The 67253-nt window shown below is 44.3% G+C and overlaps 1 protein-coding gene and 1 pseudogene across 1 annotated transcript; one reads left to right on the top strand and one right to left on the bottom strand.

The window, feature by feature from the left end:
• Positions 1 to 9481: 9481 nt before the first annotated feature.
• SELENBP1 (selenium binding protein 1) lies at positions 9482 to 18312 on the bottom strand. Its single transcript, XM_006055107.3, has 12 exons — positions 18177 to 18312; positions 15354 to 15410; positions 15098 to 15210; positions 14640 to 14825; positions 13841 to 13961; positions 12174 to 12356; positions 11712 to 11890; positions 10946 to 11024; positions 10729 to 10850; positions 10383 to 10475; positions 10101 to 10219; positions 9482 to 9902 (listed from the first exon to the last, which is right to left on the bottom strand). Exons 1-12 carry the CDS (start codon positions 18178 to 18180, stop codon positions 9740 to 9742), a joined length of 1419 nt encoding a protein of 472 aa, XP_006055169.1. The 5' UTR covers positions 18181 to 18312; the 3' UTR covers positions 9482 to 9739.
• Positions 18313 to 55693: 37381 nt separating this feature from the next.
• LOC102394771 lies at positions 55694 to 56897 on the top strand (annotated as a pseudogene).
• The last annotated feature ends 10356 nt before the right edge of the window (positions 56898 to 67253 follow it).

The raw sequence follows: 67253 nt of genomic DNA, 5'->3' as shown, positions 1-67253 counted from the left end.
CAGAGTGAGATTGGACTTGGTAACAGTATGATGGTCCTTGCCCTGAGAAGTAACAATAAAAATTGTCTGATAAGCATCATTATAATAACAGCAAATATTTATTAACATTAATATGTGCTGAGGGTTGTTCTAGGGCCTCATATATGTTACGTTTTTAATCTCATAGCAACTCTATCGGATAAGTACAATGATTATCCCTATTTTACAGATGAGGAGACTGAGGTAATGAGAGATTAATACTTTGCCCAAGATTACACAGTAAGTGATGGACCTAGGATCTGAACTGGGCTGCCTGGCTTCAGAATTTGCTCTTCAGTTCAGTTCAGTCGCTCAGTCGTGTCTGACTCTTTGTGACCCCATGAGTCACAGCACACCAGGCCTCCCTGTCCATCACCAACTCCCGGAGTTTACTCAAACTCATGTGCATCCAGTTGGTGATGCCATCCAGCCATCTCATCCTCTGTCGTCCCCTTCTCCTCCTGCCCCCAATCCCTCCCAGTATCAGGGTCTTTTCCAATGAGTCAACTCTTCACATGAGGTAGCCAAAGTACTGGAGTTTCATCAGTCCTTCCAATGAACACCCAGGACTGATCTCCTAAGACTGGTTGGATCTTCTTGCAGTCCAAGGGACTCTCAAGAGTCTTCTCTAACACCACAGTTCAAAAGCATCAATTCGTTGGTGCTCAGCTTTCTTCACAGTCCAACTCTCACATCCATACATGACTACTGGAAAAACCATAGCCTTGATTAGACGGACCTTTGTTGGCAAAGTAATGTCTCTGCTTTTGAATATGCTATCTAGGTTGGTCATAACTTTCTTTCCAAGGAATAAGCGTCTTTTAATTTTATGGCTGCAGTCACCATCTGCAGTGATTTTGGAGCCCAGAAAAATAAAGTCTGACACTGTTTGCACTGTTTCCCCATCTATTTCCCATGAAGTGATGGGACCAGATGCCATGATCTTCATTTTCTGAATGTTGAGCTTTAAGCCAACTTTTTCACTCTCCACTTTCACCAAGAGGCTTTTGAGTTCCTCTTCACTTTCTGCCATAAGGGTGGTGTCAGCTGCATATCTGAGGTTACTGATATTTCTCCTGGCAATCTTGATTCCAGCTTGTGCTTCTTCCAGCCCAGCGTTTCTCATGATGTACTCTGCATATAAGTTAAATAAGTAGGGTGACAATATACAGCCTTGACATACTCCTTTTCCTATTTGGAACCAGTCTGTTGTTCCATGTCCAGTTCTAACTGTTGCTTCCTGACCTGCATACAGGTTTCTCAAGAGGCAGGTCAGGTGGTCTGGTCTTCCCATCTCTTTCAGAATTTTCCACAGTTTATTGTGATCCACACAGTCAAAGGCTTTGGCATAGTCAATAAAGAAGAAATAGATGTTTTTCTGGAAGTCTCTTGCTTTTTCGATGATCCAGCAGATGTTGGCAATTTGATCTCTGGTTCCTCTGTCATTTCTAAAACCAGCTTGAACATCTGGAAGTTCACGGTTCACATATTGCTGAAGCCTGGCTTGGAGAATTTTGAGCATTACTTTACTAGCATGAGAGATGAGTGCAATTGTGTGGTAGTTTGAGCATTCTTTGGCATTGCCTTTCTTTGGGATTGGAATGAAAACTGACCTTTTCCAGTCCTGTGGCCACTGCTCAGTTTTCCAAATTTGCTCTTAGGCACTATTATACATTGATTACTAAAATTGGGAAGGAATACTTTTTTCTTTAATATTTACTTTTAGTTATGTGTTTGGGTATGGCACATACAATCTTTAATCTTCCTTGCATGTGATCCTTTTTTAGTTTTGGCATGCAGAATCTCCAGTTGTGGCTCCTGGGCTCTAGTTCCCCCACCAGGGATCAAACCTGGGCCCCCCACATTGGGAGCTTGGAGTCCCAGCCACTGGGTTACCAGGGAAGTCCTAGGAGGGAATTTCTTAAACAAACATAAGAATGTAAACCATAAAGGAAAATACTGATAAATTTAGATACATTAATATTAGAAACAAATTTATTTTAAAAACTACTGTAAAAAGAATGCAAAGTCAAGCTACAAACTTGAAGAAGATGTTTTCAAGACATAACTGAAAAGGACTGTTATCTGGAATTTATAAAGACCTCCTACAAATAAAAAGATGAACCACCAAATAGACTAAGGGCCAGCAGAGAAAATGAACAGGAATTTTATAAAAGAAGCAGAAATGGCTCATAAATATGAAAAGTTGTTCATTCTCTATAGTAATCAAGAAAATATAAAGTAAAACCACATGAAGATATCATTTCACACTCACTAATACGCTGGCAAAAATTTAAAAGTCTAGCAATATTGAGATTTGACATGGCTGTGGAGCAACAGGAGCTCTCATCTACTGCTGGTGAAAAGTATAACTTGGTATAACTATTTTGAGAAATTATATGTTTTGGTATAACTATTTTGTATTAATTGGTAATGTTGAATGTGTTAATATCTTATGATTCTGCAGTCCTACCCCTACAGATATGCCCTAAAGACAGAAGGAGTAAGGTTTATAGTCCCACTGATTGCATTAGCAAAACTGGAAACAATCCAAATGCCCACCTGCAGTGGAATGATAAATTGTAGTACATTCATATGATGGAATATCAGAGAGCAGTATAAATGAATGAGCCATGGCTACACATGTCCACATGGATGAATTTTAGAAACAGTGAAAGAACACAAAAGAAAATATACGGTACAATGCAATGAATAGCTATTTAATGGCAGGCAAAACTGAATAATGTATTATTTATGGATTTACATATCTGGTAAAAAAATAAATGAAAAGTAATAGTATCATTATCATAAAGTTAAGGATATAAGTTACCTCTGGTAAGCAAGGGAAAAAAGGTTTGGGAGTAATTGTTCAGCAGCCAGTCAATCAATAATGTCTTCCATAGGACCTAATTTAATTTGTTTGTTTCCCAAATGAATGGCCAGTCATTTAAAAATATTTATCATTTCCTTCTTATTATAGTTATTTCCTTTTATGATGTTATCTTATACTTTTATCCTATGCTAAGTTCCCTTTTATAGTTGGGCCTATTTCTGGGCCTTTTTCTCTACTGTTGATTCTATTTGTCTATTAGTCTATCCATAACACTCTATTTTAATTAATGTAATTATATAGTATGTTTGGGGACCTCCCTGGTAACTCAGTGGTAAAGAATTCACCTGCCAATGCAGGTGATGTGTTTCATCCCTGGGTTGGGAGGATCACCTGGAGAAAGTGAAAGTGTTAGTTGCTGAGTTGTGTCTGATTCTTTGTGTGACTCCATGGACTGTAGCCCGCCAGTCTCGTCTGTTCATGGAATTCTCCAGGCAAGAATGCTGGAGTGGGAATGAAGAGATGCAAGAATGAAGAGAACCTCCTGGTTCTCCTCCAGGGGATCTTTCTGACCCAGGGATCTAACCTGGGTCTCCTGCACTGCAGGCAGATTCTTTACTGTCGGAGCCACCAGGGAAGCCCCCTCCCCTGGAGAAGGAAATGGCAACCCACTTTAGTATTCTTGCCTGGAAAAATCCCATGGGCAGAGGAACCTGGTGGGCTATATAGTCCATGGAGTTGAAAAAGAGTCAGACATGACTTAGTGACTAAACAACAACAGCAACAGTGTGTTTTGATGACTAATGCTGAAAGTTTTTCATTATTAGTTTTGTTAACTGAAAAAAATTATTCCTACATAGGGAAGATTATATTTTTCAAATATGGGCACAATAACATTTCTGGTTCCACATGCTATTCCAGAACCTTGCCACTTTCCCATCAAGAAGTGGAGTTTGTTTCTTGTCCCCTTAATTTAGCCTTTGTGAGTGTCTCAATAAATGCATGTGGTGGAAGTGACACTGTATGACTTCCAAGTCTGGGTTAGAACAGGTAATAGTGTTTCTTCTTTCCTGTCTCTTGGGACATGCCCTTGGAAACCAGCCACCACGTTGTGAGGAAGCCACGCAGCCAGATGGAAAAGCCTGTGTATGTCATAGCCCCAGCGGGGGTCCCAGGTGACAGCCAACATCAGTCATCAGATATGTGAGTGAGTGAGCCAGCAAATGGCTCTAGCCTCTAGCCTTTAATTTGCTCCCATTGACGCAGAGTGGACCAGAAACAAGCTGTTCCCATAGAGCCCTTTCTAAATTACAGGTTTGTGAGTAAAAATATTAATCCGCTAAGTTTTAGAGGTCATTTGTTACACAGCAATAGATAACTGAAACAGTGTATTTAAATTTCTAGATTAGTTTTAGAAACATCTTGTCAAGTTTCATTATAAAACCTTCACTCCTCTGAGGTAACATGTTCTGCTAAGTAGCATCCCGCCCTATTACCCTGTCCTTACAAACACAAGTCTACCTAAATGGAAGTTTTTGTTGAATTTCTTCTTAAAAGTGGGAATTTTACTATATATATGTAAAGTGTATACACACGCACACATATCTGCAACTTAACTTTTAAAATAATATTTACTTGTTTTTATTTATTTGGCTGAGCCAGATCTCAGTTGTGGCACGCGGGATCTTCAATCTATGTTGTGGCATGTGAACTCTTAATTGTGATATGTGGGATCTATTTCCCCAACCAAGAATTGGCAGCATGTGAACTGCGATATATGGGATCTATTTCCTCAACCAAAAATTGAACCTGGGCCCCCTGCATGGGGAGTGCAGAGTCTCAGCCACTGGACCACCAGGAAGTCCCTGCAACTTACTTTTTTAACCTTACAAAATGTTGTATATATTCATCTGTCAGGTGGTGTTTAGAGCAGAAAGTCTGCTAAGCATCGAAACCAGTAAGTCAGGGAAGGGACTCGTAAGAGCATGCTGGAGAATGCCATGAGTGGATATTTAGAGCATGGAGCCAGGCAATCAAACACATGAAAGGTGCAAGAAGGAGGATTATCCTCATTAGTCCCTGAGAAGAGTGCAGCTGCCTGAAGATGCCTTTAGGGACCCAACCACAGTGTGTGGGAGGGCTGATTATGCTTGATGGAATGGCAGTGGGGTGGACACTTTCCAGTACTCTCACATCTTTCATCATGGTAGACTGAGGCTACAGCTTTTCTCAGGGTGGAAGGGTGTCCCTGGGCTTAGCAAACTCTCCAGAACCTTCCAGATGGTTTCCTAGGCCAACTTGTGGAGCTGACCATGGTGCTGGCAGGAGATCCCAGGTGATATACCCGAGTTTTCATGTAGCAAGCTCAGCTTTGCTATTGCTCAGTAGCCCAGTGGTGGGCCATGGGGTGGAATCTTCATGAAGACAACAGCGAGAGGTCTTGTCATGGTGGATATATCAGGGATTAGGGGAGACTGGGTCACAGATTGCTGGTGATAGGAGGGCCTCTCTCGTATTTGGAGTGTCTGTTCCAGTGATGTAGGGGCAGAATAGTGAGATGAGGCCAGGATTAGGATGCAGGTGAAGAGATTTCTTTAAAAAAATAAAATTTTTATTATGAAAAAATTTCAAATATAGAAAAAAGGAAGGAAAACTATAACCCCCATATATACATACCCATCATCCTGCTTTAAGAATTGTCAACATTTGGCCAATCTAGTTTTATCTAGACCTATTCCACTCTCCAACTCACTCACTCTAGATTATTTAATATAGATATTCATTGTATCATTATAGCTGTTATATATAGATATATCAAATAATATACTCCTCTGTCCCTGGGATTCTCCAGGCAAGAATACTGGAGTGGGTTGCCATTTCCTTCTCCAATGCATGAAAATGAAAAGCGAAAGTGAATTCGCTCAGTCATGCCCAACTCTTAGCGACCCCAAGGACTGCAGCCTACCAGGCTCCTCCGTCCATGGGATTTTCCAGGCAAGAGTACTTGGAGTGGGGTGCCATTGCCTTCTCCCATATATCAACTAGTTCAGGATTTATGTAAATACTTCAGTATGACTAAAAATAAGGACTCTTTTAAACACAGTCCTAATGCCATAATCACGCCTAAAAAATAATCTGTTATTATCATCAAATATCCACTGGGTGTCCAAATTTTTCCAATTTTCTGAAAGAAAATGTATTTTTTCTGTGATATGTTCCAAACAATAACAGCAAGGTCCACACATTGCATTACATTTGGTTTTGGTTGATGTTTCTTAAATCTTTCTAATGTACATTTTCTCAGTTTATTTGTTGAGGAAACTGGTCATTTGCTCTATAGAATTTCCCACATTCCCCATTTTTATAATTGCACCTTTATAGTACAATAACCTTTTATTATTTAAAAGTTATGTATTGCTTTGTATTTATTTTATTTTTGGCAGCTCTGAGTCTTCGTTGCTATGCAGGCTTCCTCCAGTGGCAATCGTTCTCATTGCAGTGACTTCTCTTGTTGCAGAGCACAGGCTGTAGGCAAGAAGGCTCAGTAGGCGCTCACCAACTCCAGAGCACAGGCTCGGTTGTTGTGGTACATGGGCTTAACTGTCTGACAGAATGTGGGATCTTCCCAGACGTGGGATCTTCCCACACCAGGGATCATACCCATGTCCCCTGCATTGGCAAGCGGATTCTTAACCACTGGACCACCAGGGAGGTCCTGTTTTTAACCTTTTAAAACTTGTTCCTCTGTCTCCTTTATTTCCTGTAAACTGACCATGAGCTCTTCAGTCTTGATCAGTTTAATTTTGACTTTTTGGCAAGAATACTTTATGGGTGGTGCTGTGTACTTCCTACTGCATCACATTAAGACGTACTCTTTTTGTGATATAAAGATTAAATAGTGTATTCAGGTTTCATCATCTGATCTAGCCATTATGAAACCCCATTTTGGTCTTTCATGGAATGGTTTTAGCAGTCACTGATGATTATTGCCTGGATCCAGTTGTCATTAGAGGTTACACATTGGTACTATCCAAATTCTATCACTCCTGAATTTACTAGCTAAAATTCTTTGTTGCTGTTGTTTGGGTGGTTGTTTTCTTCATTTTATTTTTGCTTGGGAGTTGGGAGGCTTTGGGCTTGGGGGGCATCAATTTAGGGGCAGCATTTGATGTCCCAGGGACTGATGGGACATGGAGTCCAACCCCTAAAGGCTGTCATGCATTGGGCGAGCTGATGGCTACCCCTATCCACAGGTCAGGACACCTGGGGCCTGACCGCCTTGGGGTGCTAGGTGCAGGACCACGTCCTGCCCACCAGCTGACATTTTGTAAAGGACTTTGTAAGGGACTTTTCCTCATCAACTACTTGCTTACCCCAAGGCAAGTTCCTTCTGAAGAAGTTTGGTTATCGAAAAGGACAGGGTAGAAACCTAGGAGAGACTTGTGTTGTCTGGGTTTGAGTGCTAAGTCGCTTCAATTGTGTCTGACTCTTTGCAACCCCATGAACTATAGCCCACCAGTCTCCTCTGTCCATGGGATTCTCCAGGCAAGAATAACTGGAGTGGGTTGCCATGCCCATCTCTTCCCAACTCAGGGATTGAATGTCTCTTGTATCTCCTACATTGGCAGGCAGGTTCTTAACCACCAGTACCACCTGGGAAGCCTGAGACTTCTGTTACGTGCTACATGCTAAGTTGCTCAGTCTTGTCTGACTCTTTGAGGCCTCATGGACTATATCCTCGAAGGCTCTTCTTTGAACTCTGTTGCTGCTGCTGCTGCTGCTAAGTCGCTTCAGTCATGTCCGACTCTGAGCGACCCCATAGACAGCAGCCCACCAGGCTCCCCTGTCCCTGGGATTCTCCAGGCAAGAACACTGGAGTGGGTTGCCATTTCCTTCTCCAATGCAGGAAAGTGAAAAGTGAAAGTGAAGCCGCTCAGTGGTGTCTGACCCTCAGCGACCCCATGGACCGCAGCCTTCCAGGCTCCTCCATCCATGGGATTTTCCAGGCAAGAATACTGGAGTGGGACTCTGTTAAGACCCAGTAAATCCCAAGGCTCCCTGAAACTTAGTCATAGTTTACAGTCACTTATTGATTAAGGCAGAAGCTGGATGCTGAGAGTAGGCAGGAAGTCTCAGTATAATGTGGCATATATTCGGGCTGAGATGAAGTGTTTGTTGCTATTATTGTTTAGTCACTAAGTCATGCCTGACTCTTTTGTGACTACCATGGACTGTAGCCTGCCAGGCTCCTCGGTCCATGGGATTTCCCACGCAAAGATACTGGCGTGGGTTGCCATTTCTTCCTGCAGAGGATCTTCCTGACCCAAGGACTGAACTCGTGTCTCCTGCATTGGCAGGTGGATTCTTTGCCACTGAGCCACCAGAGGTAAAGTGTAGGATGTCACTAACCTGGAGCCATTAGGGAAGGAGGTTTTCCCAGGGATATCACGATCTAGCCCAGATGGCAGGTAAGGCAGTGAGAGGGAATCAACACTCAAGTTGAGGTAGATGTTTCAAGGAGCATGTTTAAAGACCTCAGGGAAAGGGAATTTCCCTGATGGTCCAGTGGTTAAGACTCAGTGCCTCCAATCGCTGGGGAACTAAGATCCCACATACTGCATGGCATGGTCAAAATGAAACATAACCATAAAGACCTCAGAGGGAAAGAGTGCAGCCTGGCCATCTTGGGGGTCTTAGACTATTTCAGTATTTAGAATAAAGACATCTTTGTGGAAGACAGAAAATAAGGTAGATTAATACCTGCATGTTGCTTGATACTGTCTTGGGTAGAGAGTGAAGGAGTCAATGGAATTACTGCTTGGCTGCTGCCTCTTAGATTCCTGAAACTTCCATTGCATTCCTCTTACAAACAACTGATGACTTAATGCAGAGAAAGGAGACATCTCTGATTTGGGCAAGGTTCTAAAACACCGTCCAGGCAAGGAGGGAAGAGTCCTGGGGCCTGGTCTGCTGGGTTGGTTACCTTGAGTCCCAGCCTTCCTGCCCAGTCTCGTTCCTGTCTTCCAGGTAGGAGGTGACAAACCTAACCTCCCCGGACCGGTGTGCTCTCCCAGTCTTGGCAGCAGCATTGGGACCTGACAGCACCATCTATGTCAGGGGTCTAGGGGATCTCCTGCGTGTGAGAGGCCATGTTACATTCTCCTGGGGGTGGTGGATGAGATGGTTGGTTCATTAAAAGAAAGCACAAATTAGCGACTTCCCTGGTGGTCCAGTGGCTAAGATTCCACATTCCCAGTGCAGGGGGTCCAGATTTGATCCCTTGGCAGGGAAGTAGATCCTACATGCCACAATTAAGAGCCTGCACAGCCAAATACATAAACGTTTTTTTTTTAATTTAAAAGATTAAAAAAAAAATAGTTTAGGAACACTGATTGATAGTCTCACCCTGCCAGCTCTCCTTGTGACAACCGCCTTCAAAATCTTCAGGTTCTATCTGGCCATAAAAGTGAGATTTTGGCACCAATAGCATCATACTGTAATCATTGGCACGAACTAGTCATCATAACTACCCCACCCCTTGGTCCTCTTCAGGACTTTCCTGTGCAAGATACAACGGGTCAACAGAGGAGGAGCCATAGGCCCAGTGCCCCCAGAGACAAAGTGATCTCAGGAAGAGGTTCACCAGTTTATTTCTTAGAAAAATCATTTCCAACAGCTCATGTAAAAACAGCACAGTGAGCGGCTTGTGGCCGTGGCAGGCAGATGGAGACATGGCTCACTACATGTCACCAGCCTGGGTTTGGCTTTAAAAGGAGAAGCTGCTAAGGGTCGGAGGCTGAGAGAGCAGAGTGAAGCCAGGTCTTTGCAGAATGGAGGGTTCAAAATGTGGAATGCAGCTAGGAGCCGGAGTCGGGGGGCTGGGGGGCTGCTTCAGAGCCAGATGTCAGAGCTGCAGTCGCCCCCAGGGTAGCGGAGCTCATGGGCCAGGGCTGGGCCAAGGGGCTCCTTCCCAAAATCCACTAGGAAGTTGGGGTTCAACTTCAGCCCTCCCCTTACTGTGTCTACGTCGATCTGCAGCATCACAGAGCCTTCCCTGGTAGAGACAGGGCAGGAGAAGAAAGAGGTCAGAGGGGGCCACCTCTCTTTCCATCAAAATTAGGTAAGTGTTGGTGGAGGGAGGAGGGCTTCCTGAGGAGGGAGCAGAGTCTGCAAGGGGAGCTGAGGAGTCTTCAGGAAGCCCAATCCCTCTGGGAGAGGAGGGCTGGGAGGGGAGCTCAGGTTGTCTCCTTACCTGATGAGATCAGGGTAAAACTGCTTGTCCCAGGCACTGTACAGCGATGTGGTAACATAGAGACGGGTCCCATCCAAGCTGAGCTGGATCATCTGAGGACCTCCAGCCACTTGCTTCCCCTTGGGAAAAGCAGGGGTCAGACCCCAGGGTTACATACAGGTCGTGGGAATCAGTGGCACCACTCAAACCTGGAGAGATATTCAGCTGCGGCCCAGCCCTCTCCCCCATACCTCTCCAGCAGGGATCTGAGGGACCCTTGATCTGTAGAGGAGACAGCCTCACCTTGACCACCAGGGGCTCTGGCTGGCACGTTAGCTCCTGGTCCTCCAAGACCTGCACAGGGCCTCCCTTAACAATGCTGCCCCCGAGGAAGATCTGGATGGGGAGGTGCAGAGCAGAAAGGAGGACAGTGGTGGGCGGTGAGGACATTCCAGGAAGAGCACCTCACTTCCTCACATTCCCCATGTGCAACCACGATTCCCTGTGGTTCTGGCCCAAGCATCCCTCAGCCCCCATCTCTGTTTTTCCTGTACCTTCTTTATCATCCCCCAGGTACTTTGTACCCTTTGCCTCATGTCTAGATATCTACTTCCTCCCTCCCTCCCTCTCCATCCTGCTGGGACCCCACCTGTCCCACGAGGCGGGGCCTCTTGGGGTCAGAGATGTCATACTGTCGCAGGTCCCCGTGCAGCCAGTTGCTGAAGTAGAGGAAGCGGTCGTCCAGGGACAGCAGGATGTCAGTGATCAGGCCTGGGGGTAGGGGGTGGGGTCCAGAGGCTTTAGGGACTCTTGTTCCCCAACCCAGGAATCAACATTCCAATTCCCATGCTCCCCCGAGCACTCACTTGGCATTTCAGGCAGTATCCAACCCTTCACTTTCTTGGAGGGCACCTGGATCACCTTCTCCACTGACCAAGTGCCTCCCTGCATTGGGGTTAAGAGGCAGAGAGGGGAGCCCGTCAGAGTCGGGTGATGAGTGTCAGGTCTAGGTCTCCCTAGAGTGTACTGTCTGCAGAGAGACAGCAGGTATAGGGTCTTGCCACTAGGGTCTAACTCCCATGCAGACCTTCCTAAGGCAGGGATCATGTCTGCTTTCCCTTTGTGTTCCCAGCACTTAGCACAGTGTGTGTGTGTGTGCTAAGTTGCTTAAGCTGTGTCCAACTCTTTGCGGCCCTACGGACCTCAGTCCTCCAGGTTCCTCTGTCCATGGGATTCTCCTGGCAAGAATACTAGAGTGGTTGCTGTGCCTTGATCCAGGGGTTCTTCTCAACCCAGGGATCAAACCCATGTCTCTTTACATCTACCTGCATTGGTAGGTGGGTTCTTTACCACTAGCACCACCTGGGAAGCCCTAGCACAGTGCCTGACTCACTAAATATTTTTTGAATGAATGAATGAATATGGCCAGTTGGGGCTTAGGGAGAAATTAGCCTAGGACAGAGAAGAGAGGCAGGGCAGGTGGCCTTATTTTTAATTCCTGGGAAGTCTGGGTTGGTGCAGCCAGAGGAGGAGGAGGCCTGGGTCACCCTGAGGGAGAAGGGAGGGCACAGTATGGAAGCTGGCAAAGAGTTGACAGGACTGCTGGGAGGAGAGGGCCAGAGCTCACATCACCTGGTTCTTGTAGAAGCGCTGGATGTTGGAGCCAAGGGCACAGCCCACGAAGCCCTGGTCAGCGGCCGGGTTGTGTAGGAAGCGGATCTCCAGGGGGATGAGACCGTCCTGCAGAGTCAGGGTCTGCACCCTCTCATGGCGCTGCCAGTCCCACACGTATAAGCGTTGTCCATACAGCCCTAGGGTGGAGATGCGGCCGAAAGATGGAATCAGGATCAGGGCAGGAGAGCCTGGGCCAAGGCTGGGGCCCAGCCCAGGGTAGAAGGATGAAAGATGGGTTGGAGGGATCAGAAGGATGCTTGAGCAAGTCAGAGCACTTAGCACATCCTATACCATCACCCCAAGGTTCCAGGATCCACATGAGGGAAATAAGATGGCTGGAGAGTGGGGGTTTGGAAGAGAAAAGCAGGGGTTCATGTGAGCAGGCTCCAGCCAGCCCATGGGTATACGGGGGATTCTCACCTGCCTCCACATCAGCAGGGTTGAAGCCATCTCGTAAGACATTGGGAGCTGCCCATTCAGTACTGATCATGACATTGTGTCGAGGTTGGTACCAGAAGTCATAGCCCATAGGCGCAGCACCTCCAGGTTGCTCCCACGTCCCCTTCACCTCAAATGTCTCTCCATCCAGGAGCACAAAACCCCCTGAGCAGTGAGGAAAGTCGAGTGGTAGGTAGAGGTGGTGGAGACAGGACCTGCATCCAGCCCTCACCCCAGGCCTGTCCAAGAGACTCCAAGCCCATCGCCTGGTGCCCCTTCTCCCACTGGGTGTGCCAGGTCCTTAGATTCAGGAGGTGGATTTGGCCACCTGTCCAAAGGGTCCCACCCAGAAGGCCAGGTGAAAGGTGGGGACTTGCTCTGGTGTTCCTGCCTCTCATCAGTTCATCCCTCTCCCAGACCAAAGGGTTCATTTTTCCTCCCTTGTGCCAGGATCTTTTAGTACACTGTACCCTATGCTTCCTCTGCCCAGTCTCCTACTTTCAGTGTAGGATTCCTGCCAGAGTCTAAACTCCATTCTGCTCACTACATTTTTTTTAGACAAAGAAAATGCTATTTATTTGTAATTCGACACGAGTGCCCACTATGTTTTTCCTTAGCTGAGTAGGTTGTGACACCTTGCCATTTCTTTGCAAATGTAAATAGATGTCTACTCCTAAGTGTTCTTAAATCTTGGAATGTCATGCAACCTGTCTTCTGGAAAAAGCAGTTAAATGGAGTCTAATGTAGTAACCTTGATCTAATGCCGTCTAATGCAGTAATCTACTGCAGTCTATCTAATGCAGTAATCACTAAGGCCATCCATGACCTTAACTGATAGTTCACTCCAAGCCCTTTGGATGGAAAGCTCTGGTGAAACAGGTGAGGCTGGGAGAGAAGCTGTACACCACAGTGATTAAGACATAATTGGGGAGCCACAGTGCCAGGTTTGAGTTCTAGCTCTGCTACTTAATAGCTGCTGACTTAACCAGTCTGCACCCCAGGTTCCTAACATGTGAAACAGGGATCACAGTAGCATCTATCTCGTAGGTCATGTCTGGCGCATAGTAGACATTTCATGTAAAAGCTATTGATCACACCATAAGTGAACAAGTAGCTATGATAATTAAGGATCCCAAGGATTGTAAGATTTGCTCTTGAATTCGGGAAGGCTGATATTAAATGTATCTGTTTTCTGAGGCCATGTCTGTACTCTCTCACATTCCCCATGGCAGATCAGAACTTGTAAGTGAATTCATCATTCAAGGCTCATCCTCATAAAAATAATTGAAACAACTGAAGTTACACACATATGTGCTAAGTTGTTTCAGTTTTGTCTGACTGTGTTCAACCCTATGGACTCCAGCCCACCAGGTTTCTCTGTCCATGGGGTTCTCTAGGCAGCAATACTGGAGTGGGTTGCCCTGCCCTCCTCCAGAGGATCTTCCCGGCCCAGGGATCGAACCTACATCTCTTACGTCAACCTGCACTGGCAGCTAAGTTCTTTACCACTACTGCCAGCTGGGAAGACCAAAGTTACATGATTATTATTTAAACATTGGATGAGATCCACCCTCTGATTCTCCCTGGAAGGTCATTCCATCCCTCCCGTAGTTTGGAATGTGCTTCCCTCACAGGTGTGCCTACAATACCTTTGCCATTGCCCTTGGGGTCTCCCAGGGCACTGATCATCACCTCCCCACTGGACAGACAGTGGCTGGTGTGGAGGTAGCCCAGGTCACACTTGGCATGGATCTCCTTGGGCTCAACGACCTGGAGAGGGGTAAGGAATGATGTCAGAAACCAACAGGGCCAGGAGTCTCCACTCCTTACTCCTCCCCTCCCACACTTCTATTTGCTGACCCACCCTCTTTTCCTTTCAAACATGGACACAATTTTCCCTGTAGGAATATGGCAAAGGTTCAGTCTGCAGAGCAGCAGCGGCGTCAGAGAGACTGACAACTCTCTGGCAGAAAGCTGGAATTTCTCTCCTCCCTCCTTCCCATTCCTCCCCAGTCTTGAGGGCATTCACAGCCCTTTGAGACCATAAGCTCCTCCCAGGCTGGGAGGATGCCAGTGTCAATTCTGTATCACCAGCAGCCAGCAGTGAGTGCCTGGCACAAAGAGGGCACTCAGCAAAGTGTTGAAAGGAGGGATCAGAGGCTCCGCCTAAGGGAAACCCTGGGCTCACTAACTCACTGGGGAAGAAATGGCTCCTTCAGCTCAGAGTGAAAAACTAGAGCCTCCTTCCTCCCTTGTGGTGCCCCTGGGTGACAATGACCCAGCACACCTGGTAACTCTCCTCCAAAGTCCAGCCCCGCTCCCTGCGGCTGAGCCTGACCCTGCTCAGGAGCCCGAGGCAGCTGCTGTAGGGGCGGCTTTCCTGACCATAGGCTGCCCCAGGTGCTGAGCACATTAGGGGCTCAGAGCTGGCTGGGGCAGAGGACGTGCCTTGTGCAGCTTTGGAGCACGGGGCTCGGTGGCCACGTCCACCACATAGACTCGGGAGGAGATGAGGCTGGGCAGCACCAGCTTGGTGCGCGACTTGGTGCTGTCCCCGAAGCAGCTGCTGCAGGTGTTCCATCCTGAGTGATGCAGTTCGTCCTTCAGGTTGGGCATGGGCAGCCGGTGGATGACCTAGCAGAGGAGAGCGGGTATGGGCGGTGCTTATCCAGACCATGCCTCTGTGTGCTTTTCAAAAAGGGGCCCCTGGACCCACTGCAGCTGGCAGCAGAGCACAGCCTTGATTCCAGCACTGACCTTGCACATGGGGGGGGTGCTCTTGTGCAATGAGCAACCTGAACAACCAGACCCAGGGAGGGTGAAGGAGGCCGGAGTGGGGAGGGGACTGTCAGGGCAATCTAGAGGAGGGGGTCTTAGGGCCCGCTGGTGTCCAAGCGCCACCTCACCTGAGAATACTGGGGAGACTTGGGGTTGACGTCCACAGTGGCCAGGTAATCCGGGGCTTCAGTGCCCGTGTTTCGGTAAATGCAGGGCAGGTAGACAAGCTCCTCCCTGGGTCCTAGAGGGTAGAAAGCAGGCAGTGGGGGTGACGTGCTGGGGAGGAGGGCCAGACCAGTGCCGGGTGTGCCAGCAACAGGGTCAGTAATAGGCACTGGCTTGCCCACCCCTGGGGATGCTGGATCTCAGCCTTCTCACACTTACCTTTCATGGCCTCCAGAGGGGAAGGGTAGCCAGGTCCACACTTCCCACATTTGGTCGCTGTGGAAACAATGGGGCTTGTTGGCTGGCCCATGCTCTGGAGGGCGAAGTCTTCTTCCTTACATGCTGCACCCCCCAGTCCTCCCATCCCGCCACTGGCCAAGGCAGAGGAACCGTCCCAGGTCCCCTCCAGACCTTCCTGAGTGTGTGGGAGTGGTGGGAAGAGTTGCAGAGATATATTTGAAGGTGGACAGACCCTCAAGCAGGACCCAGGGGAGGCAGGAGAAGGGTACGTGCAGGGGAGGCTGTGTGGTGCAATGGTTATGACATTGACTTGGGTCCCCATCTCAGCTGGTCACTGACTGGCCATGGGAACTTAGACACATCACTTTACCTCCTTGGCCTCAGTTTTCACATCATCTGAAAGAAGAGGGTAATAAGAATACCACAGTAGGCTTGTATGAGAAATAAACCAGGAGTTGAAGTCAAGCATGAGGCTGTGTACTTGCCTGGGAGCAGCCAGTAAACCCTGGTTGTGCTTGAGGAACAGCCCTCAGGTGGCACCTGTTCATCTCATTTCACTTGAAAGGCATCTAAGTCAGGAGCTCGGATACTTCCTGCTTCCCTCCCCTCTGGGTCCTGAACCTCAGGCTGCCAGCCAGCGCTAGGGTTATATAACCAAGAGTCTGGGAAGTTAGGAGGCTGAAATTCAAGGCTGCAGGACAGACACCAGCTGGAGATCCTTAGACCAGTTTCTACCCCTGTGTGGGCCCCATCCACTTGGTTTATCTGTAAGCCAACCCTGGAGAGTTCAGATGCCCAACCACCAGAGCTGTAGGAGGTGGCCCTCCTTGTCTCCTGAAGTCTGGCAAGAGAAGCCACGTGGATCTAGGGGACCACAGTCAGGAACCAAAGTCAGTCCCTGACAAGGATGGCTACCACTAGGCATTAAGCATCAGGATTTGGGGCCTAATCTGGAGGAAGGGCTGAGGAATAAACTGAGGGAGCTGTAGGCCAAAAAAAACCCTGAAGTGGAGTTCACAGGATTGACACGGCCTCCCTGCCTGGAGCCTGGCCAGTCTGGCCACTGCTCCAGAGTCCAACCTCCACTGGTACCTGGGCTCAGGCCCTCAGCCAGGGAGCCAGGTCCCCTACTTGCAGCAGCCACATGACTTAGGAGTCTGAAAGGCAGTAACAGCAGTGGAGAGTCCAGAGTGTGGTTTCAAGGTCCAGGTTTGACATCTACTCTCTCCATTTTCTCTCCTTTGCCTAAAAGGGCTAATAATACCTCACCTTCTTCTCTAAGTGGCTGTGAAGGCCAAACGAGACAAAGTACTCAGAAGTACTTTCAGGCGAGAAATATTGTATAAATATGGGTAGAGCTGTGCCAAAGATCCAAGGCAGTGCCTGGTGCCCAGAGAGAGGGCTGGGCTGGTCTGGGACAGGTGAGGCCCAGCCCCAAGGAATTAATACTTGTTCAGCTCTACAACCAAGCTATGTCAGGATTTGGCACAGGAGGTGAGGGGGAGGGGAAGGAGGTTGCCAGAAACAGAATGGAAGGAAGTTCAAAACTCCAAGACCTCAAGGGACTTCCCTGGTGGTTCACTGGTTAAGAATCTGCCTTGCAGTGCAGGGGATGTGGGTTTGGTCCCTAGTTGGGGAATTCAGATTCTGTAGGCAGTAAGGCTACTAAGCCCACAGCTCTGGAACCCATGCACCACAACTAGAGAACCCTCGCTGCAATTAAAAGACCCCTGGTGCTGCAGCTAGGACCCCATGCAGCCAAATAAATAAATAAAAATATTAAAAAAAAAAACAAAAAACAACTCCAAGACATCAAGACAGAGATACAAAAACTGCAAAGCCAGAGACTGAGAGAGAAGTAAAGGTATGAAGGAGGTGTGTTGTGAAGGAGGTATTGCCCCTAAGCACTATCCTCCCATCCCAGAGCCCAAGTGCCCCATGCCCCAACACCCACAGCATTTCTCCCAGTCAGGGTCAGGCCCTGTGAGCCACTCAGACTCCACTGAGCATCAGTCCTCTTTCTGGGGGAGCATCTATCTTAAGCATCTCAAGCAACATCTCTGACTATCTTTGGGTTTGAGATGAGCCCAGGGGTTCTTCCAAAGCCAGGCTGGCTTGTTGGGCATTCCACCAGCACAGGAAAGAGCCAGGTCCCAGGAGGCAAGAACCTCAATACTCCCAAGCAGACCCAGGCTCCTCCTCAGCCTGACATCAAGAACTCCCCGGATAGGGGAATAGGAGAGCTTGGAGACTTGGAGGACTGAGAAGGTGGAGGCACTGAAACAGTCTGAAACAGCCTTTCTCCCCTGCCCCCCGTTTTAAGAGAGTGTGGGGGCTCCCTGACCTCCCTCCTGGAGTGATTGGTGGGGCAGGATAGCTAGAGAGCACCCTGGCCAGGGAAGGCCGGGTTCCCTAGTCCCTGCAGTGAGAAGCTGGCCTAGGGCTGAATCAGAGTTGTCAGTCTCCCATGGTAACTGTCAGAGACTGTACAATCGCTCTTAAGTGCCCTCACCCATATGTATTTTCTCAGCTGCAGCAAGGCGCCCTGGTCCCAGGTTGCAGCTGGGGAGCTGGGTGGGAGCCCAAGGTCACCCTTCCCAGCAGTCCCTCTGCCTTCCCAGACAGACGATTCCAGAACTTTGGTTCTGGGAAATGCAGGGGTGGGGGTGGGGTGGCGACGGTGGAGCAGAGCCGGGCAGCTCCCTCCGCTAACCAGCTCCCGCTCCAGGTTTTCGGTCACTTCCTGGTGGAGGGCGGGCCAGCGGCGGGTAGCGCACGGTGGGCAGAAGCCCCGCTCCTTACCCATGCTGCTCGCTGGTGCGCTTTGCTCCCGAGGGGTCTGCCAGGAGTGGGCAGAGAGAGAAGGTTGTGCAGGTGTCCAGGCTGGCTGGCTGTGCGGGAAAGGGGCGCCGGGACGGAATTTATACAAACAATTGGGGTGGGCGGGGCAGGGGGAGGGCCCGGGCCTCAGCTAGGCGGGAATGCCTAGCTGGCTGGCCAGCTGGGGCACTTTCAAATGGCCTGGGCAGCTGTTTGTGTGAGAGTGCAAGTGTGTGTGCGAAGGAACCTGAGCGTGTGCAGATGTGCGCTGTGTCTGAGCACGTTTCCCTTCAGCGGGGTGGGGGCCTGGGCATGGGCTTTTGTGTATCTGGGCTGGTTCTCGCTCCGGTATACCTGTGTGCTGCCTGCGTGTATGTGCAAGTGCCTGCGGGAGTGTGTATTTGTGCCAGTGTGGCTATGTGAGGGTGCTTGTGTGTGCCTGTGTACATCTGTGTACCTGCCAGAATGTTTATGCCTTTATGGGCATGGGCATGTGTATTGGCATGAGTGTGTATGCTCACACGTTTCTGGATCTCTAAACGCTCATCTCTGCACGTGGACCTGACTCTTGGCATTCAGAGACCCTGAGGACTGTGGGCTCATTTGCTCCCCAATCCATAGCCAGGGTCAGCTCCCTCCTGAGGTTCCTTCTTATTCCAGACATCTGTGTTCCCCTACCACAGCTGCCCTGACAGGGGCCAGGGCGGGGTTGTGTGTCCAGGTTCCACCTTCCCCAGACCCATTAGCTCCTCATTAGGTTTGAAGTGGAAAGAAGCTTGGCAGTGCTCATTACTACCCTCTACTACCCTCGTAAACTTCAGAAGGTGAAAGTGGAATGCTCCCCCTCACCTCCCAGCCTGGTGCCCCAACAACTCCTTAGGGCAGCATAGCAGGGCCCAAGGACAGCCCAGCGTGATGCCATTGTCCCTAGCTGACCGTGACAGGCCCTAAAACTCAGGCTCTCCATCTATCCAGGATATAGTTCTCCAACTGGAGGATTCCATGACTGCTGAGCCTGCTAATAGAGTGTCCCAGCTCCTAGGCAAATGACAGCTACTTGCTCAAGAACTGAGGGATGGTTAAAGCCTGATCCCTTATCTCTCTGGGGGCTGCCCTTATCTGGGGAGTGAGGGTTTAGAGAGCTGGACAAGAGGACCCCCACAAATTGCTGTGCATCTCGAAACCAAGGGCCCCCTCTGTCATCAAACTTGGCTACGTGACTGGGGTAACCCCCACGCCCTTCTTCTAGGAACCTGCTGGCTCTGATCTCAGGAAGCCTCTTTCATCTCCCGGGATGAAAGCTCCGCGGTGAAGTTTTTATTGGAGAGTAAAAGTAACAATGTTTGGGCTTGAGGATGCCTGTCGAAAAGAGCCACAGGGCTTCTAAACCAGAGTGGCAGGCAGGAGAGCAAGGCTGGGCTTTGGTGTGTGGTGTGATGGGTGTCTGGCCTCCTGGTTCCCATGGGTGAGGGATCATTTGACTCAAGGGAAGATGCTCTGTGGCTGCCCATGACCGGGGTCCTCCCTTATCCCCTCATCCCCAGTGTCACTCAGCCCCTCTTGGCTCTTTCCTGCTTCTACATCCTCGCCATTGTACTGTCACCCAGGCAGCTGACAAGGGGGTGCAGCTGTCCCACAGGGGGTGGCCCCTGAGGGCTGCTTCTTCACCTTTGCCAGCTTCCTGCTTCCAGGCTGCCTCCACTCACCCTGCCCCATCCCTCTGGCCACCCTCATTCTGGGGTCTCTATTGCCCACCTCTTCTCTACTCTTCTACTTTTTGGCTTGAGGGAGACTAACAGCCAAGATCTGAAAGAGAAAGAACCCTCAGCACCCCCCTTATCAATAGTTCTTAACTTCAAAGAAGCTATTATTTAGCTTGTCCCAGAGTCTGTCACGCAATGCAAGTTCTCTCATGCCCTGCGGCTCCACACTCTCACCTCTAGCCTCTTCCTGTGATTTTCTCTCAGAATCCTCACTCCAGAGCCTGCAAAGTTTTGGGGAAAGTTGTCCCAATCGGGGCTGCAGGTAGAGGCAATCCAGGGTCAGGGTTCAGACTGATAATGATAACGGAGAAGCGCCCTTGGTGTAATTGCTTCTTTGGGTATGAACAGGGCTTGGGGTGAACTGTACCCCAATCAGCACGGGTCTCCTGAGTGCCCCTAGTGCTGCTTCTCAGGAATTTCAGGGATCCCTTTCCTGAAACAGAGGCCAACTGGAGCTGGGCGAGTTGGACTTCAGTCTACTCACCTGGGTGGCCCTGCATGACACCCTGACTCTGGGCATCCCCCAGCCCGAAACTTGGTGCTTGGGAAGGCTGGCAGGGTGGGTGTATTCCTTCTGTTGTTTCAAGCCCCAGAGAGGCACAATGATTATTAGAGGTGATAGGTTATAAGGTTAACAACTAGACAGCCAGGCGATTGTGTAACCGATTGTGTAACCGCTGCCCCAGCTTTGGCTGTGGCCTCCACAAACAGCAAGTGGGGTGTTCCTGGCTGAAGTGGGGGGTCCTGGAGCCGCAGCCACAGGGGGTGGGGTGGGGGCACTGCTGGTCCCCCTTTTTCTTTCACCTGAAGCCCGATTTCTTTGGGACCCTGTAAACAGGCCCTGAGAACATTGACGGGGAAACGGGGAATTGAGGAAAGAAGTACTAAACCCAGTGATGGGAAGGGAGAGGAAATGATGAACAACATGATGTATTTACAAAAGAAAAGAAACCTTGGTGTTCTTCATCTCTAGCAGAACAAAAGTGACAGGCAAGCACTCGCAATTGGCCTGGGAGTGATATTGAGAAGAAAGAAAAATTAAGTTATGAAATCTCCTCCCACGCACCAACCCTTGTCTAGCGCCCACTTTAACCCTGTCCCAACCCAATCTTGTAAGTAAATCATGTTTTCTTTTACAAAGAAACTGAGGCTCAGAGAGGGTCAAGGCAACTGACAGATGGTATGGCAGGATTTCCATCCAGATCTGCCTGATTCAGGAGCTCACAGTTTTTATAATCATTCCTTGGCATTTCTGTGTTTTGTTTTGCTTTGTTTGGTTGAAGGAGGAGGGTGGGGAGCGCAGAAGGAATGTGGAAAGCTGTGGTGTTTTGTTTCTGAGAAATCTCAGAACATGGAGAGTTTTTCTTGAAAGGGGGAGAGGAATGAGGAAGCAGATGTCCTCAGCTTGGAACTGTGCAGTCTTGGTGGGGGGAGTGGTGAAGACTCCCCTGTGCTCCAGGAAAGACTGGGAGCATATACAACTGAATGCCAGCCTGGTTACCTTTGGAAAGAGGCAATGAAAGGAAGGGGATAATTTTCCATTATTTAAAAAATATACTTGTGCATTTTAAAAGATAACCAGCATGGGGAATTCCCTGGCGGTCCAGGGGTTAGGACTCAGTACTGTCAATGCTGTGACAGCAGGTTTCAAGCCCTGGTCAGGGAACTAAAATCCCACAAGCTACACAGCCAAAACAAAGGTGTGGCCAAAAAGAAGAAAAGAAAAGATAACAAGTATGTGTTACTTTTGTAAACAAACTCCAAGTAAAGGTATTAGAACAAAACAAACACAGTTCAGTTCAGTCGCTCAGTCGTGTCCGACTCTTTGCGACCCCATAAATCGCAGCACGCCAGGCCTCCCTGTCCATCACCAACTCCCAGAGTTCACTCAGACTCACGTCCATTGAGTCAGTGACACCATCCAGCCATCTCATCCTCTGTCATCCCCTTCTCCTCCTGCCCCTGATCCCTCCCAGCATCAGAGTCTTTTCCAATGAGTCAACTCTTCTCATGAGGTGGCCAAAGTACTGGAGTTTCAGCTTTAGCATCATTCCTTCCAAAGAACACCCAGGGCTGATCTCCTTCAGAATGGACTGGTTGGATCTCCCTGCAGTCCAAGGGACTCTTAAGAGTCTTCTCCAACACCACAGTTCAAAAGCATCAATTCTTTGGCGCTCAGCCTTCTTCACAGTCCAACTCTCACATCCATACATGACCACTGGAAAAACCATAGCCTTGACTAGATGGACCTTTGTTGGCAAAGTAATGTCTCTGCTTTTCAATATGCTATCTAACACATATATATTAATATTAGAGAGAGGAAGGAAGGAAGGAAGAAAGAAAGGAAAGCAGGGTGGAAGATCAGTATGGTGCGGTCAGGGCCACAGTGGGGTCTCATGCCTTGGAGAAGGACTGGCTCTGGATCCTTCACACAGTAGTTGTCTCACTAACCTGTCCACCCTCTCCTTTGGAAGACAAACGTGTGCATGGTCATTCATGCATTCAGTCTCCACAAACACCCTGTTTTGGTAGGCAAAGTGGTGAACAAGACAAAATTTCTATCAAAGAGGTGACATTCTAAGGGAGATAGCCTTAGAATATTATCTAATATCATTAGATAACAAGTAATCAAGTAAATGTATAAATAAATAGGATCATTTCATATATATTCTAGGGTGCTTCCCCGGTGGCTCAGATAGTAAAGAATCTGCCCACAATGCAGGAGAGCTGGGTTCAATCCCTGGGTTGGGAAGGTCACCTGAAGAAGAACCCACTCCAGTATTCTTGCCTGGAGGATTCCATGGACAGAGGAGCCTGGTGGGCTACACTCCATGGGGTCACAAAGAGTCAGACATGACTGAGTGACTAATGCTTCCATATAAGTGTTGTCAAGGTGATAGAACAACATTCGATAGGGCTGCCTGGTATATACAGGGACAGATTTGTGTGCAAAAGAACAGAATAAACAAACTAAGAGCCCAAGAACACACGAAGATATACAATAATGCCTGTAGCACATAAAGTAGCAGCCTATGGCAGCCTGGAGCAGAACTGGCTAGACAGGTTGAGGTTTTAACCAGCTCAGAATTTCTGAACCCTATCCTGCTCATTTCTCTGCACTCTCAGAGGAAGAGAATAGCTTTTACTGAGAAGCTGTTACCAGGTGTGACTGGTGCCAGGCTGGGCACTGCATGCTAGCAAGAGGCCCACAGCAAACTTGGAGAGGCAAGGAGCTTTTTTCTTCATCCCGCATTAATGAGACAGAATCTTACTAATTTACCCAGCTGCTTACCCTCCTCTCGCAGTATCTCCCCTCTCTGAACAGTGCTGAATTCAGAGCCTGCTGCCCAGACTGACAACAAAGCTCAGAGAAGATAAATAAAGAGAAAACCACACTGCCCTTTGCCAGGGCTTCCTGCAAAGGGCAGAATGTGAGAGAGCGTCCTTCCTACCTCTAATACATGCAGAAATATCCTCCCTCTGGCCTGCAGCCGATGCTTGAAACTTCGCCACCCACCGTTTCGGTCTTTGTCTTGTGGGGTGACCTCTTCTCACCCTTGAGCTGCAAGGATTACCCCTGGGGTGGTAAGCCACAAGCCCCTTAGCAGTGTGGTCAGATGTATGCCTCCCAGTGGGCAGTGCTGAGAAGTGGCTATTGGTCTAATGGCAAGAGCAAGGGAGACTCTAGAGAGGGCATAGAAAGTGTTTTTAAAGCGCTTAATTATTTTGTCCCTATTTCTCTTTTTTTTCCTTAATTTTCTTTTCTTTTTTTTTTTTTTTTTGGCTATGCCGGGTGATACATGGGATCTTAGTTCCCCTCCTCCTTCTTCTTTTTGTGTGTAGTAGTGTAGTCCATGCGACCCCATGGACTACAGCCTGCCAGGCTCCTCTGTCCATGGAATTATCCTGGTAAGAATACTGGAGTGGGTTGCCATTTCCTACTCAATGGAATCTTCCTGATTCAGGGTTCGAACCCATGTCTTCTGCATTGGCAGGTGGGTTCCTTACCTCTGCACCACCTGGAAAGCCCCATAATTCACCTGCCAGGGATCAAACCCACACCCCCCGCTTTGGAATCACAGAGTCTTTTTGTGGTTGTTGTTTTATTTATTTTTGGCTGTTCTAGGTCTTCGTTGCTCTGTGCAGGTTTTCTCTATGTGCGGTGGTTGGGGGCTACTCTTCATTGCAGGGCTCTGGCTTTTCATTGTGGTGGCTTTGCTTGTTGTAGAGCACAATCTCTATGGCTCCCAGACTCTAGAGCATGGGCTCAGTAGTTATGGCACACGCGCTTAGTTGCTCCGTGGCATGTGGGATCTTCCTGGATCAGGGATCAAACCTGTGTCTCCTGCATTGGCAGGCAGATTCCTTACCATTGTGCCACTAGGGAAGCTGGGAAGCTTGGAGTCTTAACTACTGGACTTCCAGGAAAGTCCCTGTTCCTATCTCTTGAGAGAAAAAAAAAAAGAATAGCAAGTAGGATAGGGAGATCTCTCTCTTTCTCTCATTCTGAAAGATGTCAACAAATACAAAAATAGAATGAATGAATTTTTACTGAAAGTGGATGATGAACCCACAGATACATCATCCACTTTCAGTAAAAATCAGCTTATAACCCATTTTGTTTCAACTATACATCCCAGCCTCCCTCTACCTTGGATTTCTTTTTTGGCAGTGAACTCTAGGCATTTTATTATATTTTGAATTAATATTTCAGTATGCATCCCTTCAAGATAATAATTCTTTTTAAAATTATTTTTTAATTAATTATTAGGGCAAAGGCTAATAGAGTTTTGCCAAGAAAATGCACTGGTCATAGCAAACACCCTCTTCCAACAACACAAGAGAAGACTCTACACATGGGCATCACCAGATGGCCAACACCAAAAGCAGGTTGATTATATTCTTTGCAGCCAAAGATGAAGAATCTCTATACAGTCAGCAAAAACAAGACCAGGAGCTGACTGTGGCTCAGATCATGAACTCCTTATTGCCAAATTCAAACTTAAATCAAAGAAACTAGGGAGAACCACTAGACCATTCAGGTATGACCTAAATCAAATCCCTTATGATTATACAGTGGAAGTGAGAAATAGGTTTAAGGGACAAGATCTGATAGATAGAGTGCCTGATGAACTATGGACGGAGGTTTGTGACATTGTACAGGAGACAGGGATCAAGACCAACCCCAAGAAAAAGAAATGCAGAAAACCAAAATGGCTCTCTGAAGAGGCCTTACAAATAGCTGTGAAAAGAAGAGAAGTGAAAAGCAAAGGAGAAAGGAAAGATATACCCATTTGAATGCAGAGTTCTAAAGAATAGCAAGGAGAGATAAGAAAGCCTTCCTCAGTCATCAGTGCAAAGAAATAGAAGAAAACAATAGAATGGGAAAGACAAGAGATTTCTTCAAGAAAATTAGTGATACCAAGGGAAATTTTCATGCAAAGATGGGCTCAATAAAGGACAGAAATGGTATGGACCTAACAGAAGGAGAAGATATTAAGAAGAGGTGGCAAAAATACACAGAAGGACTGTACAAAAAAGATCTTCACGACCCAGATAATCATGATGATGTGATCACTCACCTAGAGTCAGACATCCTGGAATGTGAAGTCAAGTGGGCCTTAGAAAGCATCACTATGAACAAAGTTAGTGGAGGTGATGAAATTCCAGTTGAGCTATTTCAAATCCTAAAAGATGATGCTGTGAAAGTATTGCACTCAATATGCCAGCAAATTTGGAAAACTCAGCAGTGGCCACAGGACTGGAAAAGGTCCATTTTCATTCCAATCCCAAAGAAAGGCAATGCCAAAGAACTACTGAATAATTGCACTCATCTCACATGGTAGTAAGGTAATGCTCAAAATTCTCCAAGCCAGGCTTCAGCAATATGTGAACCGTGAACTTCCAGATGTTCAAGCTGGTTTTAGAAATGACAGAGGAACCAGAGATCAAATTGCCAACATCTGCTGGATCATCGAAAAAGCAAGAGAGTTCCAGAAAAACATCTATTTCTTCTTTATTGACTATGCCAAAGCCTTTGACTGTGTGGATCACAATAAACTATGGAAAATTCTGGAAGAGAGGGAATACCAGACCACCTGACCTGCCTCTTGAGAAACCTGTATACAGGTCAGGAAGCAACAGTTAGAACTTGATATGAAACAACAGACTGGTTCCAAATAGGACAAGGAGTACGTCAAGGCTGTATATTGTCACCCTGCTTATTTAACTTATATGCAGAGTACATCATGAGAAATGCTGTGCTGGATGAAGCACAAGCTGGAATCAAGATTGCTGGGAGAAATATCAATAACCTCAGATATGCAGATGACTCCTCCCTTATGGCAGAAAGCGAAGAACTAAAGAGCCTCTTTATGAAAGTGAAAGGGGAGAGTGAAAAAGTTGGCTTAAAGCTCAACATTCAGAAAACAAAGATCATGGCATCTGGTCCCACCACTTCATGGGAAATAGATGGGGAAACAGTGGAAACAGTGTCAGACTTTATTTTTTTGGGCTCCAAAATCACTGCAGATGGTGACTGCAGCCATGAAATTAAAAGACGCTTACTCCTTGGAAGGAAAGTTATGACCAACCTAGATAGCATATTAAAAAGCAGAAACATTACTTTGCTGACAAAGGTCCATCTACTCAAGGCTATGGTTTTTCCAGTGGTCATGTATGGATGTGAGAGTTGGACTATAAAGAAAGCTGAGCTCTGAAGGACTGACGCTTTTGAACTGTGGTGTTGGAGAAGACTCCTGAGAGTCCCTTGGACTGTAAGGAGATCCAACCAGTCCCTCCTAAAAGAGATCAGTCCTGTTCATTGGAAAGACTGATGCTGAAACTCCAATACTTTGGTCACCTGATGTGAAGAAGTGACTGATTAGAAAAGACCCTGATGCTGGGAAAGATTGAAGGCAGGAGGAGAAGGGTTTGACAGAGGATGGGATGGTTGGATGGCATCACTGACTCAATGGACATGAGTTTGGGTAAAGCCCGGGAAACGGTGATGGTCAGGGAGGCCTGGCATGCTGTGATCCATGGGGTTGCAAAGAGTTGGACACAACTGAGCTACTGAACTGAACTGATGGCTGTGCTGAGTCCTTATGACTCCTCGGCTTACTCTAGTTGTGATGAACGGGGCTACTCTCTAGTTGCTGTGCTCGGGCTTCTCATTGCGGTGGCTTCTCTTGTTGCACAGCACAGGCTCCAGGACTCCCAGGTTTCAGTAGTTGCAGCCCATGTGCTCTGTAGTTGCATTTCCCAGGCTCTGGAGCACAGGCTCAATGGTTATGGCTCACAGGCTTCGTTGCTCCGTGGCATATGGGATCTTCCTGGACAAGGAATGGAGCCCATGTCCCCTGCAATAGGAGGTGGATTCTTTACCACTGAGACACCAGGGAAGTCCTTGATTTTCTGTTGAAATGAAGAGTCTGACTAGAACAAAAGTTGTGTCTTGTTATACATCTAGTCTACAAGAAGAAAAGGTGAAATGGATTTGAAAATCAGTTATGTGTTCTAGAAAAGATAATATCAGTTATAGGGACAGAAGTGAAAGTTTACCATCACCCACCACCAAGCCTTCCTCCCTTGCCAAGACTGGCTCCAGGAGAGTTGAGACGAAGGCCATAAAATGACTTTAATGCCATCATCTCCATCTTTATAGAGGCCCGCTTGGCTTGCACCCTTTCAGTTAAGAGCCTGGGAAGAAAGAATTGCATCAGTCTTGGTTAATGGCCCAAATTAAGCCATGAAACCTGTTAATCAAGCCTTCATTTTGGACATGTTACAATACTGTAAATAAAATTCCAAAGGAAAAAAAAAACACCTTCTATTTGAGACTGGAAGGACCTTTGGTCCCTGGAGTCATATTCCTGAGTCACAGTTTCTCTACTAAGAATCAGGATGGGCAGGAACAAATCATCTCCTTCCCTGGGGAGCCCAGGGCTTCTGCTTTCTCACCTCAGCACCAAGATGCTCCCTGGGAAGAAGATAGGGGCTGCTTCTCCCAGAAAGACAGGAATCCCGAGGTCTGGGGAGACCTGTCCTTAGTTCTAATTCTGAATCAGAGGGAGGCCTGGGAAAAAGTCTTCATGTAGATTCTCTGTCTTCCATACACTTGTCTAACCTTCTGTTTCCTCTAGGATCTCCCCAGGACCTGGAATATTAACAGTTTCTATTTGGTAAATAAATATTTGTGAGATTTCCTGTCTCAGCTTATCAAAAGTCTGCTCAGTAACCAAAGTTTAAAAGTTTCAAACTGAAAAACAGTGACTGCTCCCAGATCCAAAAATCTCCAACAAATTAATATTGGAAAAAGCACAACAGAAAAATGTGCTGAGAATATGAAAATGAAAGATAAATGGCTAATAAATAAGAGAAGAGGTACTCAATCTCATTAACAACTAGAGAAATGCTTGTTAAAACAGCAGATGATATGATTTTCAAAATAAAATGATTGATAATATTCAGGGTTGGAAGGAGTATGGGGGAAAGGTCATGCTTGTATTTTATTGGGAAAGGTATCAGTTCAGTTCAATTCAGTCGCTCAGTCGTGTCCGACTCTTTGCGACCCCATGAACTGCAGCATGCCAGGCCTCCCTGTCCATCACCAACTCCCAGAGTTCACCCAAACTCATGTCCATCGAGTCAGTGATGCCATCCAGCCATCTCATCCTCTGTCGTCCCCTTCTCCTCCTGCCCCCAATCCCTCCCAGCATCAGAGTCTTTTCCAATGAGTCAACTCTTCACATGAGGTGGCCAAAGTATTGGAGTTTCAGCTTTAGCATCATTCCTTCCATAGAACACCCCGGACTTATCTCCTTTAGGATGGACTGGTAGGATCTCCTTGCAGTCCAAGGGACTCTCAAGAGTCTTCTCCAACACCACAGTTCAAAAGCATCAATTCTTTGGTGCTCAGCTTTCTTCACAGTCCAACTCTCACATCCATACATGACCACTGGAAAAATCATAGTCTTGACTAGACAGATCTTTGTTGGCAAAGTAATGTCTCTGCTTTTCAATATACTATCTAGGTTGGTCATAACTTTCATTCCAAGGAGTAAGCGTCTTTTAACTTTATGGCTGCAATCAACTTCTGCAGTGATTTTGTAGCCCCCAAAAATAAAATCTGACACTGTTTCCACTGTTTCCCCATTAATTCCCATGAAATGATGGGACCAGATGCCATGATCTTCGTTTTCTGAATGTTGAGCTTTAAGCCAACTTTTTCACTCTCCTCTTTCACTTTCATCAAGAGGCTTTTTAGTTTCTCTTCACTTTCTGCCATAAGAGTGGTGTCAGCTGCATATCTGAGGTTATTAATATTTCTTCTGGCAATCTTGATTCCAGCTTGTGCTTCATCCAGCACAGCGTTTCTCATGATGTACTCTGCATATAAGTTAAATAAGCAGGGTGACAATATACAGGCTTGATGTACTCCTTTTCCTATTTGGAACTTGTCTGTTGTTCCATGTCCAGTTCTAACTGTTGCTTCCTGACCTGCATACAGGTTTCTCAAGAGGCAGGTCAGGTGGTCTGGTATTTCCATGTCTTTCAGAATTTTCCACAGTTTATTGTGATCCACACAGTCAAAGGCTTTGGCATAGTCAATAAAGAAGAAATAGATGTTTTTCTGGAAGTCTCTTGCTTTTTCGATGATCCAGCAGATGTTGGCAATTTGATCTCTGGTTCCTCTGCCTTTTCTAAAACCAACTTGAACATCTGGAAGTTCATGGTTCACGTATTGCTGAAGCCTGGCTTGGAGAATTTTGAGCATCACTTTACTAGCGTGTGAGATGAGTGCAATTGTGCGGTAGTTTGAGCATTCTTTGGCATTGCCTTTCTTTGGGATTGGAATGAAAACTGACCTTTTCCAGTCCTGTGGCCACTGCTGAGTTTTCCAAATTTGCTGGCATATTGAGTGCAGTACTTTCACAGCATCATCTTTTAGGATTTGAAATAGCTCAACTGGAATCCCATCACTTCCACTAGCTTTGTTCATAGTGATGCTTTCTAAGGCCCACTTGACTTCACATTCCAAGAATATAAATAGTGGAATATTTTAAGAATGCAATTTAGCAACACGCACAGGGTGGGACACGACTAAAGCGACTTAGCAGCAGCAGCAGCAATATTTTATGGGGCTTCCCAGGTGGCTTTAGTGGTAAAGAACTCACCTGCCAATTCAGGAGACATAAGAGATGCGGGTTCAATCCCTGGGTTGGGAAGATCTCCTGGAGAAGGGAATGGCAACCCACTCCAGTATTCTTGCCTGGAGAATCCCAGGGACAGAGGAGTCTGGTGGGCCAGATGGTCCATAGAATTGGCAAAGAGTCAGACATGACTAAAACGACTTAGCACAGCACAGCACAGCAACATTTTAATCAGAAATCTACTCTATGGAAAGACACGTATATGATACAGACAAGCACACTAATATGTGAATAGGCTGTTCATTGCAACATTGTTTATAAAAGCAAAAAGTTGAGAACAATCAATAGAGGAAATGGTTAAATATATTATGCAACATCAATAATATGGAACACCAAGTAATCATAAGGTACAGTTTTGTATTGTATTGTTCAGTCGCTCAGTCGTGTCCAACTGTTTGTGACCCCATGGACTGCAGGACATCCAAGGAGTTGAGGGGTAAAAGGCAAAAAAAAAAGAGTATAATTCCATTTAATTAAAACTATATATAAAATTAATGTGTTAAACCATGTGCACGCTAAGTCACTTCAGTCATGTCCGATTCTTTGCAACTCTATGGACTGTAGCCCTCCAGGATCCTTGGTCCATGGGATTCTCCAGGGGAGAATACTGGAATGGGTTGCCATGCCCTGCTCCAGGGGATCTTCCCAACCCAGGGATCAAACCCACATCTCTTACATCTACCTGCATTGGCAGGAGGGTTCTTTACCACTAGCACCATCTGGGAAGCTTGTTAAACTGTGTAGTTTTAATTAATTAATTGCTTAAATTAATTTAATTTATACTGCTGCTGCTGCTGCTGTTAAGTCGCTTCAGTTATGTCTGACTCTGTGCGACCCCATAGATGGCAGCCCACCCGGCTCCTCTGTCCCTGGGATTCTCCAGGAAAGAACACTGGAGTGGGTTGCCACTTCCTTCTCCAGTGCATGAAAGTGAAAAGTGAAAGTGAAGTTGCTCAGTTGTGTCCAACTCTCTGCGACCCCATGGACTGCAGCCCACCAGTCTCCTCCGTCCATGGGATTTTCCAGGCAAGAGTACTGGAGTGGATTGCCATTGCCTTCTCCTTAATTTATACTAATTAGTTTAAATTATATATGTTTAACTTATATCTATGTATATTTATATGCTCATACAAAAGGGTTTGCAGACATAAAGTGAAAGTGAAAGTCACCCAGTTACGCCCACTCTTTGTGACCCTGGAATTCTCCAGGGCAGAGTACTGGAGTGGGTAGCCATTCCCTTCTCCAGGGGATCTTCCCAACCCAGGAAAACAAACTGGGGTCTCCTCATTGCAGGTGGACTCTTTACCAACTGAGCTATCAGGGAAGCCCTTCGCAGAGATAAATCTTCCTTTATTATACCAGGCATACCAAATGTAACTAACAATGGTTTTCTCTGAAGACTTGAAATATAGGGAGCAATTTAAATTTTGTATGTTATATATCAATTATGTATTTTTATCTTGATTTTTAAATTAAAACAATTTTTGTGGCCACGTGGTGATCTTAGTTTCCCAACCAGGACTGAACCTGCAACCTTGGCAGTGAAAGCTCAGAGTCCTGACTGTTGGGCCACCAGGGAATTCCCCAATTATGTGTTTTTCAAATTTTAATAGTAGGCTTCAACTAAATGCACAATTTGAAAATTGAAATAATGAAAGACTACAATAACACTGTTTCCTATTAGAAGAACAATATTTTAAAAGGTTAAAATCCAGTATTGGTGAGACATGAGGAAAAGGGCACACTCTTTTAGGACTGGTGTGAATACCAGTCGGTGCCTTATTAACAAAATACAGTCTGCTAATACGTATCAAAATTGAAACCATGCATACCATTTTACATAGGAATTCCACTTCTAGGATGAGGTTCAGAGACACACCTGGACAAGTAGGCAAGACATAGGTAATAATGATAACAACAACAGCTATCACTTATTAAATGCTTACTAAGTCCTTGGTGCTGTTTTAAGGACTTAAAGAGGCATGAACCCAAGCCCCATATACAAGCATGCCTGTGCCAGGTACTTTTCTAAGTTCTTTACATCCTCTGTTTGTTTAATCCTCACGCTAGCACTGTGAAGTGAGTGCTTTTGTGGCCATTTGACAAATACGGGGGTTACACATACAAAAGGGAAATAACTTGCCAAAGTCATATAGGTAGGGAGCGGCAGAGGCCAGGAATTGAACCCAGGGAGTTGACTTTAGACTCTGTGCCTCTAAACCCTACACTATAAGTGGTAAGTCATGTAATCTTCACAACTCCTTGGAATAGGTTGCTTTTTTATTTTATTGTTTGGGTCTGGCCAACACATACATCCCTTTTAAACTTAACCTAGACCCCTGCATTGGAAGCACAGTGTCTTAACCACTGGACTGCCAGGGAAGTCCCCCTCTTTTTTTAAGTTTGGTGGGAGGCGGAACCCACCAACCACTACAGGAACCAAAAGACCAGACCCTCGCTGTCTCAGGTCCCCTTGTACCCAGGAGCAAGCATGTGACTTGGCCCTGGATAGCCAGACTGTGACACAAAGAAATAGTTCCAGTGGGGAGTGGGCTTTGGCGGCTATGGGGCCAGGCAACTTTTCTGGGTGGACAGCAAGGCCGTAGAAGCCCCCAGGGTCCCACGACGCTGTGGTGCCGGGGCCGTGCTTGAAATCTGAGAGGCAGAAGTAGTGCTCGGAGAACGGAGTCTCAGGCCAGGAAATACTTTGTGGCTGCTCCTGGCTGCAGTTCAAGCATGTCGGCTGCTGGGGCCTCATGACTCAGGGGATCCAGTGGTGCTTGATAAATGGGGGTGATCCCTGAGGCTGTGACAAGTGAGTCTCAGAGGGAGAGTCCCCAGCGTGGCCCAAAAGGGTGCTGAGGCCCAGTGCACTTCAGCAAGTAACTGTACTTCTCTTGGTAAGTAGCTTTTGGATCCCAACAGAACCCAAGCATGGGGTTTTGTGACCCTAGCCCCGTCATGAACTGAGGATTACCTAATCCATCTAGTTGGCCCAGGGTCTCACAGGCCCCGGTGCTCCTCATCCTCAAATAGAGCTGGGTGGAGCCTAAAATTACCCTGAAGGCAGAAAGAAGCTACAAGATGCCCTGTTGTGTCCTCTGGTTTGCCCTGTCTCACCAAATAGCCTCTCTTCCTGCATTCCCCTCCAGTGGCTTCAGGACAAGTTAGGCATGAAAGATAATGGGAGAAAAAATAAACAACATTCCAGCTTGGATTATAGCCAGCTGGCTCTCCACCATATACCATCACCAGCTTATTATTAAGAGAAGGACAGCAAGAATTCTAAATAGACAAACAACAAGGTCCCACTATATAGCACAGGGAACTATATTCAATACCTTGTAATAATCTATAATGGAAAAAAGAATCTGAAAAAAGAATCAGTTATATATATGTATGTATATATATATATATAACTGAATCACTTTACTGTATACCTAAAATGAATACAACATTGTAAATTAACTATACTCCAATTTTTAAAAATGTTTAAACAAACCCATGGTTTAAGAAAAAAGATTAGTGGCAAGAATTCTAGAACCAGATTGCCTGTATTTGAATTCTGGTTCTACCAGTTCCTAGTTATATCAATTTAGGCAAACGTCTTAATCCCTCTGTACTTCTGTTTCCTCATCTCTAAAAGAGAGACAATAAAAATACCTCAAAAGTTGCTTTGACAATTAGATAACAATATATGTAAAGCTCTTTGAATAGTATTTACATGCCCTAAGTATTACTGTTATTATTGCAGTAATAAAGCCCTTCTGAGAAAAAGTTCTAGAGCTCTGTTGTACAGCAATGTGAATATACTGAACACTACTGAACTGTAGATTTAAAAATGATTAAGACAGTACATTTAATCATATAGGTTTTTTCCACAATTAAAAAATGGACAGGGAGGCCTGGAGTGCTGCGATTTATGGGGTCGCAAAGAGTCGGACACGACTGAGCGACTGAACTGAACTGTGTTTGTTTTGTTCTAATACCTTTACTTGGAGTTTGTTTACAAAAGTAACACATACTTGTTATCTTTTCTTTTCTTCTTTTTGGCCACACCTTTTTTTTGGCTGTGTAGCTTGTGGAATTTTAAAATTAAGGTATTTACTTTCAACTCTAGAGAATCAGTGGTCCTTTTCTTAAATTGTAGATAATTAATAATTGTCTCTTGATAAAGAATAATAAAGCCTTTCTGAGAGATGATCCTGAATGTTAATGGAGAAAGAAAATCCTGCAATGGGCAAAATTTCAAGTAGAATGCATCATTGCCTCCACTGGGAGAAGACCCAGGGGATCTCTAGTGATTCATGCGCAAGGCCAGTGCTTTGGCTGGGTGGACAAACTTGGCTGGAACAAAAATCAGAGGTTTGGGAAGAAGTCTTGTGAATAGAATTCACAGGAGGACCCCAGAACACAAGAATATTTGTGTCCAGTACATCGACTCCCCATCATAAGGCTGACTCTCTTAGAGGCTGATCCTGTGATTAGATGGGTGAGGTGAACCTGAGTTATGGTTGTCATTCTGTCCTTCCCTTCCCCCCAGACATTCCATGGACAAAGTGGCCGTGGTGCCAAGGACACAGCTGAATGTGGCCTTCACAGGACGGACCACCCCTTACCAAGTCAGACCTAGTGGGGACTACTACATGGCCCACAAATGCTAGAAACCCAGCCCACCCACGTGATGAAATGTGTTTATGTTAGCTCTCTTCCAACATGGAAAGGGCAGAAATTTGTTCTCTCTAGAAGGCAATTACATATCTTTTTTTTCCACTGTTGATTTCATGATTATTTTATTTTTTTAAACTTATTTATTTTTAATTGGAGGATAATTGATTTACAATGTTGTGTGGGTTTCTGCCACACGTCAACATGAATCAGCCATAGGTATACATACGTCCCTTCCCTCTTGAACCTCCCTCCCACCCCCCACCCCATCCTACCCCTTTAGGTTGTCACAGAGCACCATGCTGAGCTCCCTGGGCTATATGGCAACTTCTCATTAGTGATCTATTTTACCCATGATAATGTGTATGTTTCATTGCTACTCTCTCAATTTGTCCCACCCTTTCTTAAAAGGCAATAACATATTTTTAGCCTTGGATTTCTTTCCCCCGCTCCCTTACATCTGCCATCCCCACCACTTGTGGACATTCTGGATGCCTCACATACACGGTTCCCCACAAACACGGCTTCTGACCAGAATCTCACTGTACGGCAAAAGTGCTAACAGCGTCTGGCACGTGAAGATCGCTGCAAGTATTAGTGTGACCGAAAGTGGGGTCCAGCTCCTCACCCCTCAAAAGCCAATAAAGAAGGAAGTTGATGGAAGGTTTGCTCTATTTTGGATGCTGACAACTGGGGACAGGCGGAGGAGGGTGACCAGAGCAGACTACTGTCCAAAGGCTGACTCCCCTTGACTGACAATCAGTGGGCAAGAGCTTTTATAGATGGAGGGAGGGGGCTACATGCAGAAACAGCATAGTCCTCTTGAAATTGGTCATGTGGGGGTCTGACCAGCTTCATCCTGACTGTTACAAGTACAGTTAGTATTCAGTTCCAGGGTTGGTTTTTATTCCCATTTCCTTGAGGCCACTTCTCAGAATTGTCATGTCTTACATCATGGCTACAGTCTGGTCATCGTGTAAGTTAACTTCTTCCTCCTGGTAGGAGCTTCGGTATCTATAAGACAGCTCACAACATATGGCCCAGAATATTATCTGTAGCCCTTGCTGCTGCTGCTGCTGCTAAGTCACTTCAGTCGTGTCCAACTCTGTGCGACTCCAGAGACGGCAGCCTACCAGGCTTCCCCATCCCTGGGATTCTCCAGGCAAGAACACTGGAGTGTGTTGCCATTGCCTTCTCTGCTGTAGCTCTTGAGGAGGGTCTAAAGGCTCTTGACTTTGCTTATTGACTATTATTGCTTTGTCCTGTTTGACTGCTTTTTTTTGGTGTCTGTCACTCCTCTGATTTTGATTTTCTCACTCCTCTGATTAAACTTATTCTTTGGCTGAAGTTTTTCCACAGACAAAATGCAGGCAGAGGATGTGGTGGGCAAGGACCATATGGTCCTGCTCTGTTTCATTAGCTTATCTAATCTTCACAGCAACCATATTAAACTGCATACTATTATTATTTCAATTTTACAGATAAGGAAACTGACTTATCTGTTTCAGAGAAGTTACAGAGAAGGCTTTTCTAATATAGCTTTATTTATGAATTTATATTTGGCTGTGTTGGGTCTCTGCTGCTGAGCTGGCTCTCTCTAGTTGCAGGGAGCAGGGGCTGTTCTATAGTTGTGGTGTGCGGGCCTCTCATTACGATGGTTTATCTTGCTGTGGAGCATGGACTCTGGGGAGCATAGGTCAATAGCTTTGGCGCATGGGCTTAGCTGCTTGTGTTATGCGGGATCTTCCTGGACCAGTGATTGAAGCCATGTCACCTGCACTGACAGGTAGACTCGTTACCACTGAGTCACCAGGGAAGCCCACAGAGAAGTTTTGTAAATGGCTCAAAGTCACAGTGGGTAAGCAAGTGGGGAGCCCTGTATTTGAATCCAGACAGTTTGGTTCCAGAGTCCACACTCTTATGTATTCCAGGAAGACCCGTGGGAGTCATGGATCTTATGATGTACCCCATCCCTCAGAAGCAGTTGGCATTACACAGACTTAGTTATGGCCGAAGCTTCTGAGGACGGAGTGCTGACCACAAAGGGGAGTACAGTGTATGCCCTGAACTGGCAGCTGTTCTATGACACCATTTCTCTCTCAGCCAGCATACACAGTGGCCCAAGAAGACAGAGAGAGAGCAGGGAGCGGGGCCTCTCAGTTCTCCACCTAATAACCCATTCACGATATTTTTACTTGTAGTCCAGTGACTCTGGCTCTTCTGGTTTAGAGGTTTGATATTCCAAGAAGGTGCTTCCCAGATGGCACTAGTGATAAAGAACCATCTGCCAGTGCAGGAGACATCAGAGACGCAGGTTTGATCCCTGGGTCGGAAAGATCCCTTGGAGGAGGGCATGGCAACCCACTCCATGGGAGAATCCCATGGACAGAGGAGCCTAGTGGCCTACCATCCACAGGGTCGAAAAGAGTCGGGCACGACTAAACAACTGAACACATAAGCACACACACATCCAAAAGGGATACGCTCCCACAAAGAGGAGACACCAGTAGTCTCCTTCTACTGGAATCGGAGGCAGACACCTGGCCATTAGAGGGTTTTTATGCCATTGAGTGAACAGGTAGAAAAGGAGGATAAGATATTAGCTGGGAAGATTGATTCTGACAATTTAAAGAAAATAAGGTTACTGTTACACAATAGGATGAGAGGAAGATATGTGCAACCCAGGGGCACCCAGGGATAAGTTGTACCACCATGTCCAGTGGTTAAAGTTAACAGAAGACTAAAGCAGCAGAAGCAAGAAAATAGAGTTCAGATCCTCCAGGAGTGAAGGCTTAGGTCACTCCATAAGAAAAGAATCCAACCATCTTAAGTCCTGACTGTATAATAGTGGTTTAGAGATTGAGCTCTGGTACCAGATTACCTGGATTTCTATATTTTTATTTTTAATTAACATTTTTTAAAATTATCAAAGTATGACAACACATTTACAGGAGACTTGGAAAATACAGAACAAGGTTCCACTATATATTGCAATTTTTTTTAAGTAGATAAATTAAGATTTTTAGTTGGAGTCTCGATATCAAGCTCTCAAAAATCTATAGAATGAATATACAGAGAACTATAAGGATGTAGTAGATCTGAAAAGCATTTTGAACCAATTCAACACAGTTAAGATTTATACAATTTTCATACAACATTAGGTTACAAATTCTATTCAAGTTCCCATATGCTATAAACAGGAGACACTAGAACATATCCCGGGACATAAAACAAGGTGCAAACATTTCATGGCCTACACACTACTTGGATTTAAATCTGAGTGTTAACACATGTTAGCTGTGTACCTGTGTCTACTTTAGTTTCCATACCTGTAAAAAGGGGATAATAATAGTTCATATATCAAATGGTTATTTTGAGAATTGAGTAATACTTATAAAACACTTGGGACAGGGTCTGGCATGTAGTAAACACTCCATAAATGTCAGCTATGATTAAAGCAAAGGAATGAGAAGTGACAGAGGAAAGTCATAAATACTAGCAACAGCCTCAGGATCAGTTGCGAAAATGAGAGCAGTATACACTAAAACTTGTACGGAAATGTTTATACCTGTTTTACTTGTAAGAGCCAAAACTAGTCAGAACAATCCAGATATTCTGCAGTCTGTGATTAAACAAACTGTGGCCCATCCACACCATGGTGGATTGCAGCAGTCAGAAGAAGCGAACTATTGCACAGTGAAAGAAACCGTAACACAATGAAAAGGCAGCCTACCAAATGGGAGAAAAGACATGCAAATCATCTATCTGATAAGAGGTTAAGGTCCAAAATTTATAAAGACGTCATAAAAAATTTATAAAGTGCTCATACAACTTCACAGCAAAAGAACAATCCAATTAATAAATGGGCCAAGAATCTGAATAGACTTTTTCCCACAGAGGATCTACAGATGGGCAAAAGGCACATGAAAAGGTGCTCAGCATCACTGCTCACCAGGGAAATGCAGATGAAAAGCACAATGAGATACCATTCCATACCTGTTAGAATGGCTATTGTCAAAAAACAGCAAATAACAAGTGTTGGTGAGGATTTGGAGGAAAGGAAACCCTGATGCATTGCTAATAGGAATAGATAAATAATAAACGAACTGGTGCAGCCACTATGGAAACCAACATGGAGGTTACTCAAAAAATGAAAAATAGAACTGCCATACAATTCAGCACCTACAATTCTGGGTACCTAGTCCAAAAAATGAAAACACTAACATGAAAAGATATGAGTACCCCCATAGCATAGCAGCATTATTCACACTAGCCAAGATATAGAAGCAACCTTAGTGTCCCTCTATGGATGAATGCATAAAGAAAATATTACACACACACACACACACACACACACAAACACATACACATGGATTTTTTTTAGCCATGAAAAGAAGGAAATCTTGCCATTTGCAAATTTGAAAACTTGTGGGTGGACCTTGAGGTTAATTCAGTTCAGGTCAGTCACTCAGTCATGTCCGACTCTTTGCAACCCCATGAACTGCAGCACGCCAGGCCTCCCTGTCCATCACCGACTCCTGGAGTTCAGTCAAACTCATGTCCATCGAGTCAGTGATGCCATCCAGCCATCTCATCCTCTGTCGCCCCCTTCTCCTCCTGCCCCCAATCCCTCCCAGCATCAGAGTCTTTTCCAATGAATCAACTCTTCGCATGAGGTGGCCAAAGTATTGGAGTTTCAGCTTTAGCATCAATCCTCCCAATGAATACCCAGGACTGATCTCCTTTAGGATGGACTGGTTGGATCTCCTTGCAGTCCAAGGGACTCTCAAGAGTCTTCTCCAACACCACAGTTCAAAAGCATCAATTCTTCGGCACTCAGCTTTCTTCACAGTCCAACTCTCACATCCATACATGACTACTGGAAAAACCATAGCCTTGACTAGACAGACCTTTTTTGGCAAAGTAATGTCTCTGCTTTTGAATATGCCATCTAGGTTGGTCACAACCTTCCTTCCAAGGAGTAAGCATTTTTTAATTTCATGGCTGCAGTCACCATATGCAGTGATTTTGGAGCCCCCCAAAATAAAGTCTGACACTGTTTCCCCATCTATTTCCCATGAAGTGATGGGACCAGATGCCATGATCTTAGTTTTCTGAATGTTGAGCTTTAAGACAACTTTTTCACTCTTCTCTTTAACTTTCATCAAGAGGCTTTTTAGTTCCTCTTCACTTTCTGTCATAAGGGTGGTGTCACCTGCATATCTGAGGTTATTGATATTTCTCCCAGCAATCTTGATTTCAGCTTGTGCTTCTTCCAGCCCCGCGTTTCTCATGATGTACTCTGCATATAAGTTAAATAAGCAGGGTGACAATATACAGCCTTGACGTACTCCTTTTCCTATTTGGAACCAGTCTGTTGTTCCATGTCCAGTTCTAACTGTTGCTTCCTGACCTGCATACAGATTTCTCAAGAGGCAGGACAGGTGGTCTGGTATTCCCATCTCTTTCAGAATTTTCCACAGTTGATTGTGACCAACAGAGTCAAAGGCCTTGGCATAGTCAATAAAGCAGAAATAGATGTTTTTCTGGAACTCTCTTGTTTTTTCCATGATCCAGCAGATGTTGACAATTTGATCTCTGGTTCCTCTGCCTTTTTTAAAACCAGCGTGAACATCTGGAAGTTCAAGGTTCACGTATTGAATGTGCTATCATAACTTTCCTTCCAAGGAGTAAGGGTCTTTTTAATTTCATGGCGGCAATCGCCATCTGCAGTGATTTTGGAGCCCCCCAAAATAAAGTCTGACTCTGTTTGAGGGCAATACACTAACTGAAATAAGTCAGAAAGAAAAAGACAAATACTGTATAATCTCACTTATATGTGGAATCTTAAAAACAAACCAAACAAAGTCATAGATACAGAGAGCATGCCAGAGGCAAGGATTGGAGAGGCTGGTGGGGGTGGGGGTGTGGGGGGGTGTGGGGGTGGGGGAAGGGGATCAAAAGGTACAAACTTCCAGTTATAAGATAAATAAGTCATGGGGATGTAATGTATAGTATGGTGACTATACTTAATAATACTGATTGTATATTTAAAAGTTACTAAGGGTGTAGATCTTAAAAGTTCTCATCACAAAACAGAAAAATTTTGTAACTATAGTGACGGATGTTAATCAGACTTATTGTGGTGATCATTTACAATAAATACAAATATCAAATCATTATGTCGTATACCTGAAACAAATATAATGTTGTATGTAAATTACATCTCCGTTTTTAAAAAATGAACTATTGTTGTATGCAATAACCTGGTTGAATCTCCAGAGAATCACGCTAAAAAAGCCAATCACAAAAGGTCACAAGCTATATAATTCAATCTCCATAACAATCTCAAATTCTTGAGATGATAACAATATACAAATGGAGAAGAGATTAGTGATTATATGGAGTTAAGGTGTGCATGGGACCTTTTGAAGGAGGTGGCCATTATCTTCATTACTTCTACCTTTAGTTCGGCCTCAGGTCAAATAACAGGGATGGAACACAGCCCGCCCTTCAACAGAAAATTGGATTAAAGATTTACTGAGCATGGCCCCACCCATCAAAACAAGACCCAGTTTCCCTCTCAGTCAGTCTCTCCCATCAGGAAGCTTCCATAAGCCTCTTATCCTTCTCCATCAGAGGGGAGACAGACTGAAAACCACAGTCAAAGAAAACTAACCAATCTGATCACATGGACCACAGGCTTGTCTACCTCAATGAAACTATAAGCCATGCCATGTAGGGCCACTGAAGACAGATGGGTCATGGTGGAGAGTTCTGACAAAACGTGGTTCACTGGAGACGGGAATGGCAAACCACTTCAGTATTCTTGCCTTGAGAACACCAAGAACAGTATGAAAAGGCAAAAATATAGGACACTGAAAGATGAACTTCCCAGGGTGGTAGGTGCCATATATGCTACTGGAGGTCAGGGGAGAAATAACTCCAGAAAGAATGAAAACACAGAGCCAAAGCAGAAACAACACACAGTTGTAGATGTGACTGGTGATGGAAGTAAAGTCTGACACTATAAAGAGCAATATAGCACAGGAACCTGGAATGTCAGGTCCATGAATCAAGGCAAATTGGAAGTGGTCAAACAGGAGATGGTAAGAGTAACATCGACATTTTATGAATCAGCAAGCTAAAATGGACTGGAAAGGGTGAATTTAACTCAGATGACCATTATATCTACTACTGCGGGCAAGAATCCCTTAGAAAAAATGTAGTAGCCATCATAGTTAACAAAAGAGTCCAAAATGCAGCACTTGGGTGCAATCTCAAAAACGACAGAATGATCTCTGTTCATTTCCAAGGCAAACCATTCAATATCACAGTAATCCATGTCTATGCCCCAACCAGTAACGCTGAAGAAGCTGAAGTTGAATGGTTCAATGAAGACTTACAAGACTGTCTAGAACTTACACCTAAAAAAGATGTCTTTTTCATTATAGGGGACTGGAATGCAAAAGTAGAAGGTCAAGAAATACCTGAAGTAACAGGCAAATTTTCCCTTGCAGTACAGAATGAAGCAGGGCAAAGGCTAATAGAGTTTTGCCAAGAGAACGCACTGGTCATAGCAAACACCCTCTTTCCAACAGCGCAAGAGAAGATTCTACACATGGACATCACCAAATGGTCAATACTGAAATCAGATTGATTATGTTCTTTGCAGCCAAAATGAAGAAGCTCTATACAGTCAACTAAAACAAGACTAGGAGCTGACTGTGGCTCAGATCATGAACTCCTTATTGCCAAATTCAGACTTAAATTGAAGAAAGTAGGGAAAACCACTAGACCATTCAGGTATGACCTAAATCAAATTCCTTATGATTATACAGTAGAAGTGAGAAATAGATTCAAGGGATTAGATCTGATAGACAGAGTGCCTGAAGAACTATGGACAAAAATTTGTAACACTGTACAGGAGGCAGTGATCAAGACCATCCCCAAGAAAAAGAAATGCAAAAAAGCAAAATGGCTGTCTGAGGAGGCCTTACAAATAGCTGAGAAAAGAAGAGAAGTGAAAGGCAAAGGAGAAAAGGAGAAATGTACTCATTTGAATGCAGAGTTCCAAAGAATAGCAAGGAGAGATAAGAAAGGCTTCCTCAGTGATCAGTGCAAAGAAATAGAGGAAAACAATAGAATGGGAACGACTAGAGGTCTCATCAAGAAAATTAGAGATACCAAGGGAACATTTCATGCAAAGATGGGAACAATAAAGGACAGAGACAATATGGACCTAACAGAAGCAGAAGATATTAAGAAGAGGTGGCAACAATACACGGAAGAACTAAACAAAAAGATCTTCATGACCCAGTTAACCATGGTGGTGTGATCACTCACCTAGAGCCAGACATCCTGGAAGGCAAAGTCAAGTGGACCTTGAGAAGCACCACTATGAACAAAGCTAGTGGAGGTGATGGAATTCCAGTTGAGCTATTTCAAATCCTGAAAGATGATGCTGTGAAGGTACTACACTCAATATGCCAGCAAATTTGGAAAACTCAGCAGTGGCCACAGGACTGGAAAAGGTCCGTTTTCATTCCAATCCCAAAGAAAGGCAATGCCAAAGAATGCTCAGACTACTGCACAATTGCACTCATCTCACATGCTAGTAAAGTAATGCTCAAAATTCTCCAAGCCAGGCCTCAACAGTACGTGAACCGTGAATTTCCAGATGTTCAGGCTGGTTTTAGTAAAGGCAGAGGAACCAGAGATCAAATTGTCAACATCCGTTGGATCATCGAAAAAACAAGAGAGTTCCAGAAAAACAGCTACTTCTGCTTTATTGACTATGCCAAAGCCTTTGATTGTGTGGATTGCAGCGAACTGTGGAAAATTCTTCAAGAGATGGGAATACCAGACCACCTGACCTGCCTCCTCAGAAATCTGTATGCAGGTCAAGAAGCAACAGTTAGAACTGGACATGGAACAACAGATTGGTTCCAAATCAGGAAAGGAGTACATCAAGGCTGTATATTGTCACCCTGATTATTTAACTTATATGCAGAGCACATTATGAGAAATGCCAGGCTGGATGAAGCACACGCTGCAATCAGGATTGCCTGGGAGAAATATCAATAACTTCAGATATGCAGATGACACCACCCTTATGGCAGAAAGTTAAGAGAAACTAAAGAGCCTCTTGAAGAAAGTGAAAGAGGAGAGTGAAAAAGTTGTCTTAAAACTCAACATTCAGAAAACGAAGATCATGGCATCTGGTCCCATCACCTCATAGCAAATAGATGGGGAAACAGTGGAAACAATGGCAGACTTTATTTTGGGGGGCTCCAAAATCATTGCAGATTGTGACTGCACCTATGAAATCAAAAGACTCTTGCTCCTTGGAAGAAAAGTTATGACAAACCTAGACAGCATATTAAAAAGCAGAGACATTACTTTGCCAACATAGGTCCATCTAGTTAAAGCTATGATTTTTCCATTAGTCATGTATGGATGTGAGTGTTGGACTATAAAGAAAGCTGAGTGCTGAAGAATTGACGCTTTTGAACTGTGGTGTTAGAGAAGACTCTTGAGAGTCCCTTGGACTGCAAGGAGATCCAACCAGTCCATCCTAAAGGAAATCAGTTCTGAATATTTATTGGAAGGACTGATACTGAAGCTGAAACTCCAATACTTTGGCCACCTGATGCGAAAGAGCTGACTCATTGGAAAAGACCCTGATGCTGTGAAAGATTGAAGGCAGGACGAGAAGGGGACGACAGAGGATGAGATGGTTAGATGGCATCACTGACTTAATGGACATGAGTTTCAGTAAACTCCAGGAGTTGGTGATGGACAGACAGGCCTGTTGTGCTGCGGTCCATGGGGTCACAAAGAGTTGGACATGACTGAGCGACTGAACTGAAGTAAACTGAAGGTATGGATGGGGGTGAGAGGAAACTGGGTGTGGCTATAAATAGGTAACAGAAGGTGATAAAAATGCTCTGTATCTTGATTGTATCAATGTCACTTTCCTGGTTGTGACAGTGTACTATAGCTTTGCAAGGTGTTACCCTTGGGAGAAACTGGGTAAAGGATACACAGCATCTTTCTTTTTTTTTTTTCATTCATTTTTTTAATTGGAGGATAATTGCTTTATAATATTGTGTTGGTTTCTGCCATTATTATGTATTATTTCATACACAGCATGTGAATTTATACCTATCTCAAAATAAGTTTAATAAAAAATTGGAACAGCAGTTTTTATTCATATTTCTTTCCTTTGTGTCTGTGTGTTTTTCATTTGTATCATTTGCCAATTTTTTGGTGTAAATACTACTGCTTTCTGAACTGAACTACTGATTTCAAGCTACCAAGGTGCCATCACTAAACGTGGAATTGGGAAGAGATGTGCACAGTCATTCCCAGTTGGTACTGGTAGTAAAGATCCTGCCTGCCAATTCAGGAGACGTAAGAGATGCAGGTTAGATCCTTGGGTTGGGAAGATCCCCTGGAGGAGGGCGCGGCAACCCACTCCTGTGCTCTTGCCTGGAGAATGCCACGGGCAGAGGAGCCTGGCTGGCGGCGGTCCATAGGGTTGCACAGAGTTGGCCACACCTGAAGCGACTGAGCGAACATGCCCGTGCCCAATCGGGGTTCACAAACCAGCGCAGGCCAGCGAGAGCTTTTTGCCCTGTTAGTTTGACAAAAGTTAGAAAGGTTGATAATGCACTGTGTTGGAGAGGGATTGGGTCTTCCCAGGTGGCTCACTGCTGGAGAATCCACCTGCCAGTGCAGGAGACCTGGGTTCAGTCTCTGGGTGGAGAAGATCCCCTGGAAGAGGGAATGTAACCCAGTCTAGTATTCTTGCCTGGATAATCCCAAGGACAAAGGAGTTTGGTGGGCTACAGCTCACGAGGTCGCAGAGTCAGATACAACTGAGTGACTGAGCACGCAGGCATGGAGGGGTATTAGAGGAGAATACTGATACATTATTAATAGAAATTTCTATTAATAGAAATACCTGACCAAGTGCATAAAGATACAAAAATAGCCATCTATTGTATAACTATTTGTAATAGTAAAAACAGTAGACATTTCATTAAGGAGGATGGTGAAACAATTCTTGATTGGAAACTTTCCTGATGGTCCAGTAGTTAAGACTCTGCTTCCATGCAGGGGGTGCAGGTTCGATCCCTGGTCTGGAAACAAAGATCCCACATGCAGAGGACAAAAAAACCCTAAAAGCAATTCATGATTGTATATCTGAAACTAATATAATGTGGTACTTCAATAAAAATAAATTAAAAAAAAGAAAAAATAACATTTTGTGATAGATCTATGTTGTGGAATACTATAAAGTCATCACAATAAAGTATTATAAGTAAGCCATACATGCTGGCATGGAAGGAGAGTCAAGATATTTGAATGTGAAAACAAGCTGCCATACTGTCTGTACAACATGATTTTTTTTTTTAATAAATACCTTTGGTTGCATGTGGACAAAAGCAGTCTGGAAAGACACAACAAAATACAAGTGAAGGTTATTTCTGGAAAAGAGTGAAATTGAATATTTTTACTTTATTTATGTATTTTTATCTTAATTTTTAAGATAACAAATAGGTATTATTTATACTTTCTAAAACTAATTTTTAGCCCAAGCAGGCCTGAACAGGACACATTTCATAAAGTTCATAGAAGACTGTCTCAAGGCCAGGGACCCTAAAACAGAAGGTGACTCAGAAAAGAAGGACATTCACTGAAAAAATTCCAGTAATTAATTTAATCCTATAAATTATCTTAATGAGAATGAAAATAGTAAGGCACTGGAAGCGACTAACGTGGCTGCAGAGACAAGTTGTCTGAAATAGGATTTTTGAAGGGCTTGTTCCAAACATGAAAGAGGAGGGCTGACGTTTTCCCCTTTGCTCTCCAATATCTTTGCTTCCTTTTAGATGACTTTATAACACCAGCTTTATTGGGATATAATTCACATATCATAAAATTTACCCACTTAAAGTATACAGTTCAGTGCTTCTTTCTTTTTTTTTCCTGATCATTTCGGTGGTTTTTAAGTACACTCACAGGTGATGCAATCACCAACACAATTGAATTTTAGAATATTTTCATAATCTCAAAAAGGAAATAGTATCTGTTAGTAGCTACTTTCCATTCTCCACCCCCAGTTCTGCTGCTGCTGCTGCTAAGTCGCTTCAGTCGTGTCCGACTCTGTGCGACCCCATAGACGGCAGCCCTCCAGGCTCCCCCGTCCCTGGGATTCTCCAGGCAAGAACACTGGAGTGGGTTGCCATTTCCTTCTTCAATGCATGAAAGTGAAAAGTGAAAAGGAAGTCGCTCAGTCATGTCCGACTCTTAGTGACCCCATGGACTGCAGCCTACCAGGCTCCTCCATCCATGGGATTTTCCAGGCAAGAGTACTGGAGTGGGGTGCCATTGCCTTCACCCCCAGTTCTAGGCAGCCACTAATCTATAAATCTGTCTTTTCTGGACATTTTGTATAAATAGAACCATATCATATGTGGCTTTCTATGTCTGATTTATTTCCCTTCATGCGATAATTTCAAGGTCCACCCACCCACGTTGTAGTAGGTATCAATACTTCATTACACTTCACAGCCAAATAATATTCCATTGTACGGCTATACATATTTTGTTTATCTGTTCATCAGTTGATCGACATTCGGATTCTTTCCACTTTTTGGTGATTATGAGTAATGCTACTGTGAATATTTGTGTACCAGTTTCCTCTGGACATATATTTTCATTCTCTTGAGTATCTCACTTAGGAGTGGTGAGAAACCTTTTTCTGTCTGATTGAGGAGGGGGATTTCTGTCTCTATCATGTTGGTGGCTTTTCTCAAATATCTAGTTATACCTGGTGATCCTGTTTATATTTAAATCAGATTTTTTTCAGCATGTCCATCTCAGTCCAGCCTTTCAAGGTAGCCATTGCCTCCAAATTCCAAGATTCTTAGCATATTTTTGCTTTGCCATCTTTTTCTTTTTTTTTTTTACTTTTTATTTATTTATTTGGCCGCACTGGGTCTTAGTTTCCACATGTGGGATCTAGTTCCCTAACCAGGGATGGAACCTGGGCTCCCTGCATTAAAAGCCGAGTCTTAACCACTGGACCACTAGGGAAATTCCTGCTTTACCATCTTAAAGCCCAAAGTCTCTGGTATACCTTAAAAATTAACTACAGAAGCAATAAATATATATATTCTTCCCTTTAAAAAGTATAATAAAGTTAACCCTGGAGATGGGAATGGCTACCCACTCCAGTATTCTTGCCTGGAGAATTCCATGGACAGAGGAGCCTGGTGGGCTACACAGTCCACAAGGTCTCAAGAGTCAGACACGACTGAGTGACTAACACACACACACACACACACACACACACACAGTAAAGCTAAAGTTCCATTATGACTCCTTCCAACCCTCTTTCCCTTTCCAGAGACCAAGTTATTCCTCTCACTCCAGCAAAGCATACTTTTGCTTTAATTCTGTTTTGGATTGGCAGATTTTTTTGATCTTTTACCTTGGGTATATTTTTAAGAGATTCCTTGAATTTTCCCCCAGAGTGCCATTATAAATAAAATTATATAACAATCTTTTTCAACTGCCATCATGAATCCATTTTGTGTATATATACACATACACATACACCTAATGTGTTTCGTGTGTTTAACACAAAAGCTATAACATCATTCATATCATTCTGTGGTTTGCCCTCTTCACTCCACAATGTGTTATATGTTAGGTTCTCTCTTTTTAGCCACCTTGTAGCATTCACTTTCATGCATTGGAGAAGGAAATGGCAACCCAGTCCAGTGTTCTTGTCTGGAGAATCCCAGGGACGGGGGAGCCTGGTGGGCTGCCGTCTATGGGGTCGCACAGAGTCGGACACGACTGAAGCGACTTAGTAGTAGTAGTAGCATTCATTTGTAATAATACTTTGCATTTAATTTATTCATTTCCTCTTTGATGGGCATTTAGACTATTATCAATTTTTTGCTATTACAAATAATGCTCCACTGAACACCCTTGAACCTGCTTCCTTGTGTGATTGTCTATAGGTCATAGAGTCATTCAGCAGGTGTATTTTTCCATTTTATTAGATGCTATCAAGTTGTTTTCATAGGGCCTGCTTCAACACACACTCCCATCAGCAATCCATAAAGGACCTTTCTCCATACCTTCTCCAACAGTTGATATTGCCAAATAATGCATTTCTGATAATCTAATTGGTGAAAAAGTAGTATTTCTATGTTTTAATTTGCATTTTGTTAAGTGAGGGTCTTTTATATTTTTTCATTTGGATTTCTTTTCTATACATTGTTATTTATATTATTTGCTCATTTTCTTAGGATTGATTATGTTTTTCCTACTGATATGTAAGTAAGTGTTCAGAATTTTAGTTCTTTATATGATATATTTATTTCCCTATCATCTATATTTTACTTTGTAATATCCCTATCATCTATATTTTACTTTGTAATATCATCTTAGATCATAATAATTTTTAAAATTTTGATATCAAATTTATCAGTCATCTTTACAGTTTGAATCATGTTTTAGGAATTTATTTACTATCATAAAATATTAGTTCTCCCAAAATTCATGTACATATTTAATATAATTTCAATTAGGATCCCAATATGATTTGGTGTTTTTATAATTGGATAAAATTATCCTAAAGAAAGAATAAGTAAGGAATTGCCTGTCAGTCCAGTGGTTAGAACTTGGTACTTTCACTGCCATGGCCCTGGGTTCAGTCCCTGGTCAGGGAACTAAGATCCTGCAAGCTGTGCAGCACGGCCAGAAAAAAGAAAGATAGAATAAATACACTAAGTAGAAAGACAGTGTGTTAGTATTCATAATATGTCAAAAGCTCTTAAAAATTAATCCAATATAAGAATGAACAAACAATTTGAATAAACAAAGCAGAGAGGAGAAAATTTTCTGTCAAGAAATAATGAAAAGATGCTTAAATTCACTGTTAGTCCAGAAATTCAAAGTAAAATAACAATATGACATTCCACTTGTCGGGCAAAAAATGAAAACGCGCTATCGCAGCTATTGCTGGCAAGAATGTGGAGAAAAAATGTGCTTAGTTACTCAGTCGTATCCAACTCTTTGGGACCCTATGGACTTTAGCCTGCCAGGCTTCTCTGTCCATGGAATTTTCCAGGGAAGAATATTGGAGTGGCTTGCCATTTTCTTCTCCAGAGGATCTTCCCGACTCAGGGATCAAACTCAAATCTCTTGCATCTCCTGTACTGGAGATGTGGATTCTTTACCACTGCGTCACCTGGGAAAGAGTACTTTCATCTTTAACTTTGGACAAGAGCTAACAAACTCAGGGCTTCCCTGGTGACTCAGACGGTAAAGAATCTGCAGCGTGGGAGACTCAAGTTCAATCCCTGGGTCAGGCAGATCAGAGAAGGGCATGGCAACCCATTCCAGTATTCTTGCCTGGAGAATTCCACGGACAGAGGAGCCTGGAGGGCCACTATCAACGGGGTCACAAAGAGCTGGATACGACCGAGTGACTAACACGTTAACAAACTCAGATTTATATACTGAAAAAATCTTTTTGTTTATAAATATTTTCTTACGGGCCTCTCACTACACCATTTTGTCTGGATTTACGTTTTATTTTCTTTAGTTCTCATAATAATTCTATTCCTCATTATTGTTATGCTCTTCTGAATGGAATTCTATATTTCATTACATTTTCATGGCATGCCCATTTAGTCTCTTTGATTTTTCTATACAGGCGTTCATTTGCCTCTCCACATTTTTTTCTTCTTTCTTAATTCCTGTGCCTCATTTCTTTTTCTTTCTGTTTCCTTCCTCCCTACCTTCCTCCTTTTGTTTTACTTATGAGGCGAGAATTGCCAGCCTGTCAGATGCACTGATAAGGCCTTTATCATGTTCTTTACTTTAAGGAGACTATGGGACCACATCTAAAGTTTTACCACTAACTACTGTTTATTGTTGTTTAGTCGCTAAGTAGACTCTGTAACCCCATGGACTATAGCCCTCCACCCTCCTTGTAGGATTTTTTTTTTTTTTTGGACATGCAATTTTCTTTATTTTTGGCAGTGCTGGATCTTTGTTGCTGGGAGGGCTTTTTTTCCCTAGTTCTGGTGAGTCGGGGCTACTCTCTGGCTAGTTGTGGTGCTCGGGCTTCTCACTGCGGTGGCTCCCCTTGTTGCAGAGCATGAGCTCTAGGGTGCTCAGGCCTCAGTAGTTGGGCTCCTGGGCTCTAGAGCACAGGCTCGATAGTTATGGCACATGGGCTTAGTTACTCCACAGCATGTGGGATCTTCCTGCACCAGAGATCAAACCCATGTCTCCTGCATTGGCAGGTGGATTCTTAACCACTGAGCCACCAGGGAAGCCCCTCCTTGTAGGAGTTTGGTGGTTATCCTTTATCAGACTAAAGAAATTTCCCTCTATTTCTATTTTGTTAAAAGATTTGTATATTCTTTTTCATGGATGTCTGTTTTAAATGTCATCAAATTTTCTTTCTGCTTCTTTTGATATATTCTCTCTTTTTTAATCTGGTGAACTACATTGACAAATTTCCTAACGGTGAATTAACCCTGAAGGCCTGAGATAAGCTCCACTCAGTCATGTGTAGTGTGTTAGTCGCTTAGTCGTGTCTGACTCTTTGTGACCCCATGGACTGTAGCCCACCAGGCTCCTCTGTCCATGGAATTCTTCAGGCAAGAATATTGGCATGGGTAGCCATTCATTCCCTTTTCCAGGGAACCTTCCCAAACCAGGGATTGAACCTGGGTCTACTGCATTGCAGGCAGAGTCTTTACTGTCTGAGCCACCAGGAAAGCCCATAATGTATTATTTAATATACTGCTGGATTCCATTTTTATTATTTTACTGTTTTTGCAAACACATTTAATAAGCCTAAATTTTTCTTATACTCTCCTGTCTCAAACAGTGGCCTTTACCTAAAGGTATACATTTGACTCTAATCTTCCCTGACCATTCACTCAACAATGTAGGGACAATGACTCTCAAGCATGATTTTGGCAGGAAGCATGTTAGAATTATCTTCCAACTTCTGTTTGTTTGACTTAGGAGGGAGGATGCGGAAATGTGAATACCCATAAACAGAAGGGCTTACTTCCCTGGGAGGGTTGTGTAGGTTGGGCATGAAATTTCCTCTACTTCTGCTAGAACTTGGAGCCATGCAGTTCAATAAATACTTAAAGGTGTGATGAGAAGACAACTATTGTGAGTTGCTGCCTAGGCATTTTACGGTGTGACAACCCCATCACACCAGAGTTTGAACATTCATATAAAGACTTGAGCTTAGAAGTCCTATGCCAAGTTCCTGTTTTGCTTTTCCTGGGGAATGTTTTATTTTTAGTTTTTTCTTTTAAATTGATTTTTCTTGGAGTATAGTTGATTTACAATGTTGTGTTTCTGCTGTGCAGCAAAGTGAATCAGTTTAGTTCAGTTGCTCAGTCTCATGTCCGACTCTGCGACCCCATGGACTGCAGCACACCAGGCCTCCCTGTCCCTCACCAACTCCTGGAGCTTGCTCAAACTCCTGTCCATTGAGTCGGTGATGCCATCCAGCCATCTCATCCTCTGTCGTCCCCTTTTCCTCCTGCCCCCAATCCCTCCCAGTATCAGGGTCTTTTCCAATGAGTCAACTCTTTGCATGAGGTGGCCAAAGTATTGGAGTTTCAACCTCAGCGTCAGTCCTTCCAATGAATACCCAGGACTGATCTCCTTTAGGATGGACTGGTTGGATCTCCTTGCAGTCCAAGGGACTCTCAAGTGTCTTCTCCAACACCACAGTTCAAAAGCGTCAATTCTTCAGCACTCAGCTTTCTTTATAGTCCAACTCTCACATCCATACATGACCACTGGAAAAACCATAGCTTTGACATATACATATATCCACTCTTTTTAAGATACATATATCCACTCTTTTCAAGATTCTGTTCCCATATAGGTTATTACAGAGTACTGAGAAGAGTTCCCGGTGCTATACATGGGCTTCCCAGGTGGTGCTACCCGTAAAGAATCTGCCTGCCAATGCAGGAGACAAAAGAGATGTGGGTTTGATCTGTGGGGGTATGCTCTGGAGAAGGAAATGGCAACCCATTCCAGTATTCTTGCCTTGAAAATTCCATGGATAGAAGAGCCTGGCTTATTATTTGTCTATTTTACATATAGTAATGCATATAAGTCAATCCCAGTCTCCTGATTTACCACCCCCTTATCCCCTTGGTAACCATGTTTTTCTTCATCTGCAACTCTAGTTCTGTTTTGTAAATAGGATCATTTGTACCATTTTTTAAAGATTTCATATATAAGTAATATCACATGATATTTGGCTTTCTGTGTCTTGACTTATTTCACTCAGCTGACAATCTTTAAGTCCATCCGTGTAGCTGCCAATGGCATTATCTTGTTCTTTTTATGGCTGAGTAATATTCCCTTGTATATATGTACTACATCTTTATCCATTCTTCTGTTGATGGACATTTAGTTTGCTTCTATGTCCTCCTGCCTATTGTACACAGTGCTGCAAAGAATACTGAGGTACATGTATCTTTTCAAATTATGGTTTCCTCTGGATATACACCCACTAGTAGGATTGCTGGATCATGTGGCAGCTCTATTTTTAGTTTTTATTTTATTTTTTTTTAATTTTATTTTATTTTTAAACTTTATATAATTGTATTAGTTCTGCCAAACATCAAAATGAATCCTATTTTTAGTTTTTAAAGGAACCTCCATACTGATCTCCATAGTAGTTATACCAATTTACATTGCCACCAACAGCAGAGAAGGGTTCCCTTTTCTTCACACCCTCTCCAGCATTTATTGTTTGTAGATTTTTTGATGATGGCCATTCTGACAGGTGTGAGGTGATACTTCATTACAGTTTTGATTTACATTTCTCTGATAATTAGTGATGTTGAGCATCTTTTCAAAATGCCCCTTGGCCATTTGTGTGTCTTCTTTGGAGAAATGTCTATTTAGATATTTACCCCATTTTTTGATTGGGTTGCTTTCTGGATATTGAGCTGAGAGCTGTTTGCATATTTTGGAAATTAATCCCTTGTGGGTCACTTCATTTGCAATTACTTTCTCCCATTCTGTGGGTTGTCTTTCATTTTGTTTATGGTTTCTTTTACTGTGCAAAAGCTTTTATGTTTAATTAGTTCCCATTTGTTTATTTTTCTTTTTATTTTCATTACTCTAGGAGGTGGGGATCTTTTAAAATAACTACTGAGTGTTGAGCCCCAGAACAGTTGGTGACCTCTACCCTAAGCTTGCTAAGTTGCTCTCTATTTCTTGCTCGTTTGTAACATGGGACAGAGAACTGGCCTTCCCCTTGTTCATTGTGCATGCCCCTGTTCCCCCCTACACACACTCTGTTGCTGGGATCTGCAAGGAATAAATCTTGTGACTCCCTTTTATAAATGGACTACAATTGTGCCTTCAATAAAAACGACCCCAGGGTTTCACTTCCCCAAAGTGTGAGCACGGATGCTGAAGGAGCTACCTGTCAACCAAAGCAGGTGGCTTGTGCCTCCTGATTCAGCAAGTCACTGCACAATCTTAATTTAATACACCAGTTACAGGCCCCCAAACACAAAGAAGAACAGACACAATAGAACTGGATGTACAAATAGCTGGCTTTTCCACTGCACATTCCAGGGGATGAGCTTTCATAGTACAAGGAGTCCTCTGAATGGGATGGGTTAGGCCAAGTGGTTTGGGGAGATCATGTGCTGTGAACATCTGCTTGCTCTTTTAACGTTAGGACTCAAATATTGTGACTCTGTGAGTATGAATAAAAAACACTTTAATAAGAGGGATATTTTAATCATGTCTATTTCAAATTAGTCATTGCTACTCTCAAAAGTTTATGTACCAGGGACTTCCCTGGCAGTCTAGTGTTAAGGACTTCACCTACCAAAGGGGATGCGGGTTTGATCCCTGGTCGAGGAGGTAAGATCCCACAAGACTAACCAAAAAACTAAAGCATAAAACAGAAGCAATATTATAACATATTCAATAAATATTTTGTGGTTCACATCAGAAAAATCTTTTAAAAAAAGCTTGTGTATCTTTATTTTCTATCAATCACTTTATTAAATTCTTATAAATTTTTAGTTTTTAATTGACCAGGATTTCTAGAAGTGTAATCATATATGAAAAGCTAAATAATTTTATCTCTTCTTTTCAAATATTTATGCCACTCTTTCTACTTTACTGCCTCATTCCTTCAGCTGTAAGCTCTGCAAAGGCAAGATATTTTTTCATTGCTCTATAGACTACCTATAGAGTAGGTAGTTGTACCTAAAACAGTTCATAGCAAACACTCAATAAACATGTGCCATATGAATAAACAAATCAGATAAAATCTTCAAAATAATGTTAAATATTTATGCTAATAGTCGACCTCCCTGTCTAGTTCTTAATTTGAATACTTTAGCCGTTAATAAGTTTGTTGTTAGTTTTTGGCAAATGGACACTGTTATACTTAGATTTCTATTTCTATACCTATTTTGCCTAGAGTTTTATTAGGAATGGTTGTTGATTTTCACACACTGCTTCTTTGGGGGTATCTATTGATACAATCTTATGGGTTTGCTCCCTTATGTTATTGATATAGTAAATTATGTTGATAAAATTAGTAAAAAGTATTAAAGTCCATGGTCTATATAAGGAAAAAGATAAAATCTTAAAGATCAGGAAATGACTATGGACAAGTAAACCATATTTCTAGAAGGAAAAATTCAATATAGAAATGTCAATCCTTGGTGGCTGCGTGGGTCGCCATGGGGATGGGGCTGTTCCTGGGGAGGCTGTGATGGGTTGACAGGTGTGTGACAGCGGGAGCTGCTCTCGGCACAAGCATGTACGGCAAAGGCTGGAGTAACAGCAGTGCCGTCCCGTGTGACAGCCAGGCCCGGGAGAAGTTAGCACTCTACGTATATGAGTATCTGCTCCATGTAGGAGCTCAGAAATCAGCCCAAACATTTTTATCAGAGATAAGATGGGAAAAGAACATCACTTTGCGGGAGCCATCAGGATTCTTACATTCTTGGTGGTGTGTATTTTGGGGTCTCTACTGTGCAGCTCCAGGAAGACAGGAAACATGTGGACATTCAAGTGAAGCAACAGCCTTCCATGGTTACAGTGGTGCAGCAGCTCCCAGTCCAGTGCTAGGAAACATTCCCCCAGGAGGCAGCACGGCAGTAGGCCCTGTACCACCAGGGTTCTTTCAGCCTTTTATGTCACCTCAGTACCCTGGAGGTCCAAGGCCCCTGTTGAGGATACCTAACCAGGCACTTGGAGGTGTCCCAGGAAGTCAGCCATTAGTTCCCAGTGGAATGGACCCAACTCGACAACAAGGTCATCCAAATATGGGTAGGCCAATGCAGAGAATGACTCCTCCAAAAGGAATGTTTTGGGTGGCCCCGGAGTGCCTGGAATGAACATGGGCCCAGGTGGTGGTAGACCTTGGCCAAACCCAACAAATGCCAATTCAAGACCATACTCCTCAGCATCTCCTGGGAAATATGTAGTTCCTCCCGGAGGTGGAGGGCCACCAGGAACACCCATCATGCCTAGTCCAGCAGATTCACCCAACTCTAGAGACAACATGTATACTTTAATGAATGCAATACCTCCAGGACCTAACAGGCCTAATTTTCCAATGGGCCCTGGGTCAGATGGTCCTATGGGTGGATTAGGAGGAATGGAGTCACATCACATGAGTGGCTCTTTAGGCTCAGGAGATATGGACAGTATTTCCAAGAATTCTCCCAATAATATGAGCCTGAGTGATCAGCCGGGCACTCCAAGGGATGACGGCAAAATGAGGGGAAATTCCTTAAATTCTTTTCAGAGTGAGAGTTACTCCCCTAGCATGACAATGAATGTGTGATCCATTACCAAGTCTCCTCACAGAAACCACAGTGAATCAGCAGTTCACAGCACTACTATGGGAAAAAATTATTCACCACAGTGTACAGTTAAAGGAATCTTAGTCACACCAAACCAAACTTTTTATTTCCTGCTCTCTCCCCTATTTTGTGAAGAAAGTGGGTCCAAACATGATTTGAATAATTGCACGGAGCAGCACATTAGAAGTGCCCTCAACTGAACTTCAAATGATTATCTGTGTATGCATATGTGTGGGAAAGAGAATGTATTGTATGTGTGGCGCAGGAGGGTTGAAAGGAGCCACTCCACTTTCAAGGTCAGGAGGGGCGGCGGTGAGGAGATACCCCTCCTCCAAGGTAAGGAGCAGTGGCTGTGCTTTGCTGGAGCAGCTGTGAAGAGATACCCCACGTCCAAGGTAAGAGAAACCCAAGTAAGATGGTAAGTGTTGTGAGAGGGCATCAGAGGGCAGACACACTGAAACCATAATCACAGAAAACTAGTCAATCTAATCACACGGACCACAGCCTGGTCTAACTCAGTGAAAACAAGCCATGCCATTTGGGGCCACCCAAGACTGGCAGGTCATGGTGGAGAAGGCTGACAGAATGTGGTCCACTGGAGAAGGGAATGGCAAACCACTTCAGTATTCTTGCCTTGAGAACCCCATGAACAGTATGAAAAGGCAAAATGATAGGATACTGAAAGAGGAACTCCCCAGGTCAGTAGGTGCCCAATATGCTACTGGAGATCAGTGGAGAAATAACTCCAGAAAGAATGAAGGGATGGAACCAAAGCAAAAGCAGTACCCATTTGTGGATGTGACTGGTGATAGAAGCAAGGTCCGATGCTGTAAAGAGCAATATTGCATGCTGCTGTTGCTGCTGCATTGCTTCAGTCGTGTCCAACTCTGTGCGACCCCATAGACGGCAGCCCACCAGGCTCCCCCGTCCCTGGGATTCTCCAGGCAAGAACACTGGAGTGGGTTGCCATTGCCTTCTCCAATGCATGAAAGTGAAAAGGGAAAGGGAAGTCGCTCAGTCGTTTCCGACTCTTAGAGACCCCATGGACTGCAGCCTACCAGGCTCCTCCATCCATGGGATTTTCCAGGCAAGAGAACTGGAGTGGGGTGTCATTGCCTTCTCCAGCAATATTGCATAGGAACCTGGAATGTTAGGTCCATGAATCAAGGCAAATTGGAAGTGGTCAAACAGGAGATGGCATGAGTGAACGTCGACATTCTAGGAATCAGCGAACTAAAATGCACTGGAATGGGTGAATTTAACTCAGATGACCATTATATCTCCTACTGCGGGCAGGAATCCCTTAGAAGAAATGGAGTAGCCATCATGGTCAACAAAAGAGTCCAAAATGCAGTACTTGGATGCAATCTCAAAAACAACAGAATGATCTCTGTTCGTTTCCAAGGCAAACCATTCAATATCATGGTAATCCAAGTCTATGCCCAAAACAGTAATGCTGAAGAAGCTGAAGTTGAATGGCTCTATGAAGACCTACAAGACCTTTTATAACTAACACCCAAAAAAGATGTCCTTTTCATTATAGGGGACTGGAATGCAAAAGTAGGAAGTCAAGAAACACCTGGAGTAACAGGCAAATTTGACCTTGGAATACGGAATGAAACAGGGCAAAGGCTAATAGAGTTTTGCCAAGAAAATGCACTGGTCATAGCAAACACCCTCTTCCAACAACACAAGAGAGGACTCTACACATGGACATCACCAGGTGGTCAACACTGAAATCAGACTGATTATATTCTTTGCAGCCAAAGATGGAGAGGCTCTATACAGTCAGCAAAAACAAGACCGGGAGCTGACTGTGGCTCAGATCGTGAACTCCTTATTGTCAAATTCAGGCTTAAATTGAAGAAAGTAGGGAAAACCACTAGACCATTCAGGTATGACCTATATCAAATCACTTATGATTATACAGTGGAAGTGAGAAATAGATTTAAGGGACTAGATCTGATAGAATGCCTGATGAACTATGGATGGAGGTTCGTGACATTGTACAGGAGACAGGGGTCATGACCACCCGCATGGAAAAGAAGTGCAAAAAAGCAAAATGGCTGTCTGGGGAGGCCTTACAAATAGCTGTGAAAAGAAGAGAAGTGAAAAGCAAAGAAGAAAAGGAAAGATATAAACATCTGAATACAGAGTTCCAAAGAATAGCAAGGAGAGATAAGAAAGCCTTCCTTAGAGATCAATGCAAAGAAATAGAAGAAAACAACAGAATGGGAAAGACTATAGAGATACCAAAGGAACATTTAATGCAAAGATGGGCTCGATAAAGGACAGAAATGGTATGGACCTAACAGAAGCAGAAGATATTAAGAAGAGGTGGCAAGAATTCACAGAAGAACTGTACAAAAAAGATCTTCAGGACTAAGATAATCACAATGGTGTGATCACTGACCTAGAGCCAGACATCCTGAGGGCCTGGAATTTCTAAGTGGGCCTTAGAAAGCATCACTACAAACAAACCTAGTGGAGGTGATGGAATTCCAGTTGAGCTATTTCAAATCCTGAACGATGATGCTATGAAAGCGCTGCACTCAATATGCCAGCAAATTTGGAAAACTCAGCAGTGGCCACAGGACTGGAAAAGGTCCGTTTTCATTCCAATTCCAAAGAAAGGCAATGCCAAAGAATGCTCAGACTACTGCACAATTGCACTCATCTCACACGCTAGTAAAGTAATGCTCAAAATTCTCCAAGCCAGGCCTCAGCAATATGTGAACTATGAACTTCCAGATGTTCAAACTGATTTTAGAAAAGGCAGAGGAACCAGAGATCACATTGCCAATATCTGCTGGATCATCGAAAAAGCAAGAGAGTTCCAGAAAAACATCAATTTCTGCTTTATTGATTATGCCAAAGCCTTTGACTGTGTGGATCACAATAAACTGTGGAAAATTCTGAAAGAGATGGGAATATCAGACCACCTGACCTGCCTCTTGAGAAACCTATATGCAGGTCAGGAAGCAACAGTTAGAACTGGACATGGAACACAGACTGGTTCCAAATAGGAAAAGGAGTATGTCAAGGCTGTATATTGTCACCTTGCTTATTTAACTTATATGCAGAGTACATCATGAGAAACACTGGGCTGGAAGAAACACAAGCTGGAATCAAGATTTCTGGGAGAAATATCAATAACCTCAGATATGCAGCTGACACCACCCTTATGGCAGAAAGCGAAGAAGAACTACGGAGCCTCTTGATGAAGGTGAAAGAGGAGAGCGAAAAAGTTGGCTTGAAACTCTACATTCAAAAACTAAGATCATGGCATCTGGTCCCATCATCTCATGGCAAATAGCTGGGGAAACAATGGAAACAGTGACAGACTTTATTTTCTTGGGCTCCAAAATCACTGCAGATGGTGACTGCAGCCATGAAATTAAAAGACGCTTACTCCTTGGAAAGAAGGTTGTGACCAACCTAGATAGCATGTGGAACAGCAGAGACATTACTTTGCCAAAAAAGGTCCGTCTAGTCAAGGCTACGGTTTTTCCTGTGGTCATGTATGGATGTGAGAGCTGGACTGTGAAGAAAGCTGAGCATGGAAGAATTGATGCTTTTGAACTGTGGTGTTGGAGAAGACTCTTGAGAATCCCTTGGACTGCAAGGAGATCCAACCAGTCCATTCTAAAGGAGATAGTCTTGAATGTTCTTTGGAAGGGATGATGTTAAAGCTGAAACTCCAGTACTTTGGCCACCTCATGTGGAGAGTTGACTCATTGGAAAAGACTCTGATGCTGGGAGGCATTGGGGGCAGGAGGAGAAGGGGACGACAGAGGATGAGATGGTTGGATGGCATCACCGACTCGATGGACGTGAGTTTGAGTGAACTCCGGGAGTTGGTGATGGACAGGGAGGCAGGGAGGCCTGGCGTGCTGCGATTCATGGGGTCGCAAAGAGTTGGACACAACTGAGCGACTGAACTGAACTGAACTGATGTTATATGGACACTCGCACATACATATATTGACCCACAGGACATTGTAAAATACTATCACAGGACATCTTAAGTAGAAATGAGTAGGGACTTTTATCCATCCTTTTTTTCATGTTTACATTTTAATTATTAAAAGTTGCTCCTGCCCCTCCCTGAACTATTTTGTGCTGTGTATATCACTGCTTTATATAAGTTATTTTTCAAGGTGAACTCAGATGTTATGGTTTTGTAAATGTCTGTAATCATGGATAGGAATAAAATCACTTATTTGAGCTTTCATTAAAAAAAAGAAAGAAAGAAATGTCAATCCTCAATTGAGTAAGTATTTTCCATTGAGAAGTTCAATGGGAGGTTGTGGTCAGAATGGCAGAGTAGGAAGACCCTGAGCCTACCTCCTCGCATGAGCATATCAAAATTGCAGTATTTATGGAGTGACTGTCCATGAAAATGACTTCAGGAGTAGAAAGAAAAGATCATTTACAGTTAAAAATATAAGGAAGGGACTGTAATGAGACAAGTAGAAGAGGTGGAGATAGGGTATAGTAAAGACCCATGCTGGAGAAGGCAATGGCACCCCACTCCAGTACTCTTGCCTGGAAAATCCCATGGACGGAGGAGCCTGGTAGGCTGCAGTCCATGGGGTTGCTAAGAGTTGGACACGACTGAGCGACTTCACTTTCCCTTTTCACTTTCATGCATTGGAGAAGGAAATGGCAACCCACTCCAGAGTTCTTGTCTGGAGAATCCCAGGGACGGGGGAGCCTGGTGGGCTGCCGTCTATGGGGTTGCACAGAGTCGGATATGACCGAAGTGACTTAGCAGCAGCAAAGGCCCATGCATGCAGGTGGGCAACCCACAAATAGGAGGATAATTATAATGGCAGAGGTTTTCCCCAAGAAACAAGAGATACAGTGCTCACACCAGACTCGTCAGGCCAGAGGGTCCTGCTTTAGGAAGATAAGCCCCCAGAACATTTTGAAGTCCAGCAGCACTTGCTTTTGGGAGAGTCAGAGGGGTTTAGGAAAGAGATTTCCCCCCTTTAAAAAAAAATTATTTGTTTCTTTGGCTGTATTGGGTCTTAGCTGTAGCACACAGGATTTTCCCTGCATCATATGGTATTTTTATTGCAGTACATGAACTTTCTAGTTGTGGTACACGGGTTATGGCACCGGGCTCCAGAGCGCACAGGCTCAGTAGTTGTGGTGCACTGGCTTAGTTGCATTGCAGCATGTGAGATCTTAGTTCCCCAACCAGGGATTGAACCTGCATCTCCTCCATTGCAAGGCGGATTTTTAACCATTGGACTACTAGGGAAGTCCTGAGATTTCACTCTTAAAAGGCACATATAATATCTCATGTGCTCTGAGATCCCGGGCAGAAGCAGTGATTTGAGAGGGTCAGACTCACTTGCTGATCTCAGAGAGCCTCCCGAAGAGGCAGGAGGCAACTGAAAGTCACCCCGGGGGACAGAGATGCTGGCAGCAGCCATTTTGGGAGTGCATCCACCATGAAGACTCTGGTGTTGGCAAGGACCCCTTGGGAATCCTCCCTCTAGCTTGCCAGTGCCAGCCCTGCCCACCAGCCAGTTGGCACCAGTCCTGGGATTCCCATGCCAAGCAGTTAGTCAAGTGGGGCAAAGCCCCACCTACCAGCAGGCTGGTTTTCCTAAGACCGCCTGAGACCTAGTCCTACGTACCAGAGGGCCCAGGACCCAGACCTTCCCACTAGTGCACTAGCCCTAGCCTTGGGACCTCAATGCCCCCACCGCCAGCCGTTAGACCCAGCCCTGCCCGCCAGTAGGCTGGCACCAGCCCCAGGACCTGGCCTCACCCACTAATAAGCCATAACCAGCTCCAGGTTACCCCAGACCCTTCAGCCAGCCACATCAGGAATTGGCCCTTCCCACCAGAAGGCCAACAGCAGTCCCTGGACCTTCCTCCAGGCAATAGTTCTGCCAAACAGCAGGCTGAAACTTGCCCTGGGACCTGTGACCCCATAGCCAGTCACTCCAGAACCTGGTGGACTGGCACCAGGACTTGGGTTCCCCTGGATATGTAGCCAGTTGCAGCCAGGATAAGGCCCAAACCATCAGTGATCAGCAGCCTCCACACAAAGCAGGGCCTAGAAACCAACCAGACGAGGGACCACCTGTCAGGAAGCATTTAACAGGAGGCTTCCTGTGTGCTGTTTTGGATCTGTCATGAATCCTCCGTTCCTTATTAATTCCTGAATATTCAGGAATTAAGAAGAGTGGCTGAGGAATGCATGCATTTCCTTCGTTAGCTGTAGCATACAGTGAAAAGTAACTATTTACGACCCTTTTCCTTTTTATGGACCATAAGGTAAAAGTGATTATTTACAACCCTCTCTCTTTGATATGGATCGTCTTATGTTTCCTTGATAATTTGTAAGTCTGGACTTTTGATCTTTATCAATGAAAATAGCTACCTTGTAAGACAGTGTATATACCCATGCTGAACTGGACATGGAACAACAGACTGGTTCCAAACAGGAAAAGGAGTCCGTCAAGGCTGTATATTGTCACCCTGTTTATTTAACTTATATGCAGAATACATCATGAGAAACGCTGGGCTGGAAGAAGCACAAGCTGGAATCAAGATTGCCAGGAGAAATATCAATAACCTCAGCTATGCAGATGACACCACCCTTCTGGCAGAAAGTGAAGAGGAACTCAAAAGCCTCTTGATGCAAGTGAAAGTGGAGAGTGAAAAAGTTGGCTTAAAGCTCAACATTCAGAAAACGAAGATCATGGCATCCGGTCCCATCACTTCATGGGAAATAGATAGGGAAACAGTGTCAGACTTTATTTTTCTGGGCTCCAAAATCACTGCAGATGGTGACTGCAGCCATGAAATTAAAAGATGCTTACTCCTTGGAAGGAAAGTTATGACCAACCTAGATAGCATATTCAAAAGCAGAGACATTACTTTGCCAACAAAGGTCCATCTAGTCAAGGTTATGGTTTTTCCAGTGGTCATGTACGCATGTGAGAGTTGGACTGTGAAGAAAGCTGAGCGCCGAAGAATTGATGCTTTTGAACTGTGGTGTTAGAGAAGACTCTTGAGAGTCCCTTGGACTGCAAGGAGATCCAACCAGTCCATTCTGAAGGAGATCAGCCCTGGGATTTCTTTGGAAGGAATGATGCTAAAGCTGAAACTCCAGTACTTTGGCCACCTCATGCGAAGAGTTGACTCATTGGAAAAGACTCTGATGCTGGGAGGGATTGGGAGCAGGAGGAGAAGGGGGCGACAGGATGAGATGGCTGGATGGCATCACTGACTCGATGGACATGAGTCTGAGTGAACTCCGGGAGTTGGTGATGGACAGGGAGGCCTGGCGTGCTGCGATTCATGGGGTCGCAAAGAGTTGGACACGACTGAGCAACTGATCTGATCTGATCTGATGTTGAATAAAACACTCTTGTTCCATCAGAGCTTGGGTCCCTGTGTCTTTCTTTCTTTTTCTCTCTCTTTCTTTCTCTCTCTTTCTTTCTCTCTCTCTCAGGCTAATTCTTTGCAGTGCGGATGACCCCTGAGCTCACTTTCTTGCCCAGGCTTGCAAGACCCTCGCGAGGGGGCACCCTGTGCCTACGTGCAGCAGTGCAAGTCCCGTGTCAAGGGCTTTATTGGTTTTCTGCATAAACCAAGGAATATCAGCCTCTTTCTCTCTCTCTTTTACTTTCTTATCATCGACTCTGGACCACCAGGTTCCAGTACATTAAAGGATCCCTACAACCCAGTCATGTCTAATAGCACACCCATAGTCAACCAGACACAACAGAAGGACCCATGCAGCACACACCTAAAGCACCCCTAGAGCATATACCTCTGGTGATCAAGGGGAGAGCACTGCAGGGCCCCATTTCCTACATAAGGCTACTTCTCTATGATTGGAAAACACAAACAACCTGCTGCATAGAAATAAAAACAGCAAGTTAGGCAAAATGAGGCAGCAATGGAATATGTTTCAAATAAAGGAACAAGATGAAAAGCCAGAAGAACAAAGTGGAGATAAGCAATCTACCCAACAAAGAGCTTAAGGTAATGTTCATAATAATTCTCAAAGAACTCAGGAGAAGAATGGATAAACAGAGTGAGAAGTTATGTTTTTAACAGAGTTAAAAAATATAAAGAAGCAGAGATGATGAACACAATAAGTGAAACAAAAGATTGCACCAAAAGGAATCAACAGTAGATTAAATGATACAGAGGAATGGATCAGCAAAATGGAAGAATAAAGTAGTGGAAATCACTCAAGCTGAATGGGAAAAAATGAAAAAAGAATTTTAAAAAATGAGGACAGGAGACTTCCCTGGTGGCCAAGTAGTTAAGAATCCACATCCCAATGCAAGGGACATGGTTCCATTCCCTGATCGGGGAACTAAGACCTCACGTGCTGCCAGGCAACTAAGCCTGGATGCTGCAACTCCTGAGCCCATGTGCTCTGAAGCCCACAGACACAACTAGGGAGAAACCTCCATGCCTCAGTGAATAGCCCACGTGCTGAAGCTAAGACCTGACATGGCCGAAGTAAATTCTAAAAAATGAGGACAGTTTAAGAGACCTCTGGGAAAACATAAAACATACAAATATTCATATCATAGGGGTCCGAGAAGGAGAAGAGAGAGAGAAAGGTACAGATAAACATATCTGAAGACCTAACAGCTGAAAACTTCCCTAACTTGGGAAAAGAAACAGACATCCAGGTCCAGGAGGAAAGTTCCAAACAAGATCAACCCAAAGAGAATCACACCAAGATTTAAAGTAGCCAAACTTTAAAGAAGGAATATTAGGAACAGCAAATGAAAAGCAACAAGCTATATACAAAGGAACTCCCATAAGACTATCAGCTGACTTCTATGCAGGCCAGAAGGGAGCGGCATGATATAATTAAAGTGATGAAAGGGAAAAACCTACACCCAGGAATACAGGAATACACCCAACAAAGCTTTAATTCATATTTGAAGGACAGATCAAGTTTTACAGATAAGCAAAAGCTAAAAGGGTTTAGCACTATGAAACTAGCTTTACAAAATTGTTAAAGGGTAGTTACAAGATTCAAAATTAATATACAGAAATCTGCTGCATTTCCATACACCAACACGAACTATCAGAAAATGAAATTAAGAATATAATCTCATTCACAATCACATCAAAAAGAATAAAATACCTGGGAATAAATCTAACTAAGGAAGTAAAGGTGTATTTTGTCACCCTGTTTATTTAACTTATATGAAGAGTACATCATGCAAAATGCCATGCTGGAAGACTCACAAAAAGATTGCCAGGAGAAATATCAACAACCTCAGATATGCAGATGATGCCACGCTAATGGCAGAAAGTGAAGAAGAACTAAAAAGCCTCTTGATGAAGGTGGAAGAGGAGAGTGAAAAAGTTGGCTTGAAACTCTACATTCAAAAACTAAGATTGTGGCATCTGGTCCCATCATCTCATGGCAAATAGCTGGGGAAACAATGGAAACAGTGATAGATTTTATTTTCTTGGGCTCCAAAATCACTGTGAATGGTGACTGCAGTCATGAAATTAAAAGACGCTTGCTCCTTGGAAGAAAAGCTATGACAAACCTAGACAGCATATTAAAAAGCAGAAACATCTCTGTGCGGACAAAGGTCCATCTAGTCAAAGCTATGGTTTTTCCAGTAATCATGTACGGATGTGAGAATAAAGAAGGCTGTTAGGAAGAATTGATGCTTTTGAACTGTGGTGTTGGAGAAGACTCTTGAGAGTCCCTTGGACTACAAGGAGATCGAACGAGTCAGTCCTAAAGGAAATCAACTCTGAATATCCATTGGAAGGACTGATGCTGAAGCTGAATCTCCAATGCTTTGGCCACCTGAAGAGAAGAACTGATTCACTGGAAAACACAGATGCTGGGAAAGACTGAAGCCAGGAGAAGGGGACAGCAGAGGATGAGATGGTTTGATGGCATCATTGACTCAATGAACATGAGTTTGAGCAAACTCTGGGAGATGGTGAAGGACAGGTAAGCCTGCTGCAGTCCATAGGGTCACAGAGTTGGACACGACTGAGTGACTAAACAACAACAATTTTTTTGGGAATTCCCTAGTGGTCCAGTGGTTAGGACTCCATGCCTTCACTGCTGAGGGCCTGGGTTCAATTCCTTGTTGGGGAACTAAGATCCCACAAGCTGTGTGATGCAGCCAAAAGAAAAAAAGAATATATGTGTGTATATGTGTATATATATATATATATAAACACTTTTCATCAGCATAATTGAAACTAAAATAACAAAGACATTTTCATTATCAGATTGGCAAAAACTGAAACAGTGATAATACTGGACCACCAGGGATGTTCTAGAGAATTGCAGAGATATATATATATATATATATATATATATATATATATATATACTGGAGTGGGGTGCCATTGCCTATATATATATAGGCAATGGCACCCCACTCCAGTACTCTTGCCTGGAAAATCCCATGGATGGAGGAGCCTGGTAGGCTGCAGTCCATG

This window comes from Bubalus bubalis, chromosome 6 (assembly GCF_019923935.1).
Source record: "Bubalus bubalis isolate 160015118507 breed Murrah chromosome 6, NDDB_SH_1, whole genome shotgun sequence".
In the NCBI taxonomy this organism is placed as follows: domain Eukaryota; kingdom Metazoa; phylum Chordata; class Mammalia; order Artiodactyla; family Bovidae; genus Bubalus; species Bubalus bubalis.
This window is presented reverse-complemented; position numbering and strand designations above follow the sequence as displayed.

Bases quoted from the DNA above. Each gene is read 5' to 3' on its own strand.
- SELENBP1 (XM_006055107.3), bottom strand. The intron at 13,962-14,639 runs GCACGTCCTCTG...ACCCCTCTCCAG, and splicing joins GTGCTCCAAAGCTGCACAAG to GTCGTTGAGCCCAAGGAGAT. The intron at 9,903-10,100 runs GTAAGGAGACAA...TGTCTCTACCAG, and splicing joins TTTTACCCTGATCTCATCAG to GGAAGGCTCTGTGATGCTGC.